This window comes from Helobdella robusta, assembly GCF_000326865.2.
Source record: "Helobdella robusta unplaced genomic scaffold HELROscaffold_13, whole genome shotgun sequence".
Classification (NCBI taxonomy): Eukaryota; Metazoa; Annelida; class Clitellata; order Rhynchobdellida; family Glossiphoniidae; genus Helobdella; species Helobdella robusta.
Window position 1 is genome coordinate 4,466,065 of NW_008703718.1, and position 72,089 is coordinate 4,538,153.

At 31.7% G+C, this 72,089-nt stretch overlaps 5 protein-coding genes across 5 annotated transcripts in view; 3 read left to right on the plus strand and 2 right to left on the minus strand.

Moving 5' to 3' along the window:
* HELRODRAFT_73661 (hypothetical protein) overlaps positions 1–7,689 on the plus strand; it is a gene marked incomplete at both ends in the record, with an annotated part of 24,970 nt that extends 17,281 nt beyond the window's left edge. The window contains 2 exons of the mRNA XM_009014451.1: positions 6,775–6,926; positions 7,416–7,689. Coding sequence (XP_009012699.1) covers positions 6,775–6,926; positions 7,416–7,689 — 426 coding nt within the window. The remainder of the gene's footprint in view (positions 1–6,774; positions 6,927–7,415) is intronic.
* A 10,385-nt stretch (positions 7,690–18,074) lies between these two features.
* HELRODRAFT_190574 (hypothetical protein) lies at positions 18,075–22,680 on the minus strand. The gene is made up of 7 exons (XM_009014452.1): positions 22,651–22,680; positions 22,201–22,374; positions 21,776–22,025; positions 21,566–21,699; positions 21,168–21,462; positions 20,923–21,013; positions 18,075–20,745 (listed from the first exon to the last, which is right to left on the minus strand). Exons 2-7 carry the CDS (start codon positions 22,202–22,204, stop codon positions 20,326–20,328), a joined length of 1,194 nt encoding a protein of 397 aa, XP_009012700.1. The 5' UTR covers positions 22,205–22,374; positions 22,651–22,680; the 3' UTR covers positions 18,075–20,325.
* A 920-nt stretch (positions 22,681–23,600) lies between these two features.
* On the minus strand, positions 23,601–25,133 carry HELRODRAFT_190575 (hypothetical protein; the record flags this gene model as incomplete). Its single annotated transcript, XM_009014453.1, has 2 exons — positions 24,413–25,133; positions 23,601–23,779 (listed from the first exon to the last, which is right to left on the minus strand). Exons 1-2 carry the CDS (start codon positions 24,786–24,788, stop codon positions 23,601–23,603), a joined length of 555 nt encoding a protein of 184 aa, XP_009012701.1. The 5' UTR covers positions 24,789–25,133.
* An 8,040-nt stretch (positions 25,134–33,173) lies between these two features.
* HELRODRAFT_186759 (hypothetical protein) lies at positions 33,174–36,316 on the plus strand. Its single transcript, XM_009014454.1, has 6 exons — positions 33,174–33,410; positions 33,762–33,802; positions 33,967–34,228; positions 34,408–34,718; positions 34,789–34,957; positions 35,161–36,316. The coding sequence occupies exons 1-6, from the start codon at positions 33,297–33,299 to the stop codon at positions 35,902–35,904; spliced, it is 1,641 nt and encodes a 546-aa protein (XP_009012702.1). The 5' UTR covers positions 33,174–33,296; the 3' UTR covers positions 35,905–36,316.
* Positions 36,317–45,479: 9,163 nt separating this feature from the next.
* On the plus strand, positions 45,480–46,259 carry HELRODRAFT_168622 (hypothetical protein; the record flags this gene model as incomplete). Its single annotated transcript, XM_009014455.1, has 2 exons — positions 45,480–45,698; positions 46,050–46,259. The coding sequence occupies 2 exons, from the start codon at positions 45,480–45,482 to the stop codon at positions 46,257–46,259; spliced, it is 429 nt and encodes a 142-aa protein (XP_009012703.1).
* Between the last annotated feature and the right edge of the window lie 25,830 nt (positions 46,260–72,089).

The following is a 72,089-nucleotide window of genomic DNA, read 5'->3' on the forward strand; positions in this document are numbered from 1 at the left end:
AATGGATGTGTTTATGTCGGTATATGTATGTGTTCGTTAGCGTGTGTATGTCCAAATTTAGATGTATGTGTAAATGTGTTTTGTGGGGTGGTTTGTTTGCTGAAGTATTCAAGTAAAGCTTGTAAGCTAGTTGAAATAAATTTTTTTTTTGTTGTGGTCATTTGTCTGCTTATAATGAATGTTAGTTTTTATTGTCGTTACCCTAGGAATGAAAATGTAGGAAACAATTTAGTGTTTAATAATGATTTTTGCAAATTGTTTGTTTGTTTTTTTTTCATTTTTTAATTTAACTTTTTTGTTGTTTGGTCAATTTATTACGATCTAAGTAAAATGCGTGTGCCATTATGAATGTGCTTTCGGCATTATGTTCGTGTATGTAATTTTGTCTGTATTTGCGTATGTGTTTGTGTGTATGTGTGTATGTGTGTCTGTGTATGTGTGTGTATATGTATGTCTGTGTATGTGTGTGTGTATATGTGTGTCTGTGTATGTTTGTGTGCGTATATGTGTGTGCGTGTGTTGTTTTATTTATGAATCACATATCTTGTTCCTTTTCAGCCGTTCTTATTGGAATCAATTTTTTATTGGTGTTATGTTCGATGGAGTGGTGATGATGATGATGATAGAGACGATGGTGGTGGTGATGATGATGGAGACGATGGTGGTGGTGAAGATGATCGAGACGATGGCGGTGGTAATGATGATGGTGGAGAGAGTGGTGGTGGTAATGCTGATGATGGTGGTGGTGATGATGATGGTGATGATGATGGGGAAGACGATGATGTCGAGTTTTTCAAATCAACCTATGATGGATAGAGGATATTATTATTAGTAGTAGTATTTTGGTTAATAAAAATTAAATTTTGTCAAATCAGCTAACCATTTTTCCATTTAACTAACTATTTATTCAACCTACTACTCATTCAATCAAACCACTAATTCATCCATTCATTCATTCATTCATTCATTCATTCATTCAATCAATCAACTAATCAATCCACTCATTCATTCATTCGTTCGTTCATACGTTCAATCAATCAGTCAAGCAATCAAGCGAAAAGTCAAATTTACTATCTAAGCTAACGTAATATTATGCACTAAAATAAATTTGATTCGTTAGTTATTTGGCCGTTGTGTAAACTCGGTGTAGTTTGCAACATTCAATATCTTAATAGTGTCATGAAAAGTTTCAATTAGGAGGAGTGCCCGCCTACCTGTGCACTCTACTCTCTAATTACGTCTGCGTCTCTGTTTTTCCTCTTTTAAAAACTTGATTCACTCTGTTACTTGTTTTATTATTTTTTAAGTATTTTAATAAGTTTTAAGAATAAATCCATTTATCTCATTTTTTTTGGTAGCCAAATGTTTTTCTTCCTTTTTATTTCACTGGTTTCGATCACTGGCATTTGTTATTCAAGTTTCGTTATTTGATCACGTAATGAGAAAAAGTATTTTTCAAATTTTGGTTTTGGATTTTTTACGTAAAATGAGGAGAGAAATTTTGATGTAAACAGAAATTAACAATAATGATGGCGATGGTTGTGGCGATGATGATGATGATGACGATGATGATGATGATGACGATGATGATGATGATGATGACGATGATGATGATGATGACGATAGTAGTTGCGATGATGATGAAGATAATGATAATGATGATGATGGTGGTATATACATATTTTGCCTAACAAAAATTTCGGGCAAAATTTCAAAGTTTACATTAAAATATTTGGAAAAATACATTTTAAAAGGACATTGCAGATAATAAAACCATTCAGCAAATAACACTTCGTCACAAAGACAAATTCTATTAAAAAAAAATGGTCTTGATTTTTCTAAAAAAAAAACTCATGTCACTAACAAAAAGATAACTAAGTAATTACAAAATCAAGAACATTCACAGTGTTATAATACATTTTCTTGCAAACAAAATCCGAAAACCAAAATTGACCACGACGACAACAACACCATCATCACCGACGAAACAAGCGAAGCCATCATGTAAACCATTATAGCACCAACATCTTTAACAGCATCGTCAACGAGCAAACAGACATTTCAGTTTAATTACTTACAGAAACGGACAAACAGAGAGAAACAACAGCTTCAACTTTCTCCACCATGCGATTAAAATACTGTCCTGCGGTTAAATTGTTGCGACAACTATAGAAAAACACAAATGACACTACAACATTAGCAACAACAACAATAAAATAAAAACCACATGAGAAAAAAACATCTTTCAAAGTTAAATTAGCGTAACACAACTACAGCAATAAGGCAACACTGTTTTATTAATCCAAAGGTTTAATGGTGCGATTATTTATTAGGCTCTAAAATTAATTTCTCATCGAAGTGATGACAAAAAGAAAAAAAATTAGAAAAAAGGCAAAATAAATTTTTTATACAGTTTTTGCTATAAAAAAAATCAAAATATACACACAAACAAAACAGTCAAACAACAAAAATACTCAACCCAACCAACATACATACAAACAAACAGACAGACAAACAAACATGTACACTCGTACAGGCTAAAGCTAACGCGTTAATAACCTGGCGAACGATAATTTTCTGGAAACATGAACGTGTGGATGACAAGTAAAGACATTGTAAAAGATTTTTAAAAGCTGTCCTTTATGCTGGCGAATGTCGTAATTTAGGAACAGTCATTTTTTAGTGACAACTGAATACTGTGACGATGATTGCTGTCATGATGACGACGACGACGATGACGAAAAAGATGATGATAAAGATGGTTATGTCAGTAAAAATCATGATTGATGTCAGAGATGATAATGACGACAACGAATGCACATTAATGACTGCGATTGATTAGTGAAACTGATGATGAATGCGATGCCGATGAGTAAAAACAAGATGGTAACGTGATGATGGCAATGATTACAGCTGGAAGGAAGGAACATTATGACAAATATGAGTTCATGACATACATGATGATGACAATGCTAGATAGACTATGATAAGTTTGGCAGACGTGATAATAACATAATACATATAAATCGTAATTGAATTAAACAATTATAAAAATTTTGTTCGGTGATCAGATGGAAACGACAATCTTACAACACGCACACGCCTACATAAACGATCACACACACATGCGCGCACTCTCACACACGCACTTGTATTCAAGTTACAATTTGCAGCATTTTACTGCAGCGTTCTAATTAAAATTTTGAAACGCTGAAAAAATCTGAAAAAACAGATTCAAGAATTTCTTTTGAGAATAGTTTGAATGAACAGATGATAATTTTTGCAATTATTTAACACTCGTCAAAAATATTTAAATAAATATAAAGATGGCGTTCACGTTTTTCTTTGAACAGAAAAACAAAAACAAACAAAATCAACAAAAAAGTATAACAACAATAATAATAATAACAGCAACTAAGATAAGAGTTAGACAGTATTTTAAAAATATGAAAACATTTCTTAAAAAGTTGAAGAATATTTCACAGGAAATATCTTTGAAATAAATTTATAAATAATTTTAGTGCAATGATCAACGGTGCGAGATAAGATGAAAGGACATGCGTACAATATTTATTCAATCTTTCAGGTTCATCCTTCAATTTTCTCAACTTAATTTCATATTTAATGAAGAAATTATTTCATAATTTTTATGATATTATTATCATTATTATATTTATTATCATTATTTTTTTAAGAGCGTAATGCTTATTCTTTACTATTTAAAACTAAGGAGAAAAACCTTTAAATTTCAACTTTTATGTTATTTGTTTTATGTGAAATGAATTTAAAATCTTCATGTCAAATTGTTATTGTGAATAAATTTCGTTTAAAAATAAGATTATTTTAATAGAAACGTCCAATTAAAATTAATTCAACCAAATTTTAAAAAATCTAAAAAATTAATCAATTGTTTTCATATTTCTTCAAATCGGAATGAGTTTTAAAAAAATAGTATCAGGTTTAGGAACCAAACACTAATCGTATGAATGTTGTGTTGACTGAAGTAGGCAAATTGAAAATTTTGTCGTAAGGTTAGAAAATTGTTTGGTTCTTTCTAATCATTTCATAGAAGGAAAATAATTGTTCCTGATAGAAAAGTCTTTACTTTAAGAAAAAAAAGTCAATTTTATATAATTGAAACATGAAACTGACAGAGCATAGAAAACTGAAACCTGAGATTAAATAAAAAATAAAGTTAGTTTATTTTGAAATTTTTTTTATAACACAACAAAGCAACACATTTTTTCAGCATTTATTGAAGACCACGCATTTATTTTTAGGTTGCAAACTTGGCCAATTTTCCGAACAAAAACAAATGTTAATAACACTACGCTGAAAACACTGAGTCATTTGAGAAAAAAAACAATCAGAAATAATGATACTTCAATTACTCAGATATGATGATACTATACTTCAATTACTCAGATATGATGATACCATAATTGATAGATAGAATGATACCCAATTACTTTGATTTAATGTTACTATATTATCAAATGTAATGACACGTTGATTTACATAGATAATAAAATTGATAGATATAATGATACACTATTTTATAGATACTAGGTAACTTGGATATAATGATACCAAAATTACTTTCCTTGCAACTTTAACTATTTAAAAATCTGCAAACAAAAAATGAAGAAAAATTAAAAAAAGAAGGAGAAATGAAAACACGAAAAAAACAAATAAAATTGAAAAAACAAAAAGAAACAGCAACACAAAAAAACGCTAATAACATAGAAACCAACAACCACACCACACAGGTTTCCATTACCATTGCATCTAATTTCACTTTTAAACATCTCATTTTACGTGATTCTCTTACACGGGCTAAAAGAGAGAGATAAAGACAAATTGAGTGAGAGAGAGAGAGAGAGAGAGAGAGAGAGAGAGAGAGAGAGAGAGAGAGTTGCACATTTTGAATACATTAATAATTCAATAATTAGACGCTGCTTAGTTTTAACATTTAGCGCCGAAATGAACGCTAAAAACATGTTGACGATAACGTCACGTGATGATGTGTTATGCACCATTATGTCATTCTCGGATGTCCTACTTGTAATATTTTCCCCGTACAAATAGGCGCTGCTGCGTTTTTTTGTTGGGGTCTATGTTTTTTTTTATCTATGTTCTGTTGTTTTTTGTTGTTAATGTTGTAGTAGTTGTTGTTTATTGTCGCCATCGTCATCATCATCATTTTGAGAGATCATTACCATTGTCGTGTTCGTCGTCGTCGTCGTGACCATCACGGTCGTCATCATTTTGAGTGACCTAGCAATGTAACGCACGGCATAAACAAGTTTAAACCTCCGAGGGACTATGCAAGGCATTTGCAAATGCGTGTGCTCAAAGTTTTGTTGTGACGCGAAGAAAAAAAAATTTGTTTGTATCTGTTTGTTTGTTTTTTGGGTTTGTGTTTGTCTATGTTTGTGTGTTCGCATGTGTGTATATCTGTTGTGTCATTGTTTCTTAATGTTTTTAAGTTTTATATCTTTTGGTGTTTGTATGTATGTGATTATTTGTATGAACGTTTGTTTGTGTGTTGTATATGTATGAATTTTGTTTTGTCGTTTGTATGCATGCATTCAGGTGCGTTGGCACGTTTTTATTTATGTTTGTTTGTTTTATGTTTGTTTGTATGTTTGTTTTATGTTTGTTTGTTTGTTTTATGTTTGTATGTTTGCAAGTTAATTTGGTTAATACGGTTAAGTGCTTGTTTAGAAGCTACTTCGGAAAAAATAAAAAAAGGTATAAATGTACGCGTTAGTAATGCATACGTGCGTGCGTGATTAAATATTTTTGTTTGTACGCCAATGTTTGTATTGATGTTTTTGTTTGTTCGTTTGTTTGTATGTCAGTGTTTGTATTGATATTTAATTTGTTTGTTTGTTTGTACGCCAGTGTTTGTATTGATGTTTTGTTTGTTTGTACATGTTAATGTCTGCGTTTTTGCGTATGTGTTTGTGTGTGATTAGATATGTGCAATTGTGTTTGTCTGTGCGTGTATATGTGTGTGTGTTTGCGTGTATGTATGAGTATGTGTGTTTGTGTGTGCGTGCGTGTGTGTACATTTTCCAGTTGATGTTATTTTTCGCGGGAATTGTTTCGGTGTGGCGGTTTGGGGTTAATTATCTCTGATTGGATGTCATTGTGCATTGAAAGGCTATTGAAGGATTTGAAATAAGTTTCGTTTGGTTCTGTTCTGTCCTGTTTAGTTCCACTTTGTTCTCTTTTGTGTCCCTGTGTTGATGAAGCTGTGTGGTGATAACGTTTGTGTTGCTGTCTTTGCAGCTGTTGTCGTCTTCTTGTTTGCTGGAAATGATTTATACTTTAGTAGTTCAACAATAAAGTTAAAGTTTTAACATTCTTCATGAAAATTATGGTGATCGTATTTTGAAGATTGTTAAAAAGTTTCAATATAATTTACATTTTTCTACAATCTCATCCTTCAATATGATAAGCACGTTACGTTATCCGCATGTCAATCTAACCAGCCATCAGTCTGTCGTCACACAATCTTATCTCTTGCTATCAATCAAACATATCACTCATGCTCGGAAATATAACGATTGTATCGAATTCAAAAACTATTATTCGAAAGAGTCAGTCGGCATTAATTATTTTAGCCAGTCTATTTTAATAACTTTAATTTTTTACTAATCTTTCTAGTTTGGCAACGTAACGAGCGTACCGAAACTGAAAAATATCAAAACGAGTCAGTAATTATTTGACAGAATTAAAGAAATAAAAAAAAACATATCCTTCCAGTGCGGCAATTTAACAAACGTTCCGAAACCGACAATCACCGAAACGAGTCAGTCGACATCGAGATCGCTAGTGGACGCTCAAAAGTATCAGCTAATGGACAGGGCAGTCCAGTCCAAACATCTCAACCCCATTGTTGTCGTTGAAAGTGAACGGTTGGTCATTTAGTTAATGTTATATGGTAGAATGGTTATAGGGTATGTTATTATGGTAGAATAGTACGGAATGCTTGTTAAACTAATGGTATACAGTTGTTGGGAGTTGATTTCACCGTTGTTTATTCAGAAATTTATCAGGTTTATCATGTTTATATGTTCGTTTAACTTTTCGGGTGTATTGAAATAGTGTGTTTGTAAGCTTGTGTGTGTCTGTCTGTGTGTGTGAGTTTTTTTTTGATTGCATGTTTGTGTTTACGTAGGGCAGGAAGTTGTGCTAATTAAGTTGAGTGCACGCTTTAAAACTACTTTCAAATGAATGATCTAATAGAGGTATAATGCACGCATTAAAAAATCTATATATGAACAAGTATGTTCATTTTTTACATTTAAATTATTTAAACATTAATTTAATTAATTATATTACTAACAATAAATAAAATTTTTTTTTATTTTCATTAAATAAAAAATAAATAAACATTTCTGCAGCTACGCTCACATAGCCATGCACAAAAAATTTCTTGGGCGACAAAATGCTACGATCGCCATTTTGTTTTTGGCTTCAATTTCCGGCTACATTGACAAGATGACTGTACTTCCGGCAGCCGATGATGACGTCAACAAAGATCATGTATCGTGTTTCGTCGAGAGAATTAGATTGTTTCAGGTTAGAGGCGATGATGATGAGGAGGATGACTTTCGGACTGATTCACGCATCAAGTCCATGAAGATCGACACAGAATCGGTGGGGAGCATTTTTTAAACTTTCCATTTTTTAAAATTTGAATTCAACTTTTTATCCACCTTGCGTGAAATTTTTAAAAATATTGCCTATTCGGTAAAATTTAACTTTTCGATTTTAAATGGTGTGTGATTTTATTCACACCTAAAAAATTTTTTTCAATCTCCAGGAGTTCCTTTACGTGGGCACGCAAAATCGCTTCTTGAAAATTTCACTTCACAGGTGCTCCAGATTCAAAACGAAAAAGTTAATATGAAACATTTTTTTTTTTAGAAATTTCAGTCAAAACAGCTCTTAAATTAAATTATATTTACGACATTAATATCACCTTCTTTCAATTATGATGAAAAGAAATCACCACAATAAACGAATTTCAAATGAATAACTCAACGCTCTTCATTATGAAAAATGTTTTGCATCTTAAAAAATGTATGACCAGCTTATTAAAATTAATTGCATTCCAAGATGATAAAACGACCTCATGACCTGCTCTAACATAATTAATGACCTTTAACCTTTGCAGTCACTGTTTAAACGCCCAGGATCCGTATTGCGGCTGGAGTGATGATGATAATGCCTGCTCTGCCATTGGTCACCCGCACATTAACTCCTGCCCAATCACAAATCAACCTGGTAGGCTTGTTTGTTGATGACTTAATAGCTTCGTAATGAGATCCATTTCCGTTATGATAATTCTATATATTTTTGTATTCAGTGGTGGGTTACATCGATTTATTAATACATCGTCATTGTTTTCCAGAAATTTTATTTTACAATTATTTATTTTAATAATTTTTTAAACTATTAGTAATATAAAGATTAATGAATTTTACTTGAATAGCAAGTGGATGAGTTACTAAAATTTAATGAGATGACACAAAAATTATTGTGAATTAAATTTTCCAAGTTGACGGAAGTTTTTGTAAATGGTCGTCATGGAGACAATGCCACCACGTGACCACTTCCAATAATGACGTCAGCAGCAACGTCAACATTAACGTACGCGGTCGTACCGCCACCAAACACAACAACAACAACAACAACAACAACAACAACAACAACAACAACAACAAAGCTTCTCCATACAGTTTACTCAACGATGGCGGCTCATTCAACAACAACATCTACAGACACAAAGTGTACCACAACAGCGGTCACCACAACAGCGGTCATTATCACAACAGCCACCACCACAACGACAACATAAAATGTCGTTGCCGAACGAGGGAATGCGCATGTCCCTCGCCACTGAACGGCGGGAAATTTTGTGATGGCGGAAATGTAGAAGTTACTAATTGCACATGTGGGATATGTTTAATAACAAACACTTTGTTTGAAAAGATTGCTTGAAATGCATTTAATTTTGATGCATACGATTTTTATTTTTGTCAGTTGAAGAAGATGTTTTAGATAATGGTAAAATTTGGTAAATTAAAAAATGATGAACAGTATAATTATTTAAATATAATTTCCAAAACAGTTTTCAGACGTCGTCACCACAGTATCTTCCACCACCACCAACAGCAGCAACAACTACGACAACAACATCGACCGCAGCAAGAACATCAACTGCTCATACGCCCACACTCGTCCACAGCTGACCCACATTGGTCACCCTGGTCCGAGTGGTCGTCCTGTAGTGGCAACTGCGGTCAAGGTGAGGGCCACAAAACCAGGTCAAGGTTGTGTTCCTGGGGAGAAGGTCGTTGCCGTGGGAGCGCCCTCGATAAGAGGGCTTGCTCCGTTAAGGGTTGCGATGGTGAGTAGTGACGAAAAGTGGATTTTCATATTGATTTCGATGAATTTGGTCGTTTTAATATCTTGTTTAATTATTTTGCTGACAATATTGTGACAAAATTTAATCAATTTCTTTTTTTCCATCAAACTTTATATAAAACCGAAAAAAAAACATCCAGCCGATAAATGGACCGAATGGTACATGTACAACAAATCCGAAACGTCGTCAATGGAGACAAAGTTTCGATGCGTTTGTAGTAGCAGTAGTAGTGGCACCAGTAGCAGTAGTTGTAGCGGTAATGGCGATGGTGTCCTTGTGTCGCATCCTACTCTGGAAGTTATGAGAAGAGTGTGTCTGAACAACAACTGCTCAAAAGGTTATTTCATTTTTTGCAGTTTCTCTTTCTCTCCTTCTTTCTCTCCATCTTTCTCTCCTTCTCTTTCTCTCTTTTTCTTTCGTATTTTCTATTTTTATCATAATTTCCGACTTTGACTTTCTCTACTTTAAAATCCCGGCTTAGTTATGTAACAATTTTAGAATAAATTGAAATTAATTAAGGTTAATGTGGAATTATTTTTTAATTCCATTTTAAAACTTTTAAATAATAGTCACATAATGAAAAAGAAAAATATATTTATTATTTTATAATTAGAATGAAGAATATATTTCTATAATTATGATTGAAATCATTCAAAACGAATACCTGGTAGGTCTCTTTGAGTTGGATAACACGTGGTCATCCTGGTCAGCCTGTACCGTAACATGTGGAGGTGGTGGGTCTCAAACCAGACGAGTCTTTTGTCCCCCAAGTAACGTTTTTGGGTGGTTTTTGGTGTAGTTATTAGTTTTGTTGTGGTAATTTTCGTCGTTGTTGTTGTGGAGGTTTTTGACATTTTGTTGTTGTTGATGCAATTTTTGATTGAGTTATAATTTTTGCCGCTTTTATAAACGGTACGTTCCAGTCTCAATATCTATTTTAATGACGTCAAACGATAAATAAGAGTTATGCTGACTTATTTTGAAAAATTATTTATAAATAATGTTTATGATGTTTGAAAAGATTACATAACAAACACATGAACTTCAAACAGATTCCACAAACTGCAACCTCTCGACATTTACACCCCTACATCACGAAACTAGGTCATGCACTTCTCATATTCCATGTTACACAAACAACAACAACATAAACAGCAACATAAACAACAACAACATAAACATCAACAACAACAATACAAGTTTTCCAACTTGGTCTTGTTGGAGTCCGTTTAGCAGATGCAGCGTTTCATACGGCAAAGGAACAAGAATTAGAACCAGAATATGTAAATTGGCGAACGCTGCTGAAGCGCACACAGGTACTGCAACTGAAAATAATAGTAGTAATAATACTTTTAGTGGCTATAGCAGTGGCAGTGGGGTCAAAGGTTGCATTGGAAAAAGTCGCCAGGAAAAATTCTGCCTGAAATCTTCATGTACGTTTCTGACGAGTGTATGAAGAATTATTAAATTTTAGTTAGTTATTAATGCTAGATAAAAGTCGTTGTATTCAATTTTTAATTTTTAAAATTATTGCATTGTCTTTGGGTGATGATGTAGCCCTATGAAATGCTATGTGTGTGATGGGTGGCAACACGTTTTAAGATGCACTGTGTGTTTTTTTGTTAAAACTAGTGAAAACTATATGCTAAAAATGAAAAATTTGATTAAATTAAATTAAACTTAATGTTTTGATTAGTGAAAAAAAACGAATGTCTTGAAATTAAATGAAAAAATTTTTTTAAATTGTTAAATTTGTTTTTGACAGGTACGCAGAAATCTTCTGACAAGACAAATGAATTCTATGATTACGACGATGACGCCGACAACGATGACGATGATGATGGTGACGAAAATGACGATGAAGACGACGATGAGGATGATGACGAGAGTAGTGATATTGATGGTGATGACAGTTTTGTCTACAACAACATGGAGAACTACTACGAAATGTTAGAAGCTTCAGCACTTAACGAAAACATCAATCTGCAACAACAACATTCTCAGCAGCAGCAACAACACAATCAACAGCAACAACACACATCTTCATTTTCATCATCTTCTTCATCCTCGTCGTCGTTATCATCATCTCTATCATCATCAGCAGCATTACCACCACCAGCGTCAACAATACATTACCACCACCTCATCATCGTCGGCGTCATTTGCTTCTTTCTCGGCGTCATCTTCGTCGTCATCTTCCTCATCCATTGCAAGCCTTCTTTATTCTTTCTCCGAGAACGTTCCACCACTCAATCGTTAGGGGGGGTCTCAACGGAAAAATGTGACGTCATCACGGCCTTTGTTCCGAATGGCGGCCCCCCCATCGCCGTAACTCGCCACCCCTTCTTATCTTCAAATGGTATCGTCCCGGTGACGTCACAACAACAACAGTTAGAGCAGCAGCAGCAACAACAGCAGCTACAAGATAACGATTTGGTGGCCCAGCAGAATAACGGCACTGCAACAAATTCGAGTCGGACGCCTCTGGTTGAGATTAAGCAATACATACATCGTTATGCTAAGACCGGTTTCGCTAGAGGAGAGGATGGTTGCGGCGGTACATAGTCTTTGTTTCGTTGTTGTTGTCGTTGTTGTTGCATATTTTCATTGTTGCTAGTTTCGTGGTTGCAAGTTTTGTTGTTGTTGTGTTTTTGTTGTTGCTAGCTTTGTTGTCGTAGTAGTTGTTGTTGTTGTTTTGATGCTGGGGTGTCACCGATTTAGTTTTTTTTCGTTGTGTGTTTAGTTTATGTGTAGGTATACGCTGTTGTTGCAAAAACTTGTATTGTTTGTTGGTTAGTTGCATCGATGGTTTTGTTGTTGTTCATTGTATATATATATATATACTTGATTTATCCTGTTATAAAGATTTATGTTTATATGTTTATATGTTTATACTTAAGTCTACGTTGTTTTCTTCCTCTTGTTATGAAGATGATTTGAAAGACTAACTGAACTAACTAGCCTGTAAAACAAACCCTTGCTACATTTATTCTAAACATTCCTATCTGATATGCAGTTGAAGTTGTATATAAATAACGTTAACTAGTCCAATCGATTTGTTAATAAATTTATTAAGATTTAAATAAAAATGAAATATTTGTGAAAAGTTGTCTCCAGAAAAATTTCAAATTTTGTCATTCAAATTTAACCGTTTTTTGTGTCCATTAATTTGTTTCATTTTTTCAAATTTGACTAGCAAGCCTAGCATAGCAACCGATGTTTATTATTATTTTTTAATAAATACAATGTAATTTCATTCATGGAAAGCTATATAAATATAAATTAATTTATCAATTTTATACGAAATTACTCTATGATTACAAATTAATGTATAATTTTTATACGAAAAGCTGTGTGAATATAAATACTATACGTGTTTCAAGGGTTTTTTAAGCACGACTACAAACAGACGTAATAAAAATGAAATAATAATAATAATTTTATTATTTTTTTATTATATTATCATAATTTAATCTTGTAAGAATTTATGTTATTGTTAGCCGGCTCATTTTTACGACCAACTTTATTTCTCTGTTATTACAATTATTATATATATATTTTGTTATTATTATTACTTATAATAATAATAATAATAATTATCATTATTATTATTATCATTTAAAAAATAATTTTTATTGGTTTTATTTTCATTTTAAATAAAATGTTTAACTTATTTTCAGTATTTATAAATGTTTTTTTTAGAAAATAAATACCTTTGCTAACATCTTAAATAATAATAGAAGAAATAAAATAGTATTTTTATAATATTTTAATATTACTAATACTAATATATAATAATTTTGATAAAAATTACTAACAATACTATTACTGTTAAATCGAGTTTGCCATATAATTTTGATGTGTTAAAAAATGTTAAGATTGTCTTCACTATAAAAGCACATGTTTGTATGTTCATGACTGCATAAAATTTTAACTTTTTTTTTTAAAAATATTAATGTTCATGTTTGAGTGTATGGGTGTGTTGTGTATGCGTGTTCACATGTATGTGTGTGTTTTGTGTGTGTGTGTGTGTCTGTCTGTCTACATGTGTGTGTGTGTGTGTGTTTTTGAGTGTGTGTTTGTTTGTGAGCATGTGTGTCTGTCTACATGTGTGCATGTGTTTGTCTACATTCTATATGTGTGTGTGTGTCTGTGTGTGTTTGTTGTTTAGTAACGTGACACATATGATCCTAATGATCCTATATGATTTTTCTGTGTTCTATCGTTTCATTGAATGTAATCCCACGAGTCATCAGTTTATTCATTTGAATATAACTCATTTAAAACATGTTTATTCATTCATTCATTCATTCATTTATTTTATCATTCATTCAATCATCCATTTATTCATTTATTTATTCAATAATTAATTTGCTTGAAAAATTTTTTAATTTTTTTTAAAAGTTAATTCTAATTGTAACAACTCATTATTTTCAAACATTATTCCAAATAACTTGGACGTTAACTGGTCTACAAAAACTTTTACCTTCGAAACAACTTTATTGACCGTGAAAATATCTGTTTTAATGCCACCTAGATACACAAATGTGTTTTATACCAAAAATAAAACAAAAATGAAAAAACAGAAAAACAATTGCAGTCATTCATTTTCATTTTCTTATCAAGAATGTGTATCAATTATTATATTTTTCATGATTTTGTTTCAATAAATGTGTGTAAATTGGAATTTTGTTTTGTTTAGCTAATGGGAATTTCAAATTTTGGCTAAAACTTCAAAACTTAAGATTAAATAAATAAAGTAAAAAATTTGTCAATATGAGCGTAATCCAATCTTCAAGTCGTGTAATATTGGCTACTATATTTAACAAATGTGTATCAATTATACATTAAGCATTATTTTTAACGAGCAGTAACAAAACACATAGTTCATGTAAATACATTGCTTAATGCGTGATGGCCTGGTGGTTAAGTGTGCCTGGTGCTCTTTCGCAGTAACCGGGTTCGAATATGACGAAAAGATCCCTGCCAATCAAATGAGTCGCTGGTGATGCGTCATTTAGATGTTTGTTGAATCCTCTGAACTTTTGAAGAGTGTAATTGACCTTTAACCTTTTAACCTTTAATACATTCCGACAGACAGTTCCATAATTGTATTATATTATCACTATGTAATACTACTGTAAAAGTGAATTCTATATTGCTCAAAAATTACGCATAATCAGGTAAATTGATAAACGTATTTATTGATATATAATGTACAATATACATTTAAATTTGTGTTTGTTTGGGTATGTGTACGTGTTTGTGTAGTGTAATTAATTTGAAATCTATAAGGGTACCACAACCTAAGAACGACTGCATGCCAGTCAGACAATAGGCAGCTTCAATTGTGTGCATTCATCTGCATATATGAATAAAAGCAGCGAAAAAACGCTAAAACTTTCCCATATTGAATCATACGCAGATTTTAGATTAAACCTCATTTCTCAATTTTAAAAATGTAAGATTTCTTAGTTTGAAACGTAGTTTGCAGATTGAAAACAAACTAACTCCAAATCGATAAAACGTTTGAAGAAGTTTTGCAAAAATGAAACTCTCGACAAAGATAACGGCACTGCTCTGCGTTGTTTCTACAATCTCCATTACCCAAACGAACACCTCTGAGAGCAAACATTTGAGAGTGAAACGACAGACAGAGGACAACAATGTAGCCATCCAAAGCCTCATCAACAAGTTGGGACCCAGGCAAGCAGTTGATGTGATATTTGTTATCGGCAGGCATCGGTCTATAGGCAAGAGAGCTTTCTACGGAACTGGTATGAAATAAATTTTTGCAGCCTATTTAGTTTTTACATTATTTCTTGTGTGAATCGTTTTGATGTCTCATATTTGAAATTAGTATTAACTTTTTACTAATAGATAGTTGAGTGGTAGCATCTTAAAATAACAAAATTAGAAAAAATGTTTCTAAAAAATGATAATTTATTTCAATTTCATCATGAAATCTTGAGACGTTTTAAAACTCCATTTACTGTGATATTCATCCATTGAAAATTGGTAGCATTCTAACTTGCGACCTTCTAACCTTCTACCAACACAGCTCGTCCAATGTTCATGTCCATATTGAAGCAGTTCGCAAGCGTCCACAAAGATTATGCTAGAGTGGCGGTCATGTCGTTCGGAAGCGAGTACAGTGTCGACTATGACGACATCTCTAACAACAGCGGCTCTGTCTACCCGAAAAATAAATGCGATCTTCTACCACAAGAAACCGGAGTCCCGTGCGAATTTTTTTTTTGAAAAAAGCGATTCAATTAAACCTCTTATTTCATTAAAATAATCTTATTTTATTAAAATAATAAATAGAGTAATCCTAATTATGTATCTTTTGCTAATTTAAACCCAAAAAATACTTTAAATTTTAATATATCCACATGCAAATCCAAATTACCTAATTACCTTAGTCAGCCGTTAGACAAAGTTGTATACAAAGACAACGAGGATCGGACAAGTTGTGGATTGCAGGGTGCCTTGAGTAAGGCAGGCGAGATATTCAGAAAAAGTATCAAACCTTCAAATATGGTATGGATATGTATGGTATGGATAGATTGTAGAATCTAACTTTTATGCAATTTATTCGTTAATGAGTTAATTTAATAGGGTTTCAATTAAATTGAATATTTTAACAAAATGTAAGATTTCAATATTTAGAGTGTTTAATTTTGTTTAAATTTATTTTTTAAGGCATTCAGTAGGTTATAATGAGATTTTAATATGATATTATTACGTGAAAAGGTAAAATAATATCAAAGGTAGAAACATAAAATATAGTGAATAAATTTATGTACTTACGTGTAACCACCAGGTACTGGTCCTCATGTCAGATGGCAACTTCATGGGCTGCAACTTTAACGACTTCGGAAACGTTGTGAGACTGCCAGAGGTGACTAACTTGATGATGAGAAACGTGTTGATTCACGGCATCACTTATGGACAGCTGAATAATGTTTACAGTTCAACAATTAAAAGTTTGATTAAATTCTGATTTTTTAAAAATTTAAATCGTCACAGAAATTATTGTTTCGGATAACTCATCTAAGAATGAAATTAAATAAAACAAACTTATTTTACGTTAAGCAATGTCAATTTTAATCCATTATTAATTCAATTCAATCTTATGTTTGACAAGAACTCCTAAATTAAAATTCAAAATTAAATTTCATATTAGCGAAACAACAACAAAAAATATTTTTTAAACTACAGATATGGTTAGTACAGAGAACGGTGTTTATATGTATGCGTCATCTGCTGCTTGGAGTGCACGCTTATCTTCCGCCACAATTAATAGCCCAAGTCATGAAGTTTTTCTTTTTTACATATTTTGCATATCTAATGGTATATTTTTAAAAAAATTATTGCCAATAAATAAAATTCAAAATTAAAATATTATCTAATAGATCTTCTTTTACAACGAATATAGAATTTCAATTTAAGGAATTCTTTTGAAAATAGGAAATAGGATTGAATCCTCAAAATTTCTGGACCCAGTTAGCAGTGATTTTTGCAGATCCACCCAAGACATTCCAAATTCAAGTTGCTACTGCGATGTCAACTTTGGTTATTATAGAAGGCTTTGTGATCCTGGCTACATTGAAACTCCTTTCAAAACGTGCCAAGGTTTTTATTCACTTGTTTCTAAATATTTTTCTCTTTCTTTTAAGATGTTTGACATCTGTATCTTGTTTGATTCTTTTGATCATTGGCTTACATTTTTGAGTTATTTTTTAACGTTTAATTTGCTTATGATTCTCTGGTGTTGTGGCTGAAATTTTTATTATAGCCTCATCAAAGCCATCCATATTTAAATTAATAAACGAATGAATAAATAAATAAGAAACAAAAATAATAAAAAAAAATAATATAAAAATAAACACTAGCCTGCCCTCGTAACACGTACAAATCTTCCATCGGCAAGGGTGATTGTTTGAACTGCTACCCAAACTACGTAACTGCATTCACTGCATCAAAGAGTCTTAGTGACTGCAGGCCAATTAGTGTCTCTGCGCCAAGTTATTTATTATTTCTCTTTTTATTTAAACTTGTTAAACATTTTGTCAAATAATTTATTTAATTGTTTTATCATGTTTAATTCAACTTCATACAAGTCTTTTCTTGTAAAAAAATTATTTGCTTCGCGTATTATTTAATGGAAATAATTTTTTTAAGCAAACAATCTGGAGTCAACAAAATAGATAAAAAGTTTACTTAAATTTGTTATATAACAATTAAACCAATCTTATGAACGCTTGTTACATCAAATTAGATTGAATGTTTTTCAATATTTTAACAATAATAACCGCCAAAATACAATATGAATGTTGATTAAACTTATGAGAACCATTTCCAATGAAGTATATGCAGATCCGTGCGTGAACAACAACTGCAGTCCCAACCGAGTTTGCCTCTCTGAATTCAGAGGATTGGAATTAGTCGGTCGAAACTGTTCTCTGTGCGAGTCTGGTTACGATCCGATGACGAACTGCATCACGAGTATAAACGACTGTGCCGCACCTTCTGCAACCTGTAGCAACAATGGAAAGTGTGTGGATGGATGGAATGACTATTCCTGCTTATGTGAGAATGGTTTCTATGGAAAAACTTGTCAAAACAACTTTGACAGCTGCAGGTGTGAATTTTTAAATAGTCCATCTTATTTTCAAAAAAAGCAACACTCAGTTTTTTTAAAAGTCTATAGAAGTTAGAATATTTTTTGTTATATATGAATGATAAGACGAAAATAAACTTTACAAATTATTTTTATGAAACTTTTTTCTCATAAGTTTTCACTCATTAACAGATTCCCAAACATCTGCGGCTCAAATGGCAGATGCATCACAGATCTTTATAAAGAGGGCCTCTTCTTCTGTTCCTGCAACAATAACTACTACGGTGAGTTCTGTGAATATAACCCTAACGTACCAGCAGTGGCTGTCGACGCCACTACCACCACAAGTCCACCCACCAGTTCAACGACTCTCTCAGTGGTTGAAAATCCAATTAATCCAAATGTTCAAGGGGGTATTTAAATTTTCACCAAATTCGTTCAATAAAGTCAATAAAGTTTAAAAATTTAACATGTTTAATTAAAAAACATTTGTCGATTGTTATTTAATAAGAAATTATAATTTGCAAATAGCATCAGGCGGTGAGACGCAGGCCTCGAACCTCGTGGTGAAGGTTGTACCGGCGGTTATCTGCTCTTTTTTTCTTCTGATACTCGTCATCGTAGTCCTACTTTACAAATTCTGGTACGTTAAGAAACGAAAGAACTCAAATTGGGACACGGGTTTGAAAGCACCAGTGCACGAGCCAACCTTTGCTGCATCCAATCCTCTGGCCGATGGACCGGCTGGTTCGTACGGTGGCAACGAGTACACCTACTCCCCTGTTGATCGTAAGAATTCTTTTTACGAAATGAGCTCCAAAACTTCAAACACGTTTGATCGTAGGCTGTTCAACAGGGCTAGCAAGATATATGATGCCGAAACCATTAAGGAGGGTAATATGATGAGTGGGTGAGTCAGCTTTATAACATATTTTAAGTTCGATCTTTAATTTACAGGAGTTTAATATAATATTGGTTTTGAAACTTATAATTTGAAACCTCTTTTATTGTTTATTATTTTAATGGATTTAAAGTTGTGATTTCAAGTTAGAATTATTTGAACAATGATATACTATGCTTTAACAAGATCTCCCAGAGCACCCAGTGACATAAACTTGGACGATGACAACCAAGTCGAGTTGATCTTTCCGCCATCAACTGTACGTGCATCTGAAGATTTGAGTGATTGGAAAACATTTCTAAATGGTTTAATTTCAAACTCAACTTTTGTAAACAACGCCTTAGTGGCTAATATACATAAAAATCGGTTTGTAGCGACAGATGAATGGGCGGATTTGAATTGGGATGAAATTTTATTCGTGGATACGGTGATAGGAGATAAATGTAAAGTTGAATTGAAGGGCGAGGAATATTTTCTTGGAGGAGAGCCTAAAAATCGAACAGTAGTCGGAAGAAATTTAGATTTACAGAATAACGACAACAAATATGAAATGGACAAGTTGCAAAATGAAAATATGTTTTTAATTCTTGGGAGGTCAAATAATTTTCTTCTTATTCTATCCGCGAATGACGAGGTGAAAGGGAATAATTTGGTCCAAAGTTTGACTAGGCATATCATGAAACAGGGACATTGAAAAAATTCTGAGTTCTCAAACGAAGTTGAATTTATTCAAGTGTTCATTCTATTAACAGTTAAAACGTGTGTGGTTATTGATGTTTTAATGTTTTAATTCAACTTTAAATATAAAAGGACAAATACCTTAATGAAAACTAAAAATTTATTTAAGTTAAGTTTTTTAACTTCATCATATGTCATGTAAAAGTATAACGTAAAAATCATAACATTGGTAACGTTGGAACATTATTAAGATTAAATTGTTTTTAAACATTTTTTCAATTAAATTTTTATTAAATTATCAATTTTTTGTAGTTCAGATATTATGTTTCGATAAATAAATTATTAATAAACTTTGTTAGTGATACTGAAACTGACAACAATCAAAATTGCTAGCCCAAAATATATATAGTATTGTAGATATTGTCCGAGAAACACTCAAATGTAGCAGCAAATAAATCGTTTTTAAATTAATTATAGTTTGAACATAACAGAAAACATTTGACACGGTAAAACACGAAGACAAAAATATGCATACGTGCACTCAAGAACAAATATATCAAATTTACCAACAAGTTGTATACGAAACAAATCATTTCTAAACACAATTTTAAAACGAATGGCTCAGAAGGGAAAACATGGAGATGAGTTTTTGAGACGGAACCGTTGCTGACACTCTTAGAACCCCTCAGATTTGATGTGATTTGCGATGAACTTTATTTCTTCTCTACACTCATTGCCATCCACATCTGGTCCAATTGTGACCATGCCAACTATCAGGTATCTCTTAGTTTTGCTCACCGCCATGAATTTTTGTTTGGCGTCAAAATCAGCAGGAATGCACCACCCACACGTCAGTCCGTCCGACATTGTTTCCAGCTTGAATTCACATCCTTGCACGGTTATCTTGCTGTTGTCCGAATTGTACTGCGCATCAAGGGTGTACACCTCTCCCCAATCCATCATCCAATCAGTCGTTGGCATGTGTTCCCTGGTCTGCAAGTTGGCCATCAAGCCCTTGTTTATGACTCTTTTTTCTACCAAGTTCTCCAAATATTTATTCCAACTTTCCATGACTGGGCGGTTGTCGTGAATTACCTGGAGAAGAAAAGCGAGTTTGATAAATTAAAAAAATGTTTTTGTTTTTGTTTTACGTTAGTTGTTTCATCTGAATATTTGTTGTAATTATCAATCGTTATGTAACCGTGCGAATATTTAAAATAGTTTGTTTAAAATTTTAAAAATTTTAAATTCAAATTAAAAAAATAGGATTACCTCATTCTCTAGTACTGTTTCTTCTTGACTGACAATTTGTGGGTCTATAGAAGTCATATTGCCAGACATTCTTGACGGTACGGTAGGCATTCTGTGACAAAAAAATTTATTTAGTAGAATATTTTCAATTTAAACATTTTTCTTGAAAATCTTCAAACAATAAACGTTTGTAGAAAAACAATTTTTAAAACAATTAAGTCAAAGAGAACTTCATCAGCCTAGAAAATTAGAATATAATGTCTAACCCTCTGAGTGTTTTATTATTCCAGAGCTTGCTAAGTCTCATAGTCAAGTTGTTCTTTCCTTTATTTTTAACAGACCATTTGGACACGGAACCATGATTATCCGTCGAAGTTCCAATCTCCATACCGACCACATTCCGTTTTTTAAGAAGTTGTCGGCGTTTGACGGCCACGATGATGCAGATGAGGATGGCTACAATTATGGCAATGAAGATGATTCCGGCTACAACGCTACCTCCAATTATAGCTGCTGTCCTGTTGATTGGAGACATGACTTCTACAGGCACGGTTACTTTAACTGTTAAATATTTATTTTGGTGAGAAAAAATTATAGTCAAGACTTAAAAATATTTCAAACGTGTTAACATCAAAAAATATTTAAAATTGAAATGAAGCATCACCTGTAATATTGCCAACTGTAACTACAATTTTATCCAGACAGAAGTCTCCGTAGTAGCCAGTAGAGCAGTTGCAAGTAAATGATTTTTCATTGTTATTTTCACAAAACCCATTTTTGGAACATAGGTTTGGAAATCTGAATAAATATTTAAATTTTATTTTCATCTTTTTTTCAATTCAAAGTAAAACATTCCATAGCTAAATTAACGGACCTGCAACTGTCAAATCTCTTTTGGCAAAAAGCACCGTAGTGTCCTATATCACATATGCACGAAAACCCGGTGTTATCTTGGCTGACCACACAAATTCCATTTTCACAATATCTTCCCATATCAGCATTTTCACATGTTGAAAGAGGTTGACATTCATAATGTAACTGGTTATTTTTGAATGCACTGTAGCACAAACGCCCATTTCCACATTCATTTTGATTGCTACACTGTCCTCCATAAATTGATTCATCTAAAAACGATTACGTTCAAGTTCAAGTCATCTAGGAGCCATATTTATAAACAAATACTTCATATAGTATAGATGGGGTGAAAAAAAAATTAATTTTATCGACGGTTAGCTTTCTTTACAATTGAAACTAACAATCACAGATTTATAATAATAAATATTTTCGAATATTACTCACTCATGCAATACACTAAATTTGAATCCCCGATCACTTCAATGTAGCCAGGCAAGCAGTTTCTCTTAACAGATCCGTAGTGAACATCGCAGTAGCACTGGCTGTTCGGTTTCTGTTTCACAATATCCAAATTGTTACATACATCGTCACTCACACTTGTAGAAAGAGGTGCAGTACCTGAACCTTTTGAATTAATACAACACATTTCAATTTGAAAATTTGTGAGTTTGAGTTTCAGTTTATGTAACTGAAAACTTTAAAAAATGTAAAACATTAATATAGGTTTTCATTAATTAAAAACATCTGATCAAATATTCTTCATAAAAACCAGAAAAAATGCTGATTTTTGTTTGATAATTAGATTGTCAAAAAAATTGTGAGTTCAAATCACAAGAAACAACCAGTAAAGAATTTGAAATTTATAAAATCATTAAACTGATAGAAAAATCATACCATTTATTACGTTTGTTGGATATTGGTTGAGAAGGTTATCCCATGTGGCAATGAAATCACTGTAGCTAGATCTAGTCGGCAATACTATTTTATAATATAGTATTATTTAAATTTATTTCATACATAATTTTTTATTAGTTTGAAAATTTATATATTATATTGCAAATATGTTAGAAATACAAACCGATGGGTGAAAATTATTTGTCGTCTTTAAGAATTTTTATTTCAATTGTTTTATTTAAAACAGAGGGAAAAACTAGCAACATTTAAACGATTATATCTGTCTACCTAAGTGAAATGAAATTTAACCGAACTGTAATCCAATCTTGAAGCATCCATGAAAGCTCCGTACTTAACTACGTATCGGACGATGGACCCGTCCATTTGAATTGGAAACGTTTTGCATACTCCGTTGATATTTGCATTGGTTAGGAAGATAATTATCTAAGAGGTTTATTTATAAATTAATGACTATTTTTAATTTTGTATAAATTAATTTTTTACTAATTGAAAAGAAGATGTTGATGATGTTTATAAGAATTTAATTACAATTTAGTTAAAATTTAGAACCTTCTTTGCGCTAGATCTTCCACTATTAAGAATTGATTTCGCATTTTCTATGGAGTCATACAGGCCGCAGTCCAACTCCTCATCACTCATATCGAAGAACACGGCGTCCATTGGGAAAGTACTTTTGGAAAAAGTATTTCACTTTCGTTAGTTTATATTTGTAACAGCGTATAATGCTTGAACAAATTGTTTACTCTTTGTGATAATCCATTTATAAAATTTCTATTATTTTTAAATATTACGATCCAAAACGTATTTGATTCATACAATGATTTAAAAAAAATGTCCAAACAAATCAATTCTCCGATCGTCCATATGCGAACGGAGAAAAACTAAAAATAAAACAACTTTTACATGATCATAAAATAACAAATAAAACTTCACCCATTGCTATCAGGAACAGGTGGGAACATGGCGCATTTGTCCATCGCTTTGCTGCGGTCAGTTATGCCGTTATAAACAACAGTTGAATTGAAGGCGTACGTTATGAAGGCCACTCTGGTGAAACTTGGATGCACCGTTGCGTACTGCCTCAATAGTCTGAAGGCTACCGGGCGACCTGAAAGTTTTTTTTTTCAAAATCAAATTAACATTCTGCCTGAAACAGCATAACACAGACTCAGGGGCAGATGTAGAGAACTTTGACGGCGAGTGGGCCAAACTTTTGAAATTTGACGTAGAGTAAGAAACAAACCAAATTTGTACTAGATGGGAAGCTAGTGACTTTTTTTGCCTGTCGCGTCAATTTTTAGTCGACTTCTGAGTAAAAAAAACTGAGTTTTACCGATTTTCAATAGAAATACTGTTCTCAACGTGGGGGGCATGGCTCACTGCACATGCTTGAGTTCTTATTTGATCGCTGAAACAAAATCGTGCCGAAATTTTTGCATATGCGTCTGTGTCTAATGAATGCCTTTCACAAAACAACGTCATTGAGTGATTTATATTTAAATTAAAATTTTTTAGAAAATTAGCCTAGTTAGTTTCTCATCGCGATAGCTATTTGTTGATAACAGTGCTATTAATATAAATGTTCATGTCGTCGGCTTGAATTCAAATGGTACTCTGTTTATCTCAAAAACATTATATCAGAAGCAATATTTACAAAACTATAAATTTATCCATTTTCATTATATTTAATAAAAATTTCAACAAAATAATAAAATAAACCACAAATGAAAAAGTCACTTACCATGCTCATAGAAAACTCTCTTTCCGATAGACCTAGCTCTCGACATAACGAGAACGACATCAACTTCTTTGAGAGGTCCGAGATCACCAATGATTGAATTAATCGAAGAATTTGTAGATGAAGATCTAGTCGTAGTTGTGGTTGTAGTAGAAGTAGTTGTGGTAGGCGTAGTTGTGGTAGAAGTGGTTATGGTAGTTGTGGTTGTCGTTGGTAGTGTCGACGTTTCAGATGAATCGGGGGTATCGACTGAAGTTGTCACGTCAATATTTTGACGTTTAAACCGCCGTGCTGACACAGTGCTGGTCCATGATGCGAAGAAGAAGAAGATGATGGTGTTGATGATGAAGGCTTTAGGAAGTGTTGCAATAAATTTCATTGTGATTTTTTTCTCACTTTTCTCAATCTTTTGACGTTGTTCAAAATTTTCAAGGTTAAATTTAAAGTAAGAAGAGTATAAATTATTAAAATACTTTGGTTAATATTGCAGAAATTGTTTTGTGAAAATACAAATTGTTTTTATTAGTTTTCGTTTTTCTAGACAATTCATCAACAATTTTTTTTAAACTCAATGTGACTGTATAATCCGATACTGAAAATTTTCTTATTTTATAGCAAATTTTTTCAATCCTTCTTAAACTTTAAATAATTGTTTTACTTTTTTCAACTTTTATTCTTGAAAAATAAATTTTTAAATTAAACCTTCCGCTTTTTAAAATGTATCTATAACAGCCTTAAAGCTTCTTATATGCATTTACTTATATAAGTCAATTTTATTCTTGCATTTATAATGTCACTTGGTAACAGTATACATATTTGTATAAAAGTGATACATATAATATATAAATGTGTGTGCGTGTGTATATGTGTGTATGTATGTGCGTGTGTATATGCGTGTGCGTGCGTGTGTGTGTGTACAAGGCGAATGAGTAATCATGAGCAGATTTTATTTTAATGAATGATTGAACGAATGAAAGATTGAACGAACGAACAAACGAACCAATGAATGAATTAACAAATAAATGAATAATTGAAAGGATGAACGAAGGAATGAAGAATAGAACGAATTAATTAAAATTTGATCACGATCTGACAGCATTATATTCCATGCGTAGCTAAACAATACACCTAAGAGAAAGCTTAACAATTACAAGCGTTCCAGAGCCTACTAACGATTATTCAAAAACTCTGATGTTGGTGGCTATAATAATAAAAACAACAACAATAATAATAACATCGGAAATAATCATATTGATAATGTTGATATTAATGGATTAAATGCTAACAGCGATGCTACTAATACTGCTACTACTTCTGCTGCTATTACTACTACTACTACTACTACTACTACTACTACTACTACTACTCTTCTTCTGCTACTACTACTACTACTCTTCTTCTTCTTCTACTACTCCTACTACTACTACTACTACTATTACTATCTACAACTACTACTACTACTACTTTTTTTCTACTACCTACTACTACCTACTACTACTATTACTACTACTACTACTACTACTAATACTCTACTACTACCTACTACTATTACTGCCACAGCTGCTGCGGGTTCTTCTACTACTACTACTATTACTATTACTATCACTTACTACTACTATTATTACTACTATTAGTAATAGTAGTAATAATAAAAATATTGATGATGATGATGATGATGATGATATTTAAAATATTCATGATGATTTTAACGGCACTAATAAAATGTTGACCTCGCAGTGATGGTGACGACGATGACGAAGATGACATATATATCTTGATCTTGACGAAGATGATATCTATCTTGATCTTGACGAAGATGATATCTATCTTGATCTTGACGAAGATGATATCTATCTTGATCTTGACGTTGATGATACCCCTATATATCTTGATCTTGACAAAGACGATATCTATCTTGACGATATCCTAATAGTAAATGACGAATGAAATGATGCTGACGTGATTGTGGTAATCATCAGAGCAAAATACCAACTATGATTGTTGACGATGGTAGGGATGACGACAACCACCATGAGACTGGCGTTGAAGACAACAAAAACGTCACTGCACGAGATAATGACATCAGATTAATTATAACTCCAAATTTGTAGTGTGTTGACGTCATTCATAAAGGAAATATAAGATTTAAAATCAACATCAACATTAATAGCTACACCGAACAATGCCGTATTCCGATTTCTACTGGCAGTTCTCAGAATAATGAGTAATATTTTTTTAATTTATAATCATTTTATGTCGTTTTATTAGTGCACAGTAATACGAAAAAGTCGTTAATTATTTGGCTAGCTGCTAAAGAATGCAGTTAAACTGAGAAGATTCATCACATGATGAACTTGTACAGAAGACATTAGATGATTAAGATGATGATGAGAATGACTATGATGACAATGAAATGAAAGTAACAATGATAATGATTAGTGTAAGTTTGAGATTAAATTCAACGAGTTTTCCATATAAATGTTGATTTGAAACTTTTGCAGACTACATACAAGAGTAAAATTTAAAAAATTGTCATTAACTACACTAGTTTGAAAATGAATATTGACAAACAATAGGTATACAGGCATGAAACTAACAAAAATGTACAACTTTTTCTTCTAAAACCAAGCGTTTTTTCTCAAAATTCTACTCTGTTTACCGTCAATTTCTCGCAACGGCTACAACAAAACTGACGATGAACATGGTAACGGAGAACATTGCGGTTAAAAAATACATCGGTGATGAAATAATCATCAAGAAGAATGCTGATGACGAAACGTATGATGATTTTGGTGTTGGTGTCTTTTGACGGTAACATGTTTGATGATGACGCGCTTTATTTTATGGTGATGATGTTGTTTTGAAGTGAGTAACTAACTCTAATGATGATGATGAAGAGAAGGAGGAAGATGATGACGACGACGATGATGAGAATTATTAATACTATTATTTTTATTGTTATTATTAAAAATATAATTAAAACTATGAGTCAGACGCAAACGAAAACCGATAACGATCATTCGCACAATGATCCTAAACAATGACAATCTTAAGCAAAATTGCTGGGTCTGATTTTAAATAACAATAAAAATAATGTCGTTTTATATAGCACCATGGCAAGCGGCTGAGGCGCATTATCATTATTACAACAAACACACGGTGCATAAATACACGTGAATCAACACATCACACACTTTTGCATGTGATAGGTGGGGATGTTTTTGCATTCGAACCCGGACACTGCATCAACAAAGCCAGGCACCTTAGCCATTACACCATCGCGCCGCAAATTGCTGTCGTAATGTCTCAACTCAATCTCAACGAAACACTGCTGTCGCTGCTGGTTACTGTTGTTTGAAACTTACTTTAAAAAATGTTTCTTGCATATTTTTGTTTGATTTTATCTGATATATTTTCTATTAAAGTTGAAATTCTTTTATAAACTGAATAATTAATTATAACACGATGTCAGAAATCAAAGTTTTTGGTTTAGAACAATGGAAACATATTGACTCACGGGTAAATCGAATTAAAAATTTCAAGCAATCCATTACGAACTTTTGTTTGAAACTTTTAAAAACTTGTTTCAAAAAGCGTAAAAAATTTTTCTACGTAGAATTCAAGAGGGAGAGCAGTTTAAAATAATTTTATAGACAATTGTTTGCTAATCACATGCCCGTCAGTGCATTATTAATGGAACGCGTCTCATATGAATAAATAGAAATATTAATTAATAAATATTTGTGCGGCATTATTGTATTGAATGGTGTACAATTTTTTTTTATCGGTACCAACAACAAACACATAACGCATATCAATACACCTGAGTCCAACGCATGTGGTAAGTATTCTACACCATTAACTAAAACACCCTGACAGTTCAGCTATCATATTTTCAAACCAGGTTTACAAAAGGTTGTAAGACGATGTCTAGACTCTCTCTAGACAGTGTTTGAATGTGTTTGTGAAAGTATGTATGTGTATTGTGTGTAATGTGTGAACGTTTTTAGTGTGGTGTGTGTGTATGTTTGTAGCGTTTGTGTTTATGAAAGTTTGTATGTGTCCGGTGTGTGTGTGTGTGTGTGTGTGTGTGTGAATGTGTATATATGTGTATGTCTGTGTGCGGTGTTTGTGTGTATGTATGAACGTTTGTGTGTTGTGTGTGAGTGTGTGTTAATCATTAAATTCTTTGGTATGTTGGCATTGACCAGTTTGGGATTAATATTACGAAATGTGTGTTCTATCTGTGTTAAACCAAATTCTTGGTAATCCCCCAGCAAACAACTGCATGCTAACATGAATATTGAATATACAGGATTGATACATACAATAGATACAATAGACACACACACATTTATTTACGTATTATAGTATCCAAATTGTTATGATTTTTTTTATTTTACAAATATCTTGTATAGATAATAGCAGGTATTAATGAATGCCCTCTTGTGCGAAGCTTTGCAACTCAATTGACGAATCAGAATGAAATTGTTTTTATACAAAGGCTCGCTTATAAATGAAAAGTTTATGTTCTACAAAATTATAGCTGGATATTGGGTTAGAGTTAGGGTACGAAAATTTGAGGTAGAGTAAAAATTTATATTTATTAGGTAGCATTCTATCTTTTAATTCGTGATTTAGTTTTAGTTCATTCCAACTTTTGCACAGTTTTTTTAAATACAAGTTTATTAATGTGCAAAGCCAAAAAAAATCACAAATCAACATCAAAGAGATAATTGAAAGTACAAAACGCACTGGAATTTGAAATCTTTATTTTCTCTTTAACCCTCATTAAAAAAAAATTTGAAGATACATTTCTTCCTTGTTATGTTATGTTATAATACGCTACGTTATGGTGTTAAGTTATAATAGACTGGTTATACAAATTCAGTTTCGATCGTGTGTGAACCTGTGCGCGTGTGTATGTGTGTGTATTTATATGCTTGGTTAGATCCTTTGAATATTAACTTTGTTCATAAAATAACACTGGTTGTATACAATGGCAATACATTGATATGTGAATAATTGAAAAATAAAAAATTTTTGATATTGTATCATTTGCTTATGTAGATGATGATTGCTTTAATCTCTCTCTCTCTCTCTCACTTTTTTTTCTCTCTCTCTTTTTCTCACTATCTCTCTTACTTTTTTTATTCTTTATTTATGTCGTTGTCGTTATTGTAATATTTGTTACTGCTAATTTAGGAGTTGTAGTACTATGACAATAAGTAGTTTATTTATTAATATATATATATATATATATATATGTGTGTGTGTGTGTGTGTGTGTGTGTGTGTGTTTGTATGTGTTTGTGTGTGTGTGTGTGCGTGCGTGTGTGTTTATTTATGGCACTATATTTAGCATCACTCACGTTGTTTAATTGCTATTTACGGAATTTTCTAAGATATTAAAGCTCCCCCAATAATTTTCAATATTTAAATAAAAAATCTTTAAAATTAAAAATAAAAATATAATTACGATGATGACATTATTATTATTATAAACGAATAAATAATAAAAATAATTCCATTATAATACGAATAATAACAATAATTTGTTCAAAGTATTAAAAGTTCAACCGTATTATGCTTCTATTTGCATTGCATTCAGAATGTTTGGAGCGATCTCTATTGAATTGTTATTGTGTGTTTATGTATGTGTGTGAGAGTGTCTATGTGTATGCATTTGCGTTTAAATGTGCTTTTCTACGTGTGAGTTTTGTGTATGATTTCGTATGTGTGTATGTTTGGGCAAGTATGTGTGTTTTTGTATCTGTGAACAGGTGTGTGAGGGTGAATGTATGTGATGGTACAGTTTTTTTGTATGTGTATTTGCGTACGTGTGTTGTTGTTCGTGGATATTTTTAGTGTATTTGCAAGCGATTATGAAAGAGACAGTGACGACGTGTGAGTGTGTTTATTATTAGCACATTCACGCACGTTCCAGTTTATTTTTGTATCAAGTGGAGGATTTTTCTGCTGCTTTAATGTGGTGTAGGTACACGCATCGCATGAGTTTGTTGTACTTGTTGCCTTCTATGTACCTAGGTCTTGCTTGGGCTTTTGACTATGTGCGCCAGTTTTTGGTTATGATCGTGTGGGAGATGAAGTTGCTAGATCACATAATAGGTTGTTTTTATTACACATTTTGTCTTGATAATTTCGCATTTTTGTTAAAAAATTTGATAGAATCTCTTAAGTTTCTAATTCATAACAAAATAAATATTATGAACACAAAATCGAGAATAATTAATTTAATTAAACTTCATTCATTCACTCATACTTTCGTTCGTTCGTTCGTTCATTCATTCATTTGCAAAACCAAACTATAAAAGCGACATTGGAAGAGTGTATAACTAATTATAAATAAATAAGTATAAAAATATCTGTACCATAGGGGTAACATGGTTTAATTGTATCAAGCTGTTATATTGTCGTTGTATTATAACAACCACTTTTTTTTATGATCATCAATGTATTTTCTGAGAAGTGTGTATGTGTTAGTGTGTAAAGTCTGTGTGTGTGTGTACGTGTGTGATTTCGAAATATTGTATTTGCGTGTGTGTGTGTTTAGTTTAGTGTGTGTGAATGCATGTCTGTGTATATTGTTTTGTTGTGTGTGATTGTATTGTATGCAATAAATGCGTGTGTGGTGGGCGCGTGTGTGTGTGTTTGTTGTCTGTGTGTAATGTGTATTGCTCATTCAATATGTGTGGTGAGCCAAGTTTAAAAAAGAAGATTCTAAATAAAACGTTTATGCCATATGTGTGTGTGATTGTGTGGTGCGTGTGCGCGCATGTTTTAAGGTTTGAGTTTTTGTGTTTTTATTAGGTTGTTTTTCTTGTTCAAAGATGAAACACTCATTAAAGGAGATTACTTTAACTAAAAGTTCTGTCCGATAACGATGTTTATATGTTTATTTTAGAAATATTTTAGTTTCTGACAAAAAAAAGGCAATATGACATATTATACAAATGTTGTTTTGAATCAAAAACAAAGTAATATTGAATAATTAGAAAAGTTTTGAAAATATTTTCATATTTTAAGAATTCATCTACACGATAATCTAATTAATTTGTATCAGATCGTGACAAGAACTTTGAGGCTCTTTGTGTGTTGTACTCATTCTGAATTTGAAGAGTAGGCTTATTGTTTCAAATTTGAAAAAATAATGCAAACTAAATAATTGAATAAGTAAACAAGATCTTTTATTTGCCTGATATAAGTGAGAATCTAATTAAAAAACTTAAAACGAAAGTAAATTTCACACTTTCTTGAATCATATCTGAAAAAAATTTATCTTTTATTCTCAAAAAATATTTCTCCACACATAATTTTAATCGCATGTTATCGACTTACGAGTTTCTTATTAGAGTTTAAAAACAGTGAAACAAGTTTAATTTTATACTACTGCCTTGCATGCTGTAACAGTTTCTGCTTCTGTCAGATCCTGATTTTTAAAGAATAATAATAAAATGTTTAATTGATTTAACTAACATAATTTTTATGTTTGGTATGATAATTTATATAAGTGAGTAAAACTTTGTGGGATGAAATTTATTAAATCATATATACAATGCCGGATTTTGAAGTATCGTAGCCCCCTGGGCGCCTAAAAAGTGAAGACCCCAAATCATTTAGTGAATTCTTCAAATTATAAAATTATACTGCCAATATCTTGCTTGTAAATCAAATTGGTAAAACTTTTTAGTTTTATTTGCCTAATTTGTCAACATTTTGTTTATCCTGACAAGCTCCTGACAAGCTTTTTTCACGAAAAATTACGTTTCACAAAACATATTCTTTCTTGCAGAGGGCCCAACATTTTATAAAGGCCTAAGGGTAATCCCTGCCTTGAATCCCACCCTGAATAGATACAACATGACAAAAAATAATAAATCTGGATAATTTACATTACTTTTTTTCTGTTTAAAAAGATTAGCTATGCAATTAAATTTGAAACATAATGAATGTTTCATTTGAGAACGATCTCATTCGTCATCATGTTGATCCTCTCATTAAATCCCACTGATGATGTCATTTAACGTTTTATTATTATTATTAATATTATTATTAATATTATTATTATTGTTTTTACTATTACTATTTATATTATGCTTGCTTGTTCATACCGACAGCGTGAGTAACATTGTTTACGAGTTGATATTTATTATTTACCTGGATTGCTTCTTACTCACATACATATGTTCACATGTAAAATGTTGTAATTTGTCCAATTTTTCTTTTATTTATCAGTTGCTTTTTGTTGATAGGCTTGGTATCATTTCACAACTTTTCGTTGTTTTTGTTTACTAAATCATTAAATTAATTACCCTCCAACGCAAGTTGGTCATGAAAGATTAAAACATTTCTAAATCACGATTAAAATTAAACCAAGGGGGTGGATCTAGACAACCTTGATAAAGGGCCAGAATATTAAAAATGATTAAATTGTGAAAATATAGCCAAGATACTAACCAAATTTGAATTATTTTTGATAAGGCACGTATAAACATTATTTCACATTTTTCATTTTATTTTTGAAGCATGCGACAAAAAAAATTTAATTGTTAAAAGGTCTGCTCTTACGTACAATAAGTGTTTCATTTTTTTTGAAAATGCACTTGATTTTTTTTTAAATTATTTGCAAAGCCTTAAATCAAAAGCGTTCGATTTAACTAACGACATTGAATTGCACATTGGAATTGAAATATACTATTATTTTTATATATTTACATTTTGATTTAAAGTTCGCTTTTAAACGAAAAACACAAAACTCGTCGGTGAACAATTTGAACGCGATTCAGACTTACTAAGTAGTAATTAGTTTCGCTTGGCTATATTTGTTTCTTTTTTAGAAAAAATAATTAGGCATTTTTGTTAGGGTAATGAATGTTTCGGAGGATGTCCCTGTCGTTGAGGTGAACAACGAAAACTTGAGGCAAATCTGGCCTGGTCTGATGTTGGCCATCAAACATGCCACCTTCATAGCCCTAGACACCGTCGGTTTAATAATTAAATATTTAAAATAATTTAATTATATTTAAATTATTTAATTAATTGTTTTTATTGTTTTGTTATGTTAATAATATAATGTATTGTATTGTATAGAAATGGGATGTTGTAGTTAAAAAGTAGATGTTTAAGTTAGTTGTCTTGTATGTTCCATGTACCTACTCTACAGTCTACACTATTACATTACATTACACTCTACATGATTCTGTTAAATCTTAAAAATTAAACTGCTTTATACTTTATTATTCATCTATCATATACTTTTGCTTCTTTTTAACAAATGCTTCAAAATTTAAGAACTTTTTTTTAAAATTAAATTTCCAATTTTTTATTTTTAGGAATTGAGTGGGTTGGGATCAAAAAAGTTGTTGAATGCCAAGTTAGTTTGTTTCATTTGTTTGTGGTTCATTGAATTATAATATTTTTTTAAAATTAAACAATCATTTATTAATATTTATTCTTCAATAACTATATTTCTTTAGTCTAGTCAATATATATATACCTAATACATTTTCTAAATTTAAAAAATTATTCAAAATCTAGAAACATAGAGGACAGGTACAAATACATTTGTGACTCATCAATGTCCCGATCTATTCTAGCACTTGGAATTTCTTGTTTCAAAGTTAGTGTGGAAGATAGTGAGAAAAATGAAGTTAGGTACACTGTCCAGACATTCAACATCCTCACCATGTGCATGGAAAATTTCATTATTGAACCAATCAGTGTCCAGTTTTTGATTGACCATGGCTTCGATTTTAATAAACAATTTAAACTTGGTTTGCCTTACTACAGAGGAGATGGGGTTTGATTTTTATCTATTTTTTTTGTCATAATTTTCATTATAAAATTATTAAGGTTTTCAATTTTTTTTTCCTGCATTAAGCAAAACAATGTTATTGATTTCTTTCAAGTTTTTTGAGACCTTTAAATAAAATTAACAATTTTTTCATCTGTACTTATTCATGCCCACACACTTACCAGGATTCGAATTCCAAGTCGAAGAACAGTTCAAAATCCACAGGCAACAAATCAAAGTTTCCAGCATCTCAGATGACGATACAGCAGATAATAAATGAGATGATCATAAACAAGTCGAAAATAGTCTTCCACAATGCCTTGATAGACCTGGTATTCATATATGGCAACTTTTTTGGCAAGCTTCCAAATGACTTTGCCACCTTTGTGACTGATCTTGACTTGATCTTCGGTGGTGGACTGTTTGATACAAAGTTTATTGCCGAGTTCAAGAGGAAGTTGAGCATCTCGTTTCTTGAATATGTCTTCAAGAGATGGTTTGTTTCTCATTGTTTTTGTTTTGTCCTGTCATAAAAAAATTTATTAACTGTAAACTTTTCTCCTAAGTAAAAAAGATAACTTCAGAGAGACACAGAACCCAGAAGAGAGTACAAAATGTCTGTCTATCAATTTCCTAAGCTATCCTGAGCTCGTTCATAAAAATGTTGTCTACATTTCGTGTGAGAAGTCCGATGCTAGTCCCGGCGATAAACAAGAAGTCTGTTTTGGATTCAAGGTGCATTCATTTGTTATCTTAAATTATCCACACACACACGCGCGCGCGCGCGCGAACACAAACACACACAAACAAATTTTTTAATTTTTACAAGTTTCAAATGAATAATTACTCAGAAGATACACAATAATTTATTTTTTTTAAGTACAAAATTACCAAAAAATAACATGGTAATTTTTTTCCTTCGCCACTCTTACCACCAGAATCATGGTTGGTGCATCAATGGCAACGACTGCTCAAAGTCGCACTGTGTCGACAGGATACTGGACGAGGAGGACCTGCAGCATCTCAACCCCCATCACCACAACTGCAGCACTTCCAGGAAAAGCAAGAAAAGGAAAAAGTGTAAATCAGTCAGACAAAATGATAATGGTGATTGTCACGATGGTGATGATGGTTCCGGTGTGGGTAAACATAACGGGGCATTGAACTCCTCCAATGGTAATGAGTTGGTGACGAAACTGCTCCATCAGAATTTAGCAGTTATTGAGAGGGCGTCTCCCTCATTATCACCATCATCATCAGCATTACCTCCATCATCATTATCATCATCATTAAGACAGCCATCATCATCAGCACCATCGTCATCAGCACCTTCCCCTGGCGTTCATAGGGCTGGTTTTGACGCTTTCATGACTGGCTACATCTTCGCCACTTTCATAAACGTTGACGCTAACGACAGCAATAACATCAACAGCAGCTGCAATAACAACAGAACAAACGCTGATTGTAACAACAGCAACACTCACGTTAGTGACGTAACAAATGACGTCACCAATAACAATAACAATCATAATGGTCAGTGCTTCCTGAATATCCCCGACGATTATGCCAATAAAATTTATCTGGCCGGTAAAAACTTTGCCCTGCAGATATCAAGGAGTAACTTCACCAAGCCTTCTAAATATAGTCAAGACAAGTTGGCTGAGTTAAACGGGATTGTGTAATTATATATTTTTGTGTTTGTGTGTGTGCGTGTTTGTAAGTCTTCACCACAATAGGTGATTGTGTGTTTGTATGTTCCGTATTATTCAACAAAATGATGGCTGTGATTTTGACGGATATGACGTTGATATGATGAGTGATAACGCTTAACTTAATGATTAACTAATTAATGATGATGACGTTGTTGGTGGTTGTGGGGATGTTGATGGCGATGGCAATGATGATGTTTAATAAAATCCAAGAAACTGCGTTTTGTTCTTTCAAGAAATGTATCACTAATTTTTAAGTTCAATGTTTATGTCCTTTTTCAAAAAAAAAATTTCATTTTAACGAATTTTTGTGTAATAAATAATTTTAAAATATAAACTACTAAAAATATGTGCGAACGTTGACTTTTTGCTGAAAAATAATGACTTCACGAGCTAAAGCAGGCGTTTTTGTGTTTGTTATCGTTGCTGGCATGTAAGCTTATAAGTATAAATACTGGATACTATTCACTATGCGTGGATGTTTTTTATCATAAAAGTGAAAAACCTTTCAAAGGATGCAAGATAAATTATCGAATGTTGTTGTTTATAAGAAAAGACTAAATTGATGGCAATGTTTTTTGTGGAAATTTGTTTTCGTATTAAGTGGCGTGTGTGTTTGTGTGTGTGTCTGTGTACAATACGTGTATATATATATATACTGGCTGTATGTTCCAACATAAATGTATACGAAATATTTTTGTGTGTGTGGATTTTATAATTTTACAAGGCATATTTTATATTGTATGTGTGTGTGTGTGTGTGGCTTTTAAGTGTGTTTCTGCTTGTATATGTACTGTATGTTTCCATTTGAGGTTTATGTGTTTGTATTTTTTATATGTGCAATGTCTTAATGTGGCGTGTATAGATGTTTGTGTGTGTGTGTGAGTGTGCTCGGATGCTTATTTCCAGTTGGATGGCTAGCAAAAACGGAATGAATGAGTTTGCAGTGATAGTTACGCCTCTTCAATTTCATCAATCAAGCGAGAACTTGTGTTGACAAGTTTTGCAATTGGACTGATTTCATAAAAACACACAGACACACAAACACGCACATGTGAAAAAAACGCGATTACGCACACGCGCGCACACACGTACGTCATTAGGAAATTTCATGTTCATATAATTTATTTCATATTTTTCTTTTACCTTTTTCTTTTCCTCCATCTTTTTTTTATTGTTCTTCTAGTAAACGTTCTCATGCTGTTGTGCGTGTGCGTGTATCTGTGCACGTGCATGTGATGCTGATGCGTTTTGTTATTTTCATACTTGCTACTGTCATGCCATTTATTTGTAGACTGTCACGTCGGGTTGTTTGATTGAAGAAATGAAAATTTTTTTAATAGCAACGCTTGTTAACTGTAAAGGCGTGTTCAGTTGTGAATGTATGTAGGCGTGTGGTGTGCGTGCGTGTGTGCGTGTTTGCATTTTTAAATACAGTTTTGAATTGTTTTTGTTTGTTTGTTTGCCCATTTGTTTTCTCTTGGAAATTTTTTTATGTTTGTTCTTTTCAAAATATCGTTTTTGGTTTCAGTACTTGCCGTCTGGTGAGTACTTGAAATTTTTGAGCGTATTAAGAGTTTCGAGTGCTTTTTAGCACATGTTTCCAATGAACAACAAATATTTTGCCTTCCTTTTTCAGTTTAGTTTTCAATAGGTTGGTACGTTTTAATGCTATACATATTTCATTTTAGCACATACACTCGTTCGTACACGAAAGAAAATTTGATGGCCTTCCATACTCACGTATCTATGACATGCATCACTCAGTTCGGCTTTCCACACATTTTTAGCTCCAGTCCATCCATTTGACTAAGTTCAAATTTCTTACCTTAATGCATCATGCAATCTGTCATACTTTCACGTTTTTGTGTATTTGCATATCTGTGTGCGTGTGCATGCGTGCGTGTATGTGACGAAATTCACACGTAAAAGCAGAAACTCACGCACACTCATTCACATCACTCACACGCTCTAATATTTAAGAAAGTTAGAGAGAGAGAGAAAGAGAAAGAGAGAAATGAGAAGGATAAACTGAAAGAGAAAAAGAGAAAGGCAGAAGGAAAGAGAGAGTGAGAGATTTACGTACGAAGAATGTTGTTTGTGCGTATGTAGGTGCGTATGTAGGTGCGTATGTAGGTGCGTATGTAGAATCTGGAACGCTGCATCATTTATTGCCCTGTTTGTTTATCACAAGCAACATTATTAATAACGATGTTCTTACCATTATTCTTCTCTCTATATTTTTATTTTTAATTTTGTTTTTATCCTTATTATTATTTATAACTAATGCCAGCTTTATAACTTTTAAATTTATTCATTGTTTGGCGATCTATCGTTTAAATATAAATTTATATGCCTAAATATGCCCACACGTACACATCCTGTAATCTAAATGGAGTAATTTATTTTATTTTTTTTAAATAGGAAAGAAATTAAATGACTTTTAAATTGTTTTTTTTTCTGAAATCTACTTAAATATTATTTCCCTCTCTTGATGAATGAATAAGGAAGAAAAAACTTCTGAAAGCTGTTTAGCGAGCCCGTTGATGAATTCGAAAACGCATCGCGGGTACTATAAAACATTCTTCAGAAGAATAAATTTAAATTTGTTAAATTAACTTCCTTCTAAATTTTGAAATTCTGTTTGAAATAAACGAAAAAAAAATTCGGTGAACTTCTGAAAAGATGCAGAAAAATAAGAAAAATTAAGGACAATTCAAATAAATACAATACAATGCAATACAATACAATTGTATTTAATACAATAGTATCAGCACTCATAATATACAATACAAAAAATGAATGCTTAAACAAATTTTGGCTCTAATTTTATTTCATAATTCTACTTCTAACTCCTCTGCCCTTACTTTTGGAGTACCTCAGGGTTCTATCCTTGGTTCTCTTCTATTTATACTCTATACTTCTGAATTACCTCTTATTAATAATAATTTTTCTTTCACTAGTCATCTACATGCTGTTGATTCTTTTATTTATATTTATATTCCTTTTCCTCCATCTAATTTCAATAGTATTCTTCATAATCTATCTCTATGTCTTTCTTCAATTGTCGCTTGGTCTGACTCTATATCTCTTAAGCTTTATCCTTCTAATTTTGAATTAATGTGTTCTAACAGATCTAAACACTCTATTACTATTCCTTCTATTCTCTCTAACCTGACAGAGAACTTACACGTAACTAACTGTAAACTTTGTACAATCTAGGATCAGAAAAAATTAAAAATTTGTAAAAAATTAAAAAAAATCGAAGAAAATAGATGAATTATTAGAAAAAATTTAAATAATCTTTAAAAATTCTAAAAATTAAACAAAGTATTACATTAAAAAAGTCAAAACACGACACAAGAAAGCTGAAACATTCAGAGGAAAGACGTTTACTGAAGAGAGAAACCGGCTAGATAGACCGCGAAAATGTCATCAATTTTATTTTTTTATAACACATCTAACTCTTTTTTTCATAATTTTTTCAATTTTTTTATGTTGCTTCAGCCTTCAGAATGATATTTGAATAATTTGTCGCTTGGGGTGATTGATATTCTAGTTGAGAACATTTAAACGGCCATTAAACATTTGTTTCAGATATTGTTTTCTAAACTTGGTAAGAAGTTTGCGGAAACAATTTAATCGTCATCGGTGGATTTTGTTTATGACCATAATCATTTTAACAGCGTTTCCGTTATCTTTATTTGACGCTTTATTGTTGATTATTTTGATTATTTTTTACTCATCCTCAAAATCATCACCACCAATTCCATCATCATATCTGTCATCATCATCGTCATCATCATCTCTGTCATAATCATCATCAACATCGTCATCATCATCGTCATCTTTTTCATCTTCTTCATCATCAAATCATCAGCATTGTCATTATCGTTGTCGTCATCATCTTCATTGTCATCGTCATCATCGTCGTCATCATCGTCAACGTCATCATCATCATCATTATCATCGTCATGATCATCATCGTCGTCATCCTCCTCATCATCATCTTTCCTACAGCAAGCAATAACTCAAAGGTTGAATGCAAGGAACAATATGCGAATGATGTGTTCTGAATATAAAATATGTATAAAAAATTGACGATTGTCATCAGGACGAAGACAGCGGTGATGATGATGATAATGATGATGATGATTATTTCTTTAAAAAGTTGAGTTTATTTTATTTTGATAAATAAATTATTTCTAATGTAAACAAATATCTCAATAACATGAGAAACAAAAACTTTGCTATTAAAACCCAATAAAAAAAAGCCAAAATGGAAAAAAAAACTAAACTACAATTTGATCATCTCAGCCCAATTAATTTAATTCATTTCAGTTGGCCACTCCTGAATGAATGTACGTACGTAAGGAGCACCAGGATAGCAAGGGTATAAAAGCGCTCAATTATTTTAACGCTAAGAAGATTTAGCGCCCTGCAAAATGTCCTTCACTACAATCGATAAAATAAATTATTTCGCTTTTTCTATCTCTTTTATGGGTTTTTTCTTCTTTTTCTCTCTCTCTCTCTCTTTTAATCTTTCTCTCTCTCAATTTCTCTCTCTTTCTTCCCACCCAATTTCTCTATTTTGCTTTTCCGCATCTAACCATGTTTGTCAGACGTGTAGGAATATCATGAAAATAAAAGAGATAGAAAGATGAAAAAGAAATAAAGAAATAATAGAGATAAAAAAACGAAAGAGAGAGAGAGAGGGACAGAGAGGAAAGGAGAGAGAAAGAGGGAGAGAGAGAAAAAGAGATAAAAATGACAGAAAAATAATCACTTCAATTAATATTTATGATTTACACAATTCGTCATCCAGGACATTAATAAAAAATGTAGACTAAGAAATGAATGGAGAGAAAAACAAATTGATTTTGTACACGCGCTGTTTACACATACAATACAAATACAACCGCATGCAAACCACTCCTTCGTAAACACGGATGCATACAAAAAACATACACACAGATAAACAAATTTAAAAAATCACATAATAAACACATAACACACACTCCAGACTCATGCACACATATAAAAACACGCACGCATACGAGTAAAGACAAACCAATAACAGACACAATATAAATACCAACCAGAGAAAGCCAACCAGAAAGAGAGAGAGAGAAATAGGGAAGAGAAAAGAAATGACAAAGTGAGATAAAATAGAATGAAAGAGACAAACAACAAACAAACAGACGAAAACAAGGAAAAAGCTGGATAAAACACACCCATTTATCATTGCGTTCATCAAAAAATATCTATCTATGGTCTATTTATATTACAGTAAGAGAATGGCGTGATGATGATGATGATGACGGAGATGATGATGATAACCAAAAAGATAATGGTGATGAGGATGACCAAAAGAATGATGATGGTGAAATAATAATGTTGATGATGACCATACCGCATACTTTTGAATAAGCATCATTATGTTTATGTGTGTGTCTCTGTGTGTGTGTGTCTGTGTGTGTGTGTGTGTGTGTGTGTGTGTGTGTGTGTGTGTCTGTGTGTATGTTTGCAGGTTCGTGTGTATGTACGTACAATTTATAATTTAAATAAATTTTTCTATCATTATTTTGATTTATTTCAAATGGCTGTAGGTGTTGAAATGTGTATTAATAGATTTTATTAATTGCATTGTTTGCAAGTACACACACACACACTTATATGAAATAATATACATGTTTCCTTTCTGTATATTTATACATATACATAAATGTGTATTTATACATTTAATTTGGAGTTCAAGTGCACGTCTTTCTGTGTGTATGTATCCGTGTTTGTCTCTGTTCGTATCTATTTGTATTCGTGTTTGTTTGTGTGTGTGTGTGTGGGTTTGTGTGTTTGTGTATGTGTCTATATGTGGTGTGTGTAGATGTATCATCTGAGCTATCTGATAAATGCCATCCATCTTTTAATAAGTGTCACTCCTACAATGGATTTTTTTCACATGTTTCAACGAGTTATTACTGTTGTTTTTTGTTGTGGTTGTGGATGTCGATGTTGATTCGTTGTTTGAACTTTGTTTGGTGGTGGTTGTTGTTGTTTTGTTGTTCGTGATGTTGTTTCGCGCACACCTACACTCGCGATTAATTGTTTTGTGGTTCCATTTTTTTTTTTTTTTTTTTTGAGAAAACAGAGTTGTGATGGGTTGAAAAAGTGATTTTTTCCAACAAGCAATTGAAATTTATTTGAAAATAAATTCGTTAATGTTGCTTGATATTTTATAAAAATGATATACTGAAAAATTTGATTGGATAAAGATAAAAGTGAAGTCTGTGTTTAAAAAAAAATATAATCAGATTTATGATTTTTATCTAGGTCTTCAACGTTATTACCATATTCAAAATCATCTGATTTGAAAAAAATTTTTTAATCATTTCATTCGAACCATCATCACCGTCTTTATTTCATTCATTCTAATTAACGAATTATCATTATCATCATCATGGTTATCGTCGTCGTCATCATCATCATCAATATCGTCATCATCAACATCGTCATCACATGATTGTCTTACCAACTATGTTTTTGGCGCTGACGCTACACCTATATTTCATAAATTATTAACATCATCATCCTTTAAGTCAATGAATTCAAAATCGTTTTTATCACTGTCACACCATCACAGATTGCCTAGTTTATGAATTAATAAATTAATTAACCAATTAATTAATTAAATAACCAATTAATTAATTAATTATTTACTCGGCTCTTCTTGGTCTTTACTTTTAATTTCTGAATGTCCGCTCGGAATGCCTGGAACAAGTTTCAAGTTTTTATTAGTATTAGTATTTTTTTTTCACCATCAACACCATCATCGTCATCATCATTTTCGTCGTCATCATTATCATATCCTACGACATCTCTATCGTTATCGTCAATATTTGTTGTCGTTGGTATCATGATAATGTTGATATCATCACCATCATTCAACTTCATCATCGAGTTTATAATGTTCTCGCCCCCTCATTATCATGTTATCAATATCATTTCATCATATTTACTTTGAGAGCCTGTAGAACTGGTTTCTAAATAAAAAATAATTTTAGCAATTCAAATTTTATTCGTTAATATTTATTTCACATATGTTATGTTATGTTCATTCATTCATTCGTTCGCTCGTTCATTCATTCGTTCGTTTGTTCATTCATTCATTCATCATCCATCTATTCATAGATTTATTCATTCATTCGTTTGTTCGTTCGCTCATTCATTAGTTCATTCATTAGGTCATTCATCCTTTCATTTCTTTGTAAATTTGTTTGTCATTTCAATCACTCATTCATTCATAATTATTTCCACTTTTTCATTCACTCATTTATTCAGGTTATTCATTTTTTTTAGTTATATTTAATGTCTGTGACTATTTTTTAACCCGACGGATTATTGTTCTCCTTTTTTTTGACTGAAAACGAGAAAAAAAAACATTCAAAACTCTTACGGCGTTATCGCTGCAACATCACATGATCATTACACAATTTTATTATCATTACTCCGTCATCATCCTATCATAAACACATCAGCATTTTATCATCGTCGTTACGCTATCAAGCCTTCATCTTTATGTCGCTGTTTCCTTACCATCTAGTCATAGTTTTATCACTTCTCAATCATTATTTCCATACCATCTAAGCATCAAATCATCATTTTATTATTTTTTAATCACTATCTAACCACCAGAGTATCACCAGATTGCCATTGTATCATGTCCTTATCTCTATTTCATCACCATCATACATCCTCGCAACACTATTTCATCATTCTTCCTCATGACCAGCATCCAATCAGCAGCAGCAGCAGCATCTCACCTAATAACATTATGAAAACGCAAACGAGAAGTATGACGATTGGTATTGTTAACGCCAAAATGATGGTTGTTGTATCAGATATACCTGAAATGGATTTAAGACCATTTTTATTTTTTATTTCTTTTTGTTTAGTGGTGTACCTCAAAAGTACCAAATCAACAATAAAGGCATATAGTATTTAAACTACACGCTAATCAACCGACGAAGCAATTATTAAAATCGAAATTTAGAAATTTTTTAGCAATCAATTTTTTTTTCATTATTTATTGATTATAGTCGAACCAGATTCTGTGTTGGGAGAGGCTGAATATATAGTTATAATATAATTAATTATAGTTAAATTTAGAGTTAAATTTAAATCACACACGCACCACACAAGCACACGCACACGCTCACACACACACTCAAACAAACACTCACACTCAAACACAACAAATAATTATTTTTATTTATATAGTTTATGTTAAAATAATTTTAAAACTTTTACGTAAATATCCTCCTTTATTGCCGTCGGAACCCGCATCACCTTCCTCTACAAACAAATATTTGATTAGATATTTAGATAAATTAATTACACACACACACACACACACACACACACACACACACATACAATAATTAAATACCCATTTAATTTAAATATTCCTAATGTTTTATTGTATAACAAAAAGAAGCGACTTATGTATTCATTTCATTTGAAGGTGAGGTCATTACTGCATTACAATTAATTACTGTGATTACAATTTTAGCAGTACAACAACATTAAAAAATAACTATTTGATATTAAAAAATTAGTTTTTTTATCAACCGGGAGCTTCTGTTGGAGCTTTAAAATAAGCAGTGAATGAATTTAATAAATTTAAAATATTAATATGAATAAGAGTTTTACAAGAGTTTTTACAAGAGTTTATGTTTATTACATAATATAGCTAACATTTTAATTAATTTTCAAATGATTATTCAGTTGAGTTATAAATTTTTTCTTGAAATATGAATGGTGTCTGAATAATTTACTGAAGCATGTATGCATTATTTCAATAAATTGATATTAGTTTGAATAAATTTACATAAAACATTTTCAATTGTATAATCTTGTTTATATTAGTATTGAATTGTCATGTCCTGGGCATGACATAAAACTGAATCCACGCTGCCTTGCGTGCTTTTGAGCAAAAGGCTAGGCCCACCGCTTATAACTGGGGGTTGTCGTCAGGATGGGTGTCCGGATGTAAAAACTTACCCCAAATTTTTCTATGCCATCAAAAACAAAAACAACGGCCCTTTGTCCTCAGCAGGCCCCAAATTTTTCTATGCCATTAAAAACAAAAAAAACTGCCCCTAGTCCCCAGCAGGCCTTAATGGTCAAGGGGTGTTAAGAATCTCTGGAATGTATGTAATAGCGAAGGGATGTTGCAGAAAAATTCAGAATAGCCCCTCTGAGGTACTTAGACTTGGAACGCTCAGGCTTGTCTCACACAATAACTACAAAAAAGCCTATTTCTTCGAGTTTTAAAAAAAGTAAACTGATCGCCAAATGATATAGAAATTGGACTCGCCTTCTTGTCAAAACACAACTGAATGAATGACTGGCTAAAAAGTATTTAAACAAGCGTGTCAATCAAATCATTACTCATTGGCAAATAGAGTTATACATTTGGTTGATAACTTTTGATTTTGCTTCACTACTGAATTGTTCGATTAAATAATTTTCTTAGATTTCTCAGAGAGATGAAGTCGTTCCAGGTGTTGAGTTTGTTTGCGATCTGCTGTCTCTGGATGGCTCCTTCAGTGCAAGCTTGCAAGAAATGTTCAGTTGATTGCACCCTGCCCGAGTGCATGCCCTACGATATCTCCCAGCAGAGCGTCTGCACCGAAGTGACCCATGAACTTCCAGTGCCCAGCCAGTGTCAGTGGGGAGCCAACGGCTTGTACAGGCACACCGATTTTGTGAGTTTGTAGTTGATGATTGTGCACAATTTTGTTAGTTACGTAGTTGCTACTTTGGAGGTTTTTTGTTGATGTGGATACTGTTTAAGCATAAAAAAAATTATCATTATTGCCATCGAAATGTTGCACTTTATTTCAATTTTGGGAAAATCACATGGTTGAGTTTGAAATTTTTAAACAAATTTTTTTCTAATCAACATTATTGGCCAAAAGCAGAAAATCATTAAATAGTGTGACAAAATTTAAAAATTTTCCCATTGTAGCTTTTTAAACCTGACTAATTTATTAAGTTTCCTACATTAAAACTCGTCACACTGATAATCTCTAACCGACCACCAACACTCGCAACAGCAACTGCTCAAAGGACGCATCATCGCGTACAAGCTTCAGTGGTTCAATCAAAAGTGGTCCAGTTGGTTCGTGCCCGAGTACAATGACCTGGACTGCAAGCGCAACATGTTGGGTCAGTCGTGTGCTGGTAAGCCTGTCTGCCCTGACTCACTGAGGAAGATGTGGGCTTATTTCTGCGACCATAACCACACCTACATCATCTGCAAGTAGAGAGAAAGAGAGAAAGAAAGAGAGAGAGAGAGAGAGAGAGAGAGAGAGAGAGAGAGAGAGAGAGAGAGAGAGGGAACAGGAAGATATATTTTTGATAATAGTTTCTTAACGCAGAATGATGAAGTGATGATGTTAAAAAAAACTATTTAATTTGAGTTTTTCAATCGAACATGCTTATAATAAACTAATTATTTTAAAATCTGCTTTTGTCGTTTAATTTCATAATGAATTTTTTTTAATTTATATGTATTTGATATATTTGTATAACATATTTTAATTGTTAATAAAATTTTTTAATCTGCAACATATGTGTCTTTAATTTGCGATGTAAAAACTGTTTATAAATGAAAGAAAATTGTTTTAAGTTTTTTGCGGTGACGTGCATTTTATATTCGGGTTAGTATAACCAATAAAATATCCTTTTTGAGATTTATATAATCCTATGTTTGTGAATGAAAGTAGTTATGCGTTCGCCTGTAGTTTCTATGTTAAATTAATATTTGCTTTTGTGTGAAAATTTTTAGAATGTATCTTTCTGTGTGTGCATTCATTTGAGTATTAGCATGTTAAGAAGTCAGGCAAAACTTCATGAAGAGGGCATATCGGTTGAGTTAATTTCGCGGGTATCATGACTGGTTGTCTTGGTCATTTTGAAGTAGTGGACATTGTGCGATTTTATCACAAGTCTTACCATCAGTTGAATTATCACTATTATCATTATTATCATTATTATCATTATCATTATCTTATTATCGTCGTCAACAAAGAAAACTCACAAAAATTTTGAATACATTTAATTTAATATCTCGCTTTCTTATCAAAAGACGTCATATTCGTAGATAGAATGAAAACAGACATCATTATTAAAACAATAAAAACAGTTTATCCGCTATAAATTTGGCAGAATGATATGAAAATATTTTTATATACTAGAGGATGTAGATCCGACAGTTTCTTATTGTTCCAAAATTCAATGTCTCGTTAGCCTGTTAGTTTAGTCAGCAGATAGACGATAAGAATTTATGTCAGTGATAATTTTAATCATGCAAACGCGTACGGTGCATACGAACACACACACACACGCACAGACAGACGAATACACACACGCAAATACAACTGCGCATACAAAACCACACGCGCGCAATTCTTTGCGTACAAACGTGCGTGCATTGGTTTAGAAGAGAAGATAACGAAAAATAATAATGACCATGCTCTTATTTAAACTGATGATGATGGTGATTATGGTGGTGATAATGATGGTGTGGTGGTGATATTGATGATGATGATGGTGGTGGTGGTGATGATGGCGATGATGTTAATGATGGTGGTGATGATGTTTATGATGACAAAAAACGATATTAACGATTACGACAAAGGTGATTATGATTGGGAAAGAGGATGATTCCAATGATGAAGATGATGAATGATGATGGTGATGATGACCCGCAAACAAAATCATTCTTTGTTTTCAACTGAGACGTTTCAACTACACAGCGAAATACCTCGCTATGTAATATCCTAACACACCTTTCAATATAACTAATAAAGCGAATTCATCGCAATATATTAAAATACCTCATATATTGCAACTGTTAAGTTTTAAGACAACCTCATGTTTTAATCAATAAAATACCTCAATACCAGTATACCAATACCAAATACTCAATACCGAAATGTAAAATACCTCACATTATAGTTAATATATGTATGATATGAAATAATATTAGGGTATATATAATAATAATAATAATAATGATGATGATGATGATGATAATAATAATAATAATAATAATAATAATAATAATAATAATAATAATGGGAACGGATCTTTTATTTTTCATCAAATGTGTAAAGTCAATAATTAGTTAATTAATAGAGAAATAGTCATGATTAAAATTAAATTAAATTAAAATAAAATTTGAATTTTAACAAGTCAATCAATTAATAATAATAATAATAATAATAAAATTAAACAGGGGCAACACCCATTAAAATAATAATTTAAACTTTTCGTATTCATGAGGCTTGCATGTTTCAGAGCGTTAACAACATTTTTTATCCTCCATGATGATGATGATGACGACGACAATGATGACGATGACAACGATGATGATGATGTTGTGATCATAGTGATGATATTGATGATGACGATGATGATGACGATGGTGATGATGATGGTGGTGAAGGCAATGATGACTGTGAAGTTTTTGTTGCGGTTGTTTATAGTGATGATGATGAGGAGGAGGTGATTATGATAGCAATGATTATGATGATGATGATGGCAATAACGATGATGACGATGATTTTGCTGGTTTAAAATATGATGAAAGTGATGAAAACTTTTTATTGGTGATGATGAAAAAATCCTAATGTCATCATCTTTAGCATCATCAGATGGTTTTGTAGCATAAAACATTATCATTATTAATTTCCTACACGACATTACATTGTTTTACGAATTGCAAAATATGACAGAATAAACGAACGAATATGAAGATGAACCAACAAATAAGTGAACGAACAAACAAACAAATGACGAACTGTTAGATGAACGAACAGATGAACGAACGAACGAACGAAAGAACGACAGAGATACAATTTGGTCAATATGAAAATTAAATTTTCTTGCCTTATTATTAAGTTGCATTTTAATCAAACTCGTCAGCGAAGGAAGAAATCCTGCTGCTTATAACGTATTTTATCGAAATCACAAATAGCAGTAGCAGCTGCAGTAGTAGTAGTAGTGAAAGGTAGTAATAGTAGCAGTAGTAGTAGTAGTAGTAGTAGTAAGTAGTAGTAGTAATAGTAGTAATTGTTGTTGTTGATGATGTTGTTGTTGTTGTAGTAATAATAGTAACAATAGTAGTAGTAGTAGTAGTAGTAGTAGTAGTATTTGTTGTTGTAGTAGTAGTAGAAATCATAGAAGTGGTAGTATTTTTTATTAATTATATATATTTATTTCGAAGAAATGTAATAAAATTATTTTTTAGACAATTATAATGGAGAATGAAGAATTTAAGTCCGCTTCAAAAATACATTTTTTCAACTTTTAAGACTTCATTCTTCCAGCAGTTTATAAGAACATAATATGTGAAGTAGACAAAGAATAAAAAATACGATAATGTTGGATCGTAAGTCTTGAGTTTCTCAATTTGTTAAAAAATTAGCGCATCATAAATTCAAAAAGTTTGTATGAAAAAATATCATTTTGTGTACGAATTGTTTATTTGTTTTGTATTGATATACATCATTCAGGACGTACATACCTATGATCAATGTTTGTTTAGATTCCTGTGTTTAATTTTGTGTATCTGTTCATGTGTACGTATGCATGCGTGTACGTGTGTGTATGTGCTTTCATACGTATGTTTGTATATGTAGTCATATATACATTGTATACAATACGAAATTTATGATGATTCATTCGCGTGTCTCTGCAATGGAGTCTTTCGTAAAAGCTTTATAAATATTGCTTGTCAAAATTCATTCAAAGAAGTCTGAAAAGTTATTTTAACAGGTATTTTGTTTCAGTAGGAATACAGATTTTCAGAAATTTTATACCTCTCAATATACCAGTTTATAACTTTTAGGTATTTTAAAACGTTTACACATGCAAACACGAAGACATTGGGTGGTAATACTGTTGAAATGTTGTATTATTTTTTGGCTGGAGATTGTGTTAATTTTTGTTGGGATTTTTTGGTATTGTTGTATTAATTTCTGCTGCATATTTGTGCTTGACGCGCCGTGCTGGCGTTTAAGAAATTAATGTAAGTCAACAACTCAAGCTTATGAAGGTTGCATGTCTGTATGTATGTGTGTCTGCATTTTTTGTTGTATGTGTGTGTATGTTTCTATGTGTGTATGTGTGTGTATGTGTGTCAAAATGCTTGAGTCTTTTGGTTTTTTGTGTGTTTGTGTTTGCCTATATATGTCTGTCTGTGTAGGTCTGTGTGTGCCTCTGTGACCGTGATCTTGCGTGAAAATGTTTTTGTATGTATTTTTGTGCCTACGTTCACCTGTTCATCAATGTTTGTTTTGACATAAAAAATTTTACTTGTCCGTACGTATAGGTGTGTCTAAAATTTAGTATGAATAGTGTGTATTTGTGTCTGGTTGAATATGATTAATAAATAAAATAACTATAAATTATAGACAAGAATGTGAGTAGTTGTATTTATATGTGTTTGTTTGTTTGTGTATGTGTGTGTAAGTTGTACGTGTATGTGTGTCTTGGTGTTTTTTGTGTTTGTTTGTTTCCATAATATGTCTGCTCTTTGCTACAGTCATATCGTGCTCATGTGCCAGAAAATTTTTAAATTATGTATTTAATTATTTATTCCACGTGAGTAATTATGTGTGCGTGTAAGTGTGTGATTGTGTATGTGTACAAATGTATGTGTTTGTGTGTACGCATTTGTATGCATCAATGCTAACATGTTTGGAACTTTTGCTTTCTCATTGCGTATAAAGTGTGAGTTGATTGAGTGATTTACTGTGTGTTTATTCAGCTTATGACTTCCAAATTAAAACACAATTTACGATTTTAACGATTGGATACAAAAAATATGTAGACGAGTGTTAACATTCTGTTAATTTAGAGATCAGATTACAGAAAATATTTCATAGAAAAATTGTGATCACTTCAGTGTTTTAAAGCTTCACTACACTTACAAGAAAAGACATGTCCAAAATACACACACACTTAATACAATGGTATTAATACAGCTACACAAAATCGTACTCAAATGAGATTTGTTGCATACGTGTGTTGTATTTATTTACAGCATACATTAGACACATTTATTTTTTATTTTTTGAACGAAACGTAAGGTGTACAATTACACACAAACACACGCACACACACAAACACACACACACGCAAACACACACACACACACATATATATATATATAATACGTATAAATGTATGTATTATTATTATGTACGTGTAATATATGGAGACAATCATGAACAATGAACGCGTTACTAGGACTTACAACAAACTAATGGTGTTTGTGGGTCGAAGGGTTAATGAAATTTGCCGAAGAAGATACACTACCCTTTGTTTGTATGTTTTTTTGTATGTTTTTTTGTGTGTTTCTGTTTATGTGTATGTCGGTTTGTTTTTTGTATGTTTGTGTGTAGGTTGGTCGATATATATGTGTGTGTGTTTATGAGAGTGTGTGTGATGACGATAATTTTGCCGATTTACAGATTTAAAATGGAAAAATAAAATAAAAACATACCCCAAGAAAAATTTCAGCCACTCCAAGGCGAATACTCACCTGGATACCTCTATGGCAACATGCAAACGCATAAAAATAACCACACCCTGCATCCTATTACCAGCCAAATCCGGATAGTAACATACCCTATTGCCAAATAAATATCTAAAAAAAATTCTGACATTCTGGGAATTCATCAATCTATTGAACACTAACAAACCATCAAATCCTATTGCTTCTCTGGATGTCGAATCTTTCTTTAAAAATGTTTCCGTCAATGACGCATTTGATATTATCATCAATAGTGTTTATCATTCGGACATGGTTCCCTTAAAAATACCAAAAAACACATCTCAAATCTCTTCTCCAAATCTGCATCATCAAAGCATCTTTCCACATCCCACAGGCAAGCCACACATGCAAATTGACGGTGTAGCCATGGGCTCACCCCTTGGTGTCCTGATCGCAAATTTCTTTTTATGACATCTTGAGAGCAAAATGTTTAGAGACAATCCAGGTCTAAAAACAAACATTTATGCCGGATATTTTAACGATATCTTCGTCGCATACGTTGATCTGGAACAAGTCAACCAGGTACTAGCAACCCTGAACCGATCAAAATTAAATGAGTAACGCATGACGAACAAAGATTTACAACTGCCCTATACGTTAAAGCAACAAATAAAGGTCTTTGTTGCAATGGGTAAGATGAATGTATGGAACAATTCAAAGTAAGTACCCCTACAATAAAATTCTTACGAACTGTGCTTTCACGCATTCATCCTAAACTGAAGATCGCAATATGAAACTGGGAAGAATTACTAACCTACTAATAAGCAATGGTTACAAAACATCATCCATTGAGAGCACCATTCAACAATGACTACATCAAGATAGAAATATATTTAAGAACAACACTGACAACGACTTAATCCTTTATTGCAAAAATCACATGTCAACGACACGTAAAACAGACGAAGTCGTCCTCAAACAAATCATAAAAAGAAATGTTACATCAACCAATGTTACCAATAAAATAAAACTCAGGATATACTACAATAATTTTAAGAAATCACAATTGGTCTTAAAGAACAACTGCACTCCCAAAGACGATTCTACTTTGTGCGCATCAACAACCTTCATTTATTGTTGTTACGACAACTTCACTATCATGACGTCTCACGTGCATACACAAAGAGGAGCCATCAAATCTCACTTGCATTCAACGAGTGCAACTCCAATAATCTGCCAAATTTTTGACAACAACACAATAATAATGTGTGTGTGTGTGTGTGTTTGTGTATCAATGGTATCAATTTTTGTGTGTAGTTTTGTATGTGTCAGATTGAGCATGTATGAATGTATATGTGTGTTTGTATACTTTTGTCTGTGTGTGTATGTGCGTGTATGTGTGTTTATGTGTGGTGTGTGTGTTTACGTGTTTCTGCTTGCGTCCATGGTCTACGCGTTATCTCGTGCGCTTCTCTGCCCAAATTAACGAAAAGCATTTAATTGGTGAGAGGATAATAAATGGTTGAGGGTGAGATAAGGATGATGATGATGAGGATGATCAAGAGAAAGATGATGAGGAGGATGATAAAGAGGAAGATGATGAGGAGGATGATGAAGACGAAGATGATGAAAATGGCGTTAATTAGATAGGCAAATGCGGTGATGATAGCGAAGACGTTGAACATTGAAATAATTTAACGATGAGATTGATAAAAATGACTAGGCAGATGTTGACGATGATGATAATGATGTTGATGGAAATAATGATAATGGTTATAAGTTGCGATCCGAAATAAGAATGATGAAAATAATGATGATAATGACGATTAAAAATTTTAGAGTGAGGATGGCAATGACAAGGATATGATTGTATAGGATTAAGAATATGATTGTATATGATTAAGAATATGATTTTATATGATTGGGAATATGATTGTAGATTGTAAAAAATGGCGCCAGTAAAAAACTATGAAAATACAACAACGAATGCAATGTTAATGCTGATATTAATGATAACTAAGATGATAATGACAACGACGACGATGAAGATGACGAAACAGGGAAAAGTTTTTCACTACTGGTAAGACTAATGGCCGGTGTTCGGTCAGGCTGAAGTTGAAGCGATTAAAACGGAGTGCTATATAAATTGGTTATTTAATTAATAACGTCATGTAATTAATTATCCTTAATTAATTTTAGTAATTTAATTTTGTTTTGGGATTTTGATGTCGGTGGAATGGACGATGATGTCGGCTAAGAATTGATGATATGTTTATATCTGAGATATGAAAATGATGACAAATGCCGATGATATTAATAAGGTTGAAATCGTAAAAAAATCTTAAAAAAGTTTACAACACTCGTATAATCATCATACTAACAGTTTTTATCTGAAGGGTTGACATAAACTTCAAAAAATTTCAGATTTTTAAAAAAAACAAGGTTCAAATTTAAAAAAACAAAAAATAGAAACATGTTTATAATAAATTAAAATATCTCATGACTATAAAGACCATCTAGCCATTAGAAGCAATCTAGATAACTATCAGTTATTCGGTCATTTTCAACATATTGGTCAATTAATTACAAATTAATCGAGTAACTAATTAGAATTGCTAATTAGTTAATTAATTAAAAGAATCGGTTCCTAGGGTTTCTATCCGTCAATCAATTTATCGAGTTAAGCTTTAATGAAATTATGAACAAACGAAGATTGTTTTAAAAAAAATCACAAAATTTAAACAGCATCATGCCTAACATTAATTTTTTTGAAATAAATAAATAAATTGAAAAAATTAGATAAGGTAAGATAATACAGAGAAATGAGAAAAAATTTAATGAGGAAACATTTTTTGAATTTTTCATAAAATAATCCTGGTTTTAAGATAAAAAAAATTTTTAAATATAATATTGAAACGCAAAATTATTTTTTTACAAAAAAAAATTAATGAACAAAAATGTTTTTGTTAAAATGAAAAACATTATTATCTTCTCTCTTTCAAAATCGAGCGGCTCATGCAGTTGTAAAAAGATGAAGGTTTATGCTCTGGGAAGTTATAAAATGAGATTTATAAATTTTAATGTAGAGAGAGAGGGAGAAAATCTTGGAAACGCACGTACAAACAGTAAACAAGCAGGCGAGTAAAATGAAAAGAAATAAAGTAAAACAAAACATATGAATAAATTAGCTTTGAGAACTTATTTTGAAATTTGAAAGAAATAAAACTGAATCATAAACTATTCAGACGTGCCGTTGTTGTGGTGATACCTACAAACTCACACTCACAATCGTGCGCACACACACGCCACACACACACACACACACACACACGCCACACACACACACATACACACTGCACAAAATAATGTTTTACGAATTAGAATATCGCATTAAAAACATTGTACCATATGGTGTTAGGCGTGTATAATTATTATACAAGCAATATTAATCTGCCGGATTGTATGTACAGAAAATAATATCCTGAAAACGAAGGAGAAGCCAAGTTTGCAGACAATTAACAAAATACACATTTGCATCACGATCAAATGAAATCTGATTTTTTTCCGATGAAAATCGAAGAAAGAAAAACATAAAAAAGGAAGAAAAAAAGTCTCATCTACGTTCGAAAAATCCGTATAAACAAACCAACACGCACACACACACACACACACACACACACACACTTACACACACACACACACACACACACACACACACATGCACATCTCCACGCAAACACGCACGCACACATACATTAGGGCTCTTTTGACGTAAACATACCCAGAGAAACAGACGTATTAACTGATATATACGTTCGGAATAACACGTAGAACATCTCATAAAAATAATCCTTCCTATACAAATAAACAGGAAGCCATACAAACAAATCTGAAATTCTACCGACATAGAAACACAAAACAGATTTAAAAAATGAAAAAAAAACAGCAGAACGACTAAGAACGAAGATCCGGTAGAGGAAAAACGTTTTTCAACTATTCAACATTTTTTTCTCCTCGGAAAAACACGTACTGCAAATAAATATCATTCTTTCCCTAGTGGCGAGAAATTGTCATGGCAACCAAGATTCTAATGTTTTTCCCTTTTTTTACTGTTCGATTTTTTTTGCCTATGATCGTAAACATCGTCTTCAATCTGCGTTTAATCTTTGCTATAGCGGTCCGCATCATAAACTTACACGACGTCTTTTCATCGCCATTAGCGTTCCCGGGCGTTTTTCATTTTTTTCTGTAGTTGTGGTGGTTGCCGTGGTTGTTGCTTCTGTTGGCTATTGAGTTTTCTAAGTTTCACCCTCTGGGTTATTGTTGATTTATGTAATTCAAGTTGTTATTACTCGCGAGTGTTGTTGCTGTTTAGAATGTTTGAGTTGTGTTTGTTTTAATGTAAAACGTTTATCAGAAAATACATTTTTCTGTTGACTATATGGCGGGGTTGATGGGATGATTGGCTGATGTTGATGATGTTGCTGCTAATGTTTATGATTTCAAATGAAATAAAAAAAAAAGTAAAAATTATTAGCTTCTATAAGAATAATAATGATATTAATGCTGAAAGCAAAAATTCAAACATGTAGGACCTAATAGGAAAAAATTGTCGACTTTGTATATTTAAATAAGAAGAATTTTGTGGGTTTTGAAGATTACACTGACGGTCATGAATGACAGTTCATTTTAATCTCTGACATTCATGAACGAACACGCGCATCACAGACACTACATTCACAAACACACACACACACACAAACATACACGCACACCACACACGCGCGCGCACACTGTCTCTCTCTTTCATTTACACACACAAACACACATAATAAAAAAACTTAACAGTATAGATGTTCGTCAATGAATTTTACAATTATTTGATAACGTTGCTATCAAGAGGATAATTTTGTTCAATCTCTGAATTGGAATTCTTAAAACTTCCGTAAAAATACTATAACAAGCATTTGACTTTGTTTAAAGAAATTCAGTTAATATTTCAGACACACGTGTAACAAGCATAAAAATTAGGTGCAATGTTTCTGTCAAATGTTGAGGAATAAAAATTCAGTTTCAGACATTCAGTTCAAATTCCAAGAATGACTTTTTTTATCCGCAAACGGTTAAAATTTTTTGAATCGAATTAAACAATTTTTTATGATTGTAGTAAAAAAATTTTAATTTATTAATTGACATCTAAAAATTTTCATGAAAACTAACAATGGACATAACAAAATAATAAAATTAACTTCATTTCATACATCACCCCCCGAAATCACCAATACCGATACAATTTATCAGCAGTTTCCAACGGGCGGGTTAAATAGATAAACTAGGTCAGGTTGAATTATAAAAATGAGGTCAGATCGTTGCATTCAGGTGGTCGGTGCTTAAAAGGTTAAAGGTTATTTCAATCTGTTGGGGTTAAAACCGAACGGTTTAACTAACGTACCATTTGGTGCATTCTGCCAGCTATCTATCATACGTTGATGATGTTGGTTGCCCTTCTGAGTTATTTATGATTTAGTAGACTTCTATGTAAATGTACGTACCGTTTGTTTTTAATGATTAGTTTATGTTTTGCATATAAAAAAAAAACAAAAATTATCATATTTTTCAGCAATGGAACCAAATAAACGAGTTGCTAATCAAGATTATACTTTCGCCAGTTTTAATTTTCAAAATTTTATTTGAAAGTTATTTTAACCTAAAATAATTTGTTAGGCAAATCATTCTTCCGTGTTTAATAAATTTACTTCTTGTTAGATTTTCAATCAGTAATTAATTCTTTCACTCATTTCATCTTTTCATCCATTAATTTTCTCTAATTCATTCACTTTTCAACTCATTCAACCACCCAGCACCATCCGTCCATCAAGCGTCCATAAAACCTAATGTCACTCTTTCGAACATTTTCATCAAATCAACTCAGCCAGCCAGCCGGTCAGCATTTTATGAACTTCCTTCTCTGCATTTCCCGCCATAAAAGTGCGGATGTACCTAGCGGTCAATGACGTTTGCTTTGGCAAAGATACAAAAGCATTTGTCTCTTTGTTTGTTTGTTTGTTCTTCTGTTTGTTTGTCTGTTTGCTCAGTTGTTCGTAAGTTTCTATTTCGGTTTAATTAATTGTTTGTTTGTTTGCATGCTCGTTGAGAACATGCCTAGTTGCATTTTCACATATTTATACAAGTTCATCAAATTTTTCAATTTCATTTGTGTGTATAGTTGATTTTCTATGTTTAATTCATTAATTTGAATAGTTGTTTGGTCATTATTTTTTCTTTATTTCACTTTATGACATACTATTAAATTGTATCATATATTTCGGCATCCTAACCTTTCAAAAGCAATTATAAACTCGAACTAAAATTTATATGAAATGAAAAGAAAGAAACATTTTTATTATTCAAAAATCAACCTCAAACACAACAACGCTACTGGCATGTTCAGTTCATGTCTAGAGCTACTGCCACCACTGATTATACACAAAAGAGCGATTGATGGCTGAAATCATTGTGACAATTCTACATTGTGTTTGGTTTTTTTTTATTTAGAAATTTTATTTTCAAGTTTCTAGGAACGATTCGCTTAGAGTTACTTTGTTATTAAATTTTTTTTTCAATCTGATATTCAGAGAAAAAGGCATTTGCAATGATTTTATGTTCATCTATTTTATGGATAGAATTATTTTTAATTATTTTTAACTATGTGTGGGGATAAAATTTTTCTAATTTAATCAAAAGTTGATTGTTTCAAATTCTTTCGTCATTTATTTTTGAAATAATTTAAACAATATTAATGATTCCACATATAAAAATGAGTTAATTTTGTTTTTTTTATTCGTTTACTTTGTTTTCCATGTCTATTATTTCAATAATTAATGTTAGGTACTTCATTTATGTCACTCATTCATTCATTCATTCATCATTTACTCCTTCATTCACTCGTGCTCTACCTGAAAATTTAATAAAGGAGAGAAAAAATAAAATAAAAATAAAAAAGCATGATGTTTCTACCAAATAATAAAAATAGTAATAGTTCCATGCAAAATTTAGATTAATTTTTTCTGCCTGTTAAACCTATTTCCATAGACTTTATTAAAAATAAGGATTTCTAGGAGAGTGCACGTATGTGTGTGCGTGTGTGTGTGTGTGTGCGTGCGTGCGTGTGTACACGCGTGCGTACGAGTGTGTCTTTTTATTTTTGTTTCTAATATATATGCTAAGATTATTCTTAATAGACAAACATTTCATCGTAGAGTGATAACATTGTTTAGGTATATCACTTACTTTTTATCTTTTTTTCTTCCTCTCTTGCTTTCTCTCTCTCTCTCTCTCTCTCTCTCTCTCCCTCTCTTTCTCTATTCTTCTCTTTTTTTGTCGGGGTGAACCCATAAACTTTTGAAAAATTTATATGGAAATACTATTTTATTCTCTGTTTAATTTTGTTTTTCAATTAAATAAGATAGAAATAACTAAGAATGATTAATGACTACTCTGCGTAAGGCAGCGCTAATGATAGTGGCAAATATTATTTGTAAAAACAATTAAGCAAAAATTGAAAAAAAATATCAATCTTTGTCGATTATTGCATATGTATATATTTAAAATAAGTAAACAATAAATTGAAATAGTGAAAACGTATCCACTACTGTTATAAAAAATAATGAATAATGATAATAGTAACATAAAATACAAGAGAACTGCTACTACTACTACTGCTACTGCTACCATTGCTGCTGCTGCTACTAATACTGCTACTACTAATGCTGCTACTACTATAATTATTGATGAGAAAAAATTGTTTTCTCCAAAAATTTGTTGTTCTAGTTTTCAGCATTTTTATCTGCCCGGAAATTTTTCGGCCTCCCTGATTAATAAAAATAAATGTTGTATCTTCAAAATAAAGATTGCTCCATTTTTTAATACAATTTTTTTCTAAAATTCTTCGTTCGAATAAAATTTGCTATCTAGATTAACTTTTATTAATATTTACAACTGCGTTTTCTCGCGAATGAGGAAAAATCAGTTTTTTTTAACAATTTCAAAAAACTTAGCAAAAAGTCAGTAAAATAAAGTGGGAAAATTTTAAAATTAGAAAAATTTTTAAAAAGATCCATTACACAAATTTTTCTTTTCAATTTGTTATCATTATTTCATTATTTTTCATCATCATTGATTTTATCATTTCATATTGTCATCATTTCAGTCAATTTTTTTTCATTAAACATTGATTTCACTAAAATTTTCAGCTTTGCCAAACTCATTATACTTTAATAAATAAATTTCAATAATCGAGAAAGCTATTGTAGTCAATGTCATCATCATTCCCACCATCATCTTCACCGTCATCTTAATCATCATCACCATCATCATCGTCATAACTATCATCATTTTCATCATCATCACCATCAGCAGCATCAGCAGCAGCAACTTTGCCAACGTTATCATGATCAGCGAGTAACTAATACTATGACGTGACAAGAACAAATAAAGGCAGCGGATGTATAGGGGCTCGGCGGACAAATGAATGATTGGCGATCACATCATTGCAATAATTGTCCTAGCAGGTTCTCATTCTTTTACTCTTTCTCTCTCTCTCTTTCTCTCTCTCTTCTTTTTCTCTCTCTTTCTCTATCTATCTCCCTACTATCTCTTTTCCATCTCAATTTCTTTTTTCTCTTTCATCTAAATGTCTAATTCTCAATTTATCCTTATTTCTCTCGAGTTGAAGTTTTTTTCTTTTTTTTTTTATTCTTTATTCAACAGTTTTTATTGTTTTTTTAACATTTTGTTTGCATTTTCTTACTTTTTCTTCCTTTTCTGTTTCTCTCTGTCTTTCTCCTCTCTCTCTCTCTTTCTTTCTCTCCTCTTTCTCTCTCTTGTTTTATCTTTCTCTTCATGTTGGTTAAATTTTCTCCCATTGACGTTATATATCTACGAATTTTTCGTTCGTTCATTTTTTATCTTTCAGTTTTTCGAGCGTAATTCTCACATTTTTCTCTTTTATTAGTGTGTTTTTCAACTTTCTCTATTTATTTTTTCTATTTTAACAGTTCTTCTTTCAAATTTTCCCTCAGTTAATGGGAAAGAATTTTCAAAAATTTTTTTATATATAAAGTGATGTATAAAAAGATGTTTTTTAATTTTTTCATTTCTAATTTTTTGTTTTTTTAGTTTTTTTCACAGTTATTTGAATTTTTTCAGTCTGACCTTTTCCGTTTTTTATCTCCTCCAGTTGTTTTAATTTTTTAAACAAAATCTCCACGAAGGCGAATCGAAAGAAAGTATCATAATGTTGTGATAACTATAACAGACGTTAATGACGATGAGGACGATGATGATGAAAAGATGGCAATGACGATGATGACTATTAAACCATGGAGGAAGAAATTATTGAAAAAATTGTCATCAACTTAATATTTTGATTAACATTCCCCAACAAAAACTTGAATAAGAGAAATAAAAAAGTTGATTACTACTGTGGAATATTAAAAGTCATTCCAATTTTTTGCAATATTCTAGATCATCCACTGTCTTGTAGTTGTTTTCCAACATTTCTTGCTGCGATGTTATTATTTTTCATGGTATTATTAGGTAAGAACTTATTTTATAAATTTTCAGTTTTTTTTTAATGTCGAACTAATGTTTTTGTGATTTTGTTTGTATGATGTTTTGTTTTGACGATTCAAATGTGAGGTAGACGTTGTTTTACTGCTGTTGCTTCAATGATACTGCGTTAATTTGCGTCAATGTTTATGCGTTAAAGTATTTTGCGTAAATCTTGTTGCGTTAATGTTGCTACGATAATGTTGTTGTTGTCATGATGTTTTTTTTTGCTGAATTGATGTTTTGGCGGTTGGTTGTAGTAGGAGGAAGGATTGAGTGATTCTAGAGTTGTTTCGTTGGTGCGTGTTGTGCTGCAATAAGAAATACCACATCGATAGCACAATCCATTATATTATCTCCTATCTTACAGCGCTCCTTTGAGTCACTCTCTTGCTCTTTTATTCTCCCTTTCTTTCTCTCTTTCTTTCTTTCTCTTTTACTTTCTTTTCCTCTTTTTTTTCGTTTTCTCTTTCTCTGCCAATCATTCTACCGCTTTCTTCCTTTCATTCTCTCTTTCATTTTGTCACTTTGTCTTACTATCTTTATTTGCGTTTATTTGTCCTTATATTTTGCGACTTTAAGTCTGTATACATGTGTTCCTATTTCTATTTCATCCTTTCACTTGTGTATTTCTTTCAATGTAATTCATTCTCATGAGAGTTATCCTTAGATTTAAAATGTGTGCCATAATATTTTGTTTGTTTGAAGTAATTTCTTTCAAAATATGTTCAAGAAAAAGCGTGATGATGTTTGGGCATTACTTTCCTTCGTGCGTTTGCATGTCTGTTGCCATGTGTTTCCGTGCAATTTTAACATTTTTTTAGGTGTTAAACCGGTCAATCACTTTTTTCCCACACTTTTTCCACTATCTTTTTTTTTAAAATTCATTCAAAAAATTTTTGAGAAAAAATCTTGAATATTTTTGTAAAAATTTTTTACAAAACATTGTTTTTTTTTGAAAATTTTGAAAAATAATTGTAGGAAGAGACGTGATAAGGAAATGAAAAAATAATTAAAGCCAAAAACTGGCCGGGTTCTGTATAATTAATCAAGTAGTCTGCTTCTGGATGGATACAGGCTGCTAAGAATTGTAACACCTCATTCCTTCACTTCTCCTAATTGTTTTTTTTACAACACCAGGTTTTTTTTGTTTTTTTAAGAAAGGTTTTTTTTGGTATTATAAAAAAAAGTTTGACCATATGATGTTATAATATATGGTATTGTATGTCAATTTATTTTTTAATATTCGAAACATCAACTAAATAATATTGTTTTTTACTTTGTTCTAGAAAATTCAATGTGTCAGCATGATTCATTTGGAGATTGATGGTTAATTAATTTTGTCACCCAGTCAATTTTTTTGGAATAGTTTAAAAAAAAATTCATTACACAATAAAAAAAATTTGTTACACCATGCTTGTACATGTACAATTGTACATGGTTTTAATACTTAATTGATATCATTCATCATTTGTATATGAAATTTCAATTTTAAACATTGTAGCAACATTTTTAGAACTGTTTAATTAAAAATACAATAAAGTCAAACACTTTCACCGTGTTACTTGCTAAACAATGATGCAAGTGTGAAGAAAATCTTATCTCAGTTGCACAGCAAAGGAAAACAGACCAGTAAGGCGTTTGAATTGGTAAATAAACATTCCTTGTGTATGTTTTGTTTGTAAACAATGTTGATATGAGTCAAGTTCGTAAAAATATTCATGTTTATTTCGTTTCTTATCAGTGATTATGTTCATATTTGTTACTAAACATTGTTAAACAGTATTTTGTTTGCAAACATTATGTATTTTTTGATAGCATCTATTGCTAATATTGTTTGTATAAACTGATACATATAAGATCTACGTAAATTGTTTTTGTAGAAACTGTTTTTCGCATATTTGTTTTTATAGTTTTTTTGTATAAAACAAGTTTTGTATGTTTTGTATACAATATTTTTGTATATTCCGTCTGTTTGCATTGTTTATGCATATTAGTTTTGCATGATAAATGACGTTGGAGTGAGAGAAAAAAACACGGAGCCTCCAAAACAATCAGTCACGTCTAGGAGATGCGCAATCTTTAACCATTAGCAGGAGGAGACAATTTTTTGTTTTGTGTTTTTGGTTAAAAATGGCTTTTTTTTATTTCGTTTTTTTTTACAACTTTTGTAGATAAAACATCAAAACAAAACATACATCACATCCAAATACCAAACAGAATACGAAAAACTAAGACATATTTCTAATTATTAATTGAAATGGAACCCAAAAATTATATTTCGTTTTTAGCTTCTATAAATTTAGAGAAGATACCATTAAAGTCTTTCATTTTTTTATATTTTTGCTCTGGAAACGGAAAAAAATGAATTAGTGGAAAAACGATAAATGATTTTAATATTTCAAAATCTTCCGAGACCATTCATCAAATTTTTTGAAAAAATATTAGTAAATATGAAAAATTTTATCTAACGACAGCTTCTTTGCGATTGTGTGTGTCTTTGTGTGTCTGTGTGTGTGTGTCTGTCTGAGTGTGTGTGTCTGTCTGAGTGTGTGTGTCTGTCTGAGTGTGTGTGTCTGTGTGTATCTGTATGTGTGTCTGTCAGTGTGCGTGTGTGTCTGTGTGTGTCTCTATGTAATTGTGTATGTTTCTGCGTGTAGTTTATAAGCCATCAACAACAGTTGCAACAACAGTTGCAACAACACCCAATCAGAATACCCATCATCTTTTCAGCTGTCCCGTAGAACACTGTGTAGAACAACACTTCGAACGCCTGACCTTTTTTTGCAGACCAGGCTTTGCCTCAGTTTCAACACATCTAAAAAGCATCTTTTTAGATAATCTACAACAACAACAGCAGTTACAACAATAACAACAAATAACATTAACAACAACAATAACAACAACAAAAACTATGCGAAAAGATGAAAATAGATTATGACGAATCTGGTTGATCAATAAGAAGTGTTCTTTTGGGATATGCCAGTTCGCAATTAGTGCATGTGTATGTATGTTTGTGTTTGTTTGTGTGTGTGTGTGTGTGTGTATGTGGTGTGTGGGTAAATCACACAGCCGTTATATAACATATACATGCATACATACATACGCTAATTCAGACTCATATGTATATGCACACTGGCATATATACAAATACATCACATGCATAGATAAGAACACTTACACACCAACTACACACACACACACACACACATACACGCACATTTTTCTTTGTGTTCACTTTCTCTCTCTCTCTTTCTCTCTCTCTCTCCCAAACTTCGAGAGCGATTTCATGGGGTCCATAAACATTACATGGCAACGCTTTATTGGACGTTGATTGGGAGGCCATTTCTCAGAAAAGAACATAAGATGGAAAGAAAGAGAAAATAAAGTAAGCCGGAGGAAGAAAACTGAAATACAAATTAAAAAAAAAATACTTGATGAAAAAAACTGTTATATCATTTTAATTCTCAATTAAAAATAAAAATAAAAACCAAATAGAATGTTGCTTGATTGAATATTGACCAAAGAACACTAAAAAATTAAAACCAAAAGAGTTAAGAAAAAAAATCAAAAAAATCAAAAATAACAGATTAAGAGAGAAATAAACAATAGAAGAAAAAGAGAGCATCCAAGAAAAAGAGAGAGGGAGAAAGAAAAAATAGAGAGAGAGAGATAGAGAGAGGTACAACAAGAGATAAAAACTAAATGGGAGAGAGTAAGAAAATATCTGGAAATCGACCAACCAAATAAAATTAATAAGATTGCATTTATTTGTTTATGTATTTGTTTGTAAGTTAGTCTATGTCTCTCTCTGTATACTCATTCACTTATATATATATATATATATATATATATATATATATTTGTATATTATATATTATATATATTATGTGTGTGTGTGTGCATGTGTGTGTGTGTGTGTATAAGTGTCTATATATGTGTTTCTGCTTTTGTGTTTGTTTGTCCGTTTTTGTGTTTCTTTGTTTATTTGCACGCCTGTTCGCTAAAATTTTGCAGTCAACTGGTTTTCATTTCATTCGGATAATTTTAAAGTTTATTAATGAAGACGATCTGGATTGCGTCCATTGGAGCCTTCCATCGCGTGGAATCAGTAGCACGCATAGATTAAAGTACTCATTTATTTATTCGATTAAATCTCATTTACCTAGCGGACTTAAGTTATAGTAAAACGACAATAAAGTTCTTCTGCTACGCTCCTCAGAATCCGTTTCGATGTTGGACCTGTGTGTCCGTGTGCGTGTGTGTGGATGTGAATGTGCTATAGCATGTGTATGTATGGGTGTATGTATGCGTGTGTGTATGTGCTTGCATCATGTTTGCACGTGTGTATGTATGAATGATTTTCTTTTCTACTTTCAAGTGCAATTTGCCTATACCATGTTTGTGTAATATTTGTGTTATAAGTAATCTGTTTTGTCGTTTAATACTGTTCATAAACACACACACACACCACAAATACACTCACATACACACCACACAGACACACACACACCACACACACACACACATACAGTGTATGTGTGCAAATGGTTGCTTCCACTTATTTATTGATACAATATGCAAACTTTATGCTTTCTCATTTGAAGTATTTAACGGCAATAAATTTTTAGCGCACAACTTCAAGCATTAAGTTGAAAATAAATCTTCTTTTAAACCATCTACAAATTTTATTACACAGAACAAAAATACAACAAAAAATAATTTTCATCCACATAAAATAAACAGAGAAAGAAAAAAAACATCAAAAATTTAAAAAAAAATTAAACCCTGCTGTCGTTGATTTGTATATTTTTCTTGCAAAGTTCCTTCTGGGAACGCAAGCATAAACCTCAAAATAATGGCCTACTTAGATGTTAAGCACACACAAATTACTCATGATGTACAATGGAAAACTCTTCAAAAAAATGTAGGGAAGGAATTTTTCCTGTGAAAGCACAAAATTATTTCAAATTAATAATTAGTTGAGAAGTTTACTAAAAACTAAATTTTTCGGCATCCAGGTGTATCAACCATTATTTATTAAGCTGAAAGGTAGTAAGAACTGTTTTAAATTGGAAAAGAAGAATTAGGTCAAACATTTTTTGAAATTTTTTTCTGAAGACATTTCACAATCTGCATATTCATCACACACACAAGCACACACACAAACAAACAAACACACATACATACATACACACACATACACATACACACACATTACACACAGGCATCATGTAGGTCAGCAATGGCACTGAAATATCTCACACATTAAATGTAGGTCTCAAAATATTTGATGCATTAAAAGCTGCTTTCTGGTTAAAAGCAACCTTATGAAAACAAAAAAAACTACTGAATAATTAATTGCTCGTATGGAAACGTTTTTAGAACGCTCAAAGTGGCAAAATGTTGTTTATACTGACGGTATCATGTGCTGCTGAATATAAAGTTTTGTGTTTCTGTATGTGTGCCCGAGCTGGCATAAGTCGCAGCTCGTACTTTTAAACTTCAATACTGTGTGTTTGTGTGTACGTGTTTATATATGTTAGTCTTCGCTTTATATTATATGGACATACGTATGTAAATGTATTTTTAAATGTTCTCCAAGTGAAATGTTCAATAGAAACAGTGGTTTGTTTATTTGTGTTTTATTGCTTTTGTATGTTTGGGTGTGTGTTTGTGTCAGAGCCTAATGAGGTAGAAATATGCATCCAGCACCGATTGGTTCGTATGCAATGTAGGCAATGTACCTAGGCAGACAACATAATTAAGCAAAAAATAAGGTCAGACGAAATAACAAAAAATGCAGGCAGGAAAAAAGACAGGTCGCTGAATAATTTAGATATTTGAGAGAAACAACAAAGAACAAAGAAAAAGAACGCTAAGTGATTTTGATTTTTTGTTTTATATTTATTTATTTTAATTTAACTTTCAAATTTTCTCCACTCTCGTGGATTTATTAATTTAATGTTGAACAATTAATTTGAAACCGCGGTTGAATAAATAAAAAAATGAATCATTAAGAGCAGTTACATGTTCAATCTAAGGAAGATTTCAGTTCGTCAACAGTTCAATGATTTCAGCTTGAAAGATTAACGATAAAGTTATATATATCTCGAGTCATGACATTGAATAACATCAAAAGATATAAACGTTAAATTCATCTTTGCAGGCTAGAACTCGAAGCAAAGCACTAAATTTAAATAATTCAAACGCTGAAAATAAAAAAAAACTTTGAACTATACAAAAAAAACAAAAAAATGTTTAAAAAGTAAAATAGACAAAAACAAAACGAAGCATATCTCATTGTCCGGTCATTATTTATATTTTAACCTTCGAGTAACCCATATCTGCCTCCACTCACAAAGCCTATACTTCTCTCTCTCTCACACATACTCTCTCTCTCTCTCTCTCTCTTTCATTCTTATTTTCTAACAATCATTTTTTCTCTAACTATCTTTCACTCTGTTTTCTTCTCTACCTCCTGCTCTCTTTTCCTCCATCCCTCTTTTTCTTAAAAATAATTTTCAGACATATTTGTTTTTTTTTTCCTACATTTTGTCTTTCAAGTAATTTTAAATTTTATTTTTAGTTACAATTTTGTCCAAAAAAATTTTAGCAGACCTAATTTTCAGAAGTAATTTCAATGATAGTAGCAATTTCTCAGGGCTAATGATAACGATGATGATGACGATGATGACGATGATAATAAGATGAGATGTTTGTGTAGTTGTATGTTTGAAAATTACGATAGCAACAACTATAACGACGATGATGACGACAATGATGATGGCATTCAAAACATTATCAAAGAAAAAACTTCAAACTTACACATACACACAAACACGCACAAACATAGACGCACATACACAATCACAAACATGTAAACACACGGACACATACGTACTTATGAAAAGAGCAGAAAAACGAAATTATATAAACAATTGATAAATGTGTCGGGAAGATTTTAATTAAATCCTGTTATTTTAGCTTGCATTCGCGCTTATCATGATTTAATTAAAAAAAACACACAGACAAAAAACAGACAGAGCGAAAACAATGTCATTTTTGCATAATTTTTTTTAACTAGAACAAAAAATGCAAATTCAGCATAGATAACAAAGAAAACATTGAAAACAGAAAAAACAAATAAGAAAAAGATTATTTTTTATTGAAAAAAAGAAGCTAAAAACGAATTGAAAAACTCAAAACAAAACTATAAGAAGAACAAAAACAACAGCAAAGCAACTGAAACATCAATAACAACAACAATAACGGGATCTCTACAAATTTCGCAGTTACTAACTAAATGTTCTTCTTGATGCAATTTCAAAACACTCCAAAGATAACCATACAAATCAACTACAAAGAACATAAACATTAACAACAGATGACGTCATCAACATCATCAACAACAAGAACAACAAAAAACAACAACAACAACAACAACAAAGAACAACAATAACAACAACAAATAACAACGAATAACAACAACAAAGAACAACAATAACAACAAATGTCGTCATCAACGTCAACAACAAAAACAACAACAAATAACGAGAAAGGTCGACAGAGTTAATACATGGATGTGAATTTTCGGAGTTCAAAAAAGAGATTGGAAGTGCATAAACGTAAATCCTTAGCTTTTTGGGTCACTGGGAGAATGTGGATGAATGAATAAACAAACGAACGAACGAACGAACGAACAAACGAACGAACGAACGAATGAATCAATGTGTGTTTCATATTGTATAAGCTACGGGCGCTAATATGCTCATTCTTAAAACAAGCATTGATTTCACGAGACTTCGCAATATAATACAATCATTTCAGCGTTGTAATATAACTTTCAATCATAGTTTAATTAACTTAGCTAAATGATTTTTGTTCGAGATGACGAAATTTTCTTCTATATTTTCTACATTCATTGTTACGTACGGAACATGTGTTGCTATGATTTTCTGTATGAACCAGTGCAAGAAGTAGAGTTATGTATCAATCCAAGTGGCAGATTGTTTTTTTTCTTTGCTAATGTTGTTGCTGTTTCAATATGTGTGTGTGTGTGCGTGTGTGTGTATGTGTGTGCGTGTGTATGTGGGTTTGTGTGTGCATTTGATTATTTTTCGACAATCTTTAAGCGTTATTTGTATGAAGATGTTTAATTTTATGTCTTTTTATTTGCTAATCAAAAAATTATGAGTTGTTTTTTTTTGTTGTATTTGTTGTATTGGTATTTTGCCCAACGCAAACGAATTTGCATGTCGGAAATGTAATTAATGATTCTCCAAAAAAGTGCAAGTGTGTGCGTGCGTGCGTGTATATCTGTGTATGTGTGAGTATGTATATTTATGTCTGTGTGTATGTGTGTGTGTGTGTGCGTGCGTGTACAACCTGTCAATTAACAAACTGACCATTATCTACCAGACTGCAGAGTTCATTCGGGCTTGCAAAAATATCAACAATAATAACCATAACAATAGCGAGAACAATAACAACAACATTTTCAACTTATTATTATACATCAAAACAACATCAAAAACATCACTGCAACAACATTAAAATACATCAGCAACAACAATCAAATCAACATCAACACAAGTTTTTCAAATATTCTGTACTTCTGCAAGAGTGTATGCGTACATCTCTTCAATGCATACTTCTAATTAAAAGTACAAAAAAAATTTTAATCAGCTAAACATCAATCAGCCAGGCGACATACAACAATATACCAAAAAAAACATCCAGCCAATCAATCTTTCATACAATCAAAGAACAAAAATACAATAAAGAATACAAAAGTACAAAATAATACAAACAATACCAAACCATATTTACAATACTAAGCAAAAACAAACAATACAAATAATAAGAAAATTACCAACACCATACAAATAATACAAACATTACCAACACGATACAAATAATTATTTAAAAAAAAAATCACATTTTTACATAAAATTTTATTTAATTAAAGTTTGACATTTATCTTTTCCATTTTGTTTTGTCAATTATTCCAATAAAGGAGTGACGTTAAAAGTTTAGAAAAAGAAAGAACAACTGAGAAATGGAAGAAAAGAAAGAAAGAGAAAGAAAAAAAAATAGAGAAAGAGAGAGAAAGAATATATATAGATAGAAAGAAAATAGATAGAAAGAAAGAGATAAACAGAGCAAAAAGAAAAAAAGAAAGGCAGGAACAGAAAAAAGAGAGTGAGAAGAGAAAGAGAAAAAGATTGGAGATCGAAAGTGAGAGAGAGAGAAGTAAAATTACTCCAAAATAGACGAACAAAAGCCGAGAACCACAAAGGATAAAAAATTGAGTAAAAAAAGAAAACAACAAAAAGACAGGAAAAAAATAGAATGGGGAAAAAAAAGAAAAAAGTATGGAAAGATATTTAAATCCAGTTGTTTTTTTTTCAATTAGATTTACTTCCAATTTCATCATTTTTATTTATGATTCCATTGTTATAACTTTTTGGTTTTGAAATATTGAATCTATTTTCAAAAAACCTGCCAATTTCTTTCAAAAATTATTCAGATGACAACATTTTAAAGATGAAATTTAAAAAGATTTATTAAATAATTTTTTCACAAAATTTTATTAACTTAATTTTGCAAAACATTTTCATTTTGAACCATCCAGCATAACAAAAAAAGAAATCTGCCAAATAATCCTCTTCAATTAACTGTCTAGTTAAGATTTTATAAGATGATAACGACATAGTAAATCGTCGTAAAAATGTTTCGCAATATCTAATTGGACGGGAGTTTAATACAAAAATGAATTACAGCCTCTGATTGGCTGGACGTAGATCGTAAACACGCATTTTGCTTCTTTATTGCGCAATTATGCCTGGTACAAAGTGATAAAAATGACATAATTATCATTAAAAAAAACTAGTTTTTTCATAATTTTTCAAGTTTTCCCTTCTAGATGTTTGAGTCACATGAAGTAGTTGAAACAGTAAAGTTGTTTAGCTTAATAAAGAGTTACACATCAAGGTTTCTTAAATTAAAGAGTTTAAAAATAAAAATATACTTTTATTTTTTTATTAACAATTAAAATAATTATTATTACCGTTTTATTATTCATAAAAAACATAAACACGATGAAAAATAATCTTTATATTTATAATACAATCGTTTTTATCATCCCATAACAATAATTTTCCATAAATTTTCAAATGCATACATAATTGAAAAAGAAGTTAATTTGAAAAACGGTTTAATTTGGCCAAAATAGTGCGAAATTAAAATAAATTGAACGTACTTTTTGACAGCTTATTTGTTTGCTCTTGTTTTTTTTGTGTTTTTTTTTTTTTGCTAATCACAGAGGACAACGACTTTGAAAAACAACTGGATAATAAAAACAAAAAAAAATAGCTAAACACACATAATGCACACGATGGAAATACGTAAATAAATTAAATGGAACGCAAACGCACTTGAAAATACGCCAGTACATTTTAAAATACTCAACCACAGAAAACCGAAAAATTTAATTTTTAAAATACATCACAAACATCCAGAATTTTACCTTTTTATAAAACATTATTTTACTCACGTAATACTAACTCTATCAAAGTGTTGTAATGAACGTAGTAGTAATATTGATAATAATACTGCGAAGACATTAAATGGTAGTAAGATTATTTAATAATGTACTGTCAATGTTTATATAGTCTAGATGGTTTCACTGCATTCATCCTCACGATTCTTCTGGTTGATGGGAAAGTTGTTGTTGATGATGTTGTTGATAATGTTGTTGTTGTTGTTGTTGTGTTGTTGATGATGTTGGTGTGCTGATGTTGTTTTTGGTGTGTTGGTGTTATTGTTGGAGTTGGGTTTATTTTATGTTGATGTTGTTAAGGATTTTGTTGTTGTCGTTGTGGTTTCCAAAGTTGGAGTTTGCATGAGTGGAATTTCAGCGTAACTGTTATGGATGTAGTTTTTTTTTTAATTTCGTTGTGGCGTGGCTCGATTTCGA

Bases quoted from the DNA above. Each gene is read 5' to 3' on its own strand.
- HELRODRAFT_190574 (XM_009014452.1), bottom strand. The intron at 21,700-21,775 runs GTCCGTTAATTT...ATATTTATTCAG, and splicing joins AAGAGATTTGACAGTTGCAG to ATTTCCAAACCTATGTTCCA. The intron at 21,463-21,565 runs GTGATGCTTCAT...AATATTTAACAG, and splicing joins TACAGTTGGCAATATTACAG to TTAAAGTAACCGTGCCTGTA.
- HELRODRAFT_186759 (XM_009014454.1), top strand. From the start codon at position 33,297: ATGAATGTTTCGGAGGATGTCCCTGTCGTTGAGGTGAACAACGAAAAC. The intron at 33,803-33,966 runs GTTAGTTTGTTT...TTCAAAATCTAG, and splicing joins AAAAAGTTGTTGAATGCCAA to AAACATAGAGGACAGGTACA. The intron at 34,719-34,788 runs GTTTGTTTCTCA...TTTTCTCCTAAG, and splicing joins GAATATGTCTTCAAGAGATG to TAAAAAAGATAACTTCAGAG.